Source organism: Phlebotomus papatasi, chromosome 2, assembly GCF_024763615.1.
Source record: "Phlebotomus papatasi isolate M1 chromosome 2, Ppap_2.1, whole genome shotgun sequence".
In the NCBI taxonomy this organism is placed as follows: domain Eukaryota; kingdom Metazoa; phylum Arthropoda; class Insecta; order Diptera; family Psychodidae; genus Phlebotomus; species Phlebotomus papatasi.
Window position 1 is genome coordinate 98,297,892 of NC_077223.1, and position 59,869 is coordinate 98,357,760.

At 34.3% G+C, this 59,869-nt stretch overlaps 3 protein-coding genes, 2 long non-coding RNA genes and 1 other non-coding gene across 6 annotated transcripts; 2 read left to right on the top strand and 4 right to left on the bottom strand.

Moving 5' to 3' along the window:
* Window positions 1-1,354: 1,354 nt before the first annotated feature.
* On the bottom strand, window positions 1,355-1,566 carry LOC129805073 (small nucleolar RNA U3). The gene has a single exon (XR_008752045.1). It is a non-coding gene; the product is annotated as a small nucleolar RNA U3 (small nucleolar RNA).
* Window positions 1,567-16,111: 14,545 nt separating this feature from the next.
* On the top strand, window positions 16,112-28,618 carry LOC129800350 (uncharacterized). The gene is made up of 2 exons (XR_008751616.1): window positions 16,112-17,677; window positions 28,276-28,618. It is a non-coding gene; the product is annotated as an uncharacterized LOC129800350 (long non-coding RNA).
* On the bottom strand, window positions 27,382-28,104 carry LOC129800349 (uncharacterized). The gene is made up of 2 exons (XR_008751615.1): window positions 27,707-28,104; window positions 27,382-27,644 (listed from the first exon to the last, which is right to left on the bottom strand). It is a non-coding gene; the product is annotated as an uncharacterized LOC129800349 (long non-coding RNA).
* A 7,480-nt stretch (window positions 28,619-36,098) lies between the features above and the next one.
* On the bottom strand, window positions 36,099-36,974 carry LOC129800344 (protein MIX23). Its single transcript, XM_055844667.1, has 3 exons — window positions 36,791-36,974; window positions 36,404-36,676; window positions 36,099-36,322 (listed from the first exon to the last, which is right to left on the bottom strand). Exons 1-3 carry the CDS (start codon window positions 36,830-36,832, stop codon window positions 36,212-36,214), a joined length of 426 nt encoding a protein of 141 aa, XP_055700642.1. The 5' UTR covers window positions 36,833-36,974; the 3' UTR covers window positions 36,099-36,211.
* A 1-nt stretch (window position 36,975) lies between these two features.
* Window positions 36,976-48,154, top strand: LOC129800330 (importin subunit alpha-7). The gene is made up of 5 exons (XM_055844646.1): window positions 36,976-37,160; window positions 37,360-38,256; window positions 43,173-43,512; window positions 43,604-43,763; window positions 47,251-48,154. The coding sequence occupies exons 2-5, from the start codon at window positions 37,367-37,369 to the stop codon at window positions 47,433-47,435; spliced, it is 1,575 nt and encodes a 524-aa protein (XP_055700621.1). The 5' UTR covers window positions 36,976-37,160; window positions 37,360-37,366; the 3' UTR covers window positions 47,436-48,154.
* Window positions 48,155-51,332: 3,178 nt separating this feature from the next.
* LOC129800323 (condensin complex subunit 3) lies at window positions 51,333-59,640 on the bottom strand. The gene is made up of 4 exons (XM_055844621.1): window positions 59,378-59,640; window positions 59,134-59,310; window positions 58,432-59,048; window positions 51,333-55,250 (listed from the first exon to the last, which is right to left on the bottom strand). The coding sequence occupies exons 1-4, from the start codon at window positions 59,561-59,563 to the stop codon at window positions 51,629-51,631; spliced, it is 4,602 nt and encodes a 1,533-aa protein (XP_055700596.1). The 5' UTR covers window positions 59,564-59,640; the 3' UTR covers window positions 51,333-51,628.
* Window positions 59,641-59,869: the final 229 nt, after the last annotated feature.

The following is a 59,869-nucleotide window of genomic DNA, read 5'->3' on the forward strand; positions in this document are numbered from 1 at the left end:
GGCGAATAAAAAGATGAAATTGCAACTAATAGAAATTAATTAATTTTAATTGAATTTCAATGGATTACATATTGCTAACCATTTGACTTCGAGCAACATAAAGTTTTGATTTTAAATACTCTTATGCCATTAAAATCTCCATAATGCCTCCCATTCCATTTTAATGCTTAGAGAGTAATGGTAATGCCAAATATTCCAGGTTATAGTTTAAGTGGTGCTTTTAGAGATAAAGCCTTTTTAAGCTATCAAAGGCAAAGTGAGAGTTTCTTTAAACTCACACAATAATTCCAGTTTGCAAATTGTTTTTATCACAAAAACTACTGGTTTTATTGATTTAAAATATTCATATAAAGTGTAATGAAATAAAAAAAGCACAAAACTCGTTTAGATATTTAAATACTGACTTTGGCAACTTTAAATTTAAGTGTTGAATATTTCTGGAAAAAAAATAACCACAAGATTGAAGTATTTTCTTAATGCTTTTGAACTGTGCGTTAAAATTAAATGCTGAAGATGAGTTGCATCATTAGAGGGAATAGTCAATTTGTCAATTTTACTTTTAATTAACTTTGTGGTTTGGTTAAATGAATATCTTCCGTCTATTCACATGGGGGATTCAATTGATTCAGTATATGGTGTAAATTTTGATCTCTAAAGAAGGTCATTATCTTCTGAATGTCAAGACAGCAGTTTGCCATATAATTGTCCAAAATCTACATTAATTTTTGGATAAGGCTGAAAAAAAGTTCATAATGTGAAATTTTATAAAAATGGCAAAGAGGTTTTTGCACACGATCCATAATCTTTTCAATGGCAAATTCCGTTCGACGGGACCACAGAAAGGCCTAAAAAAAAAGCCACTCATGATCGCCTTCGACTGGGTGAAAAGTGGTTAGGTATGTGAACCACATTGAGGAGGGAATGAGAGTATGTGGTGTGTTTATGGAAAAGAAATCCTCAATGCTCTTCAGCACCATTTTCCAACGCCAATACAACACAATCTGCTGCTCTGATAAGTATCTATTGGCGAGGAGTATTATTCATTGCCAATAGTCATGGCAGAGAGTAATAATAAAAATTATTGTACATTGTGTAAAGTCTGGAAATCTCCGTGGTGAAGTTCAATTCTATTCATTGACTTCAATTCATCAAAGGCAACATGTAGAGAGAAGAAGCCTTCCCTCCTCCGCCACCAACCACCTTCGACCCCGAGGCATGAGTTTTGTATCTTTCATTTTGCACCATTCGAGAACAAGTTCAAAGAAGGCGAATTTCAGCTTTTAAAAATTCTCTCTTGAAAATTCACAGATATTGCTCCTTACAGAACAAATACATTTTATGAAATAAATTATAAACCACTCAGCTTGCACCTTGTCCATTACTCCGGGAATACCCGGAGTTGCGATCCTCAATGGCTTTGAGATTGTACCGAAATACAATTTCAGAGCCCCTTTCACGCTCTGGACAAGGCACTATGCCTCATCATCGTGGTTGCTTAATGTCTCCAAGTTGGAAACACCATTGGTGAAGACGTACTACAGAAATGATCCTGTGAAGTATAGTCTTAACACAAGTATGCAATTGGCCTTCATTATATACCACAGAACATGCGTAGCTCGACTGAAGTATATAGTAAGTTATAAAAACATGTATTACTCGCTGTTTTAGCATTATTTCCTGCAAAATTCTTTAAATTTGACCTTAAGTGTTACAATTATAGATTTATGGATAAGTAATACATATCTCCTTCGCTTTTTTCATACAAAATAAAGGGTAATAAAGGGTGTTTTACTTAATTGAAGGGTGAATCACATTGATACGTTTCACTACTATCAATCATTTTACGCGAATTTTCGCGTTTTTCTTTTAATTCTCAAATCAATTCGTAATTATTCAGTTTTTTGTATCATATCCTGAGATTTTAAATGCAAATATTATGGTGTAATGCGAGAAGTAATTAGAAAATGTAACAAATGGTATGAGTAAAGAACTATAACTTATTTAAAATTTAAATTTTGCTAATTAAAAGTTATTGAAGCAGTTTATGGCATTCATATGGACAATTAGAGTATTCAATGTTCATTTGAATCTAAACTTAAATCTTCTGTAAACCCACCAGCAACATTGAGTGATGCTGTAGTACAGCAAGATCTTTAATGGTGAGTTCCAAACAATTATGCCTTTTATGCAATTACAAGAATTGGCCTCAAGTCGTCGTTTTCTTTAGTCAACGAGGTAACGTTTTACTAAAATTTTAAGGGATTTTCTAAATCTTTCGGGACCACATCATAGGGGGAGGTGGGGCTACTTTGAGCTGTGAGGCTACATTAGTATACATTTTTGGTAATCTATAAGGGAAACAGGGCTTTAACATAATGTAATTTGTTTCCACTAAACAATTGTGAAATTAAATTAAATAACTCTATGGCCTAGCTTCTTTTAAAATTATGTGTAAAATCGTACATCAATCGCCGTTTAAAGTAGCCCTACCACCCTTTATACACCAAAATAATTTTACAATTTTTTGATCAAAAATATCTTAGTTCAGGAATTAATCGAAGTCCTACAAAGAATATCCTAGACTTGGACACAATTATAGTTTGCAATCATGCACAAGAATTCAATTCTTATCAGTTCTAAATAACTATAAAAAAAAATAATTGTATACTCAGAATATCCATATTTTCTTTTAGATACTCAGAGTACCAACATGCGAAAGATTTAACTGTCTAAATAAAAATTTATCCATCTTTCTCAAAATGTTATTTATTAAAAATAAAAAAATAGTGAAAAGTAATGTAATAATAATGTAATAATAGTGAAATGTTTTAACTTCTATTTTATACATGGCATAGACACAATAAAATTAAATTTAATCCAATTTAGTGTATCTGTAACAGAATTTTTATGCCAAGCCAAGATTACGAAGGGCAGAAAGATGCTAAATATACTAGATGAATTGACACTGAATCCCTCCCAATCGACCCAGAGATATCGTGATGAAGTTGATACATGTTATTAGAGGGAAGTGGAGTACCTTTGAAATTGGGATTTTTCTCCTATGTTTTAGTGGGGTCCCGGTCAAAATTCCGAACGCCGAAATCCCGAAAGCCAAAATCCCGAACGTCAAAATCCCGAAAGCCAAAATCCCGAATTCTTAAAAGTGTCACACTCACAGCTAATCCCACGATTGTAACCGCGCTTGCTGGAGGCAAAGGGAAAACTTCTGTGTCTGAGCAAATTATTCTAAACATTTTCCTCCATATAATTTCATGCCTTTCAGGATTTTGAAAATTCGGGATTTTGGCTTTCGGGATTTTGGCCATTTCGGGATTTTGGCTTTCGGGATTTTGGCTTCCACCGGTTTAAGTGGAACTGAGCCATATCATAATGTAATTTAGCTTCTCAATTTGTTTGTGGATTTAAATTATGTCACTACAAGGCTCAATTTTATTTAAAAATAGGTGAAAAATCCCAATTTCAAAGGTGTCCAAAGGTCCCACTTTCAAAGATGCTCCACTTCCCCCTATGTTTTTTAATTACGTAGGCTCCCTACGTCCCTCTATCAATTTCTTGGATGATTTAACCACCCAACAGTAATTTAGATAAAAATCTCATAAATATCAAGCGCGACAACAAAAGAATCACCGTTTCCATAACTAAATTCGATATTTCTTTTCGTAAGTCAAACCACCAAAAGTGGGATGGAGGAGAAAAGAGGTTTTAGTTGTTCTTCCAATTTTTCTTCTTCTCTATCTTTCGTTATTGTAAGTTTATCTCTGGCATTTTTTCCTTCTTCTCTCCTTTTTTTTCCAACCATCCCACCTCCCTGCCGCACCTCATTTCTTGTGCACCACCAGAAATAAAATTCATTCTCTGTCTGCCTCTTGGAACACTGAAGGATTTTATATCTTTTAATAAACAATAAATTCAATTCAATTGAAAAGTCAACATCGAGTCCATATTGTGAATTTCGTTTTCGTGCTTTGTATCCCATGATCATTCTACAATTCGCTTCTCATTTTGTCTTACTCTCCTTATATCTTTGCATAGGGATGCTGCATTGGGAGGGTTGAAGTGGGGAGACATCTCCTCGGCTAAGTTAATGAAGAAGACTGAGGCAAAAGAAAATAATATCTCTTGCTGCGAGGCGCGTTAAAACACATACTAGCAATTAAAGTTAACGATTTATAAAATCGCTTCATGGATGTTTTATTGCTCGAACTCTAAAGAGAGTGTCAGATATATAATTCTTTTAGTTTTGCAATAAATAAGTAAATAAAGTTTTAGCCTCCAGGGGGTCATTTGGTATGGTTTTATAGATCATACTTTATCTCCTATCAGAATGTTGCGTATTCAGAATTTTAAGAAAAGTGTCCTCTGCCTTTCTGTTATGAGACTAAATACTTATCATTCTTAAAAATCTCGACTTAAGGTTTTGCAAGACTGACTATAGAGCACAATTTGGAATACCGGACAAGGTAATTTGGATGTTTATACTTCGATAATCTAGTAATAAATCATTTATGACTTATATAAACATTTGTAAGAAAAATTTCTTAACAAGTAGTGAGAGAATAGTCCGAATCAGTTTATCCATAATTCCAAGTTTTACCTTCTTTTTTCGATTTTTATTTTGCTTTTCCGTAAACAAGTTTGTTTTCTGTAAATTTTAAAATAAATTAAATATAATTTACTTCGTTTTATTTCTAGTCGTTTTACAACATAAAATTCTAAATGGATTTGAGACTATGGGTTAAACTCATCAACGACGATACCTCAATCGATGACGAAGTTTCTTTAGCGTTTGTTACGCTTATCTTGGCCGTCATTCTTCCAGTATTAACTGACACCCTGAAATTTATTATCACCACCTCGACTTTTCCTTCTCTGTGGAAGTCTGCTCGGTTATGCCTATCCCCAAGGTCAGTAATCCGGTTGATTTTTCAGACTTTAGGCCGATAAGCCTCTTAGCAGTTTTATCTAAGGTATTTGAAGCTCTTTTATTGGACCAAGTTACAATAGAGTAAATTAAGGTAATTCAAAACTTGCTCCAAATGGAAATTTTTCACTATTCCAAATGGAAACGTAATTATTTTCATGATAAATACAGTACTAAATTATTATATTTATATATTTTCTATACTACAGTTTCATTATTTAGTTAATTTTGCTCCAAATAAAGCGAAAAACCATTCACATTCACAAATTCTAATTTGTTAATTTCTTAGAAAAATTAAAAGTGTACCTTTTCACCATCGAATTTTTCTTGGATTGACCTTGTTTTCCAATGAAAAACACAATGAGGTGACTGTTATTTATTCCTTTTGTTTAATATTAATATCATATTTCTGGCTAATTTTAGTTAAATTAAATGCTAATTTTTATTGTTAACGGTACGTGAAGTTTTCAAATGAAATAATTATCTATTTTGTGAACAAAAGGTGTTTTCTGAAGTGTCTGCAAATGCTGCAATAGGAAACCCCGGAAATATGATATTTTTGGAGAGATTTTCTTATTGTTTTAGATGCGAAAGGAGAAAAGACCAGGAATAAGTACAAATCCTGCACTCAAGAGCAACTCAATAAGGTTTTGGAAGCCTTTCGTCGCGGTTTCACTTACACTGTTTGTCTCCAATTAGAAAACTTCCCTTGTCTCCATTTCGATTAATTTGTTTGCAATAGAAACATTTCACACTCGCGTATTTTTCTTGTATTTAAGAAGTTTTTAAGTTGTATTTAAAGAATTTTCACTAAACAGTAACATTCTAGAAGAGTCAAGGAGCAAATTTATGTAATTCTCTTTAGAAAAAAATTAAACTTGATGTGTTAAATCTTCTGTCAAACTTAAAGCGTCTGGAAATCGTTTTGAATTAGGACATTTACCTTGCTCCTAGTTCTTCTTATACCTATTACTACCTATGGTGCGGAACTATTTTTAGCAGCTGACTGTGAAACGGCAAGGCGTCTGGCTGTTGCATTTCACAATTGCGTTAGGTATGTGTGTGGTTTTGGTACCCGTATCCAGTGTCCATATCTCTAACCACCGGAACATCCTGGAGGGATATCATCTTCCATCACTCCTCCGTCAGCAAAGCGGTTACTTTTCTTCTTCGCCTGTTAATTTTTGGGACTCCGCGTTACTTGGCTTCACTTCTGATTCTGGGAGCCTCGACCAGGGTAAGGGACTTTTGGTGCCGAGAGCTCGTTTAAAACAGCTCTCGCGAACCAACAACAAATGTGACAAACAATTCAAGAACAAACAGTCCTTTTCAGCACTTCCTGACGAAAGAGTTAAACACTATCGACTGATAATTCATTGTTCTAAGTTTACCAGATGTCGAGCATTCTGCAAATTTGACTTTGCCATTGTTTTTCGTGGATACACACTTGGTGCTCCTCATCTTTGTCTTTCTGGATTTTTGTTTTATTGCTCTTCACCATCCCAAGCAGTAAAAGCAGTTTTATCCGCTTCTTCCACCATCCACCTCTTTTCACATCGCAAAACAAGTATAAGAAATATAAGCATATAAGGCACGAATTTCAGAATAACATAAAATTTTCGTTATATATCTCCTTTTTCCTCAGCTCATTTTCAATCTATATATCCTCAGCTACACAATTTTAATGTTCTTGTCTTTTTTCTGTTGCCTTCATCATGTTTCATTTGCCAATCTTGATTTTGAGAGAAGATGAGCTACCACAACACGAGAAAATCAAAAATCATCTTGAATAACTTCTCTGCACAAAAGATGAGAGATGAAGACTTTTAATCGAGAAACTTCTGTTTAATTTACCACTCATTATGGTTTTCATGTGCGCCTAATTTTAACGAATAATTTCAATCAAGTGCCCATCAAGCAATGGTTTACAAAGAAAATTACATTTTCCGGTTCATCAATTTATTTCTGTGGTAATCATCCATCCAGACCGATGAAAGGTATCTTCCGTGATATTAAGAAAATTAATAAGCAACTAGAAAATGGCTGAGGTTAGCAATATGACCCTTTGATGGTGTGGTATTAAGTATTTTGCAAATTTGTGGGAGGTGTAATTATACTAAAATCTGTCTGCATCTTCAGCTTTTAGGAATTGTGAACAATAAGAAATGCTTCATAGCAAAGTGTTCTTCTAAGAGATGTTCATAGTTTTTAAGAAGTACTAAGTTAAAATTATAATCAAGTGTTTTTTTTCTTCAAATTAACTGATAGAAACAGTTTTGTCATGAAGAATGGTACCGATATAGATGGAGTATTACAAATTTCTCAATAAAGATTAATTAGTATAATAAATAAATAAGCGGAAGTTTTTCTTCAAGCTCTATTTGAAGTTAATTTTGCTAATTAACTTACCAACTTTGTTGTTTTTTCTTTCATACTTCGGCATTAACACATCTTGATCCAATGGTCCAAGGCTTTAGTCATGCGAAACACCTCTATAAGCTTATTTCTGCTGGCTTAAATCGGCTTAAGGATCTCTGAAAAACATTACAAAAATAGTTCTTTTTTGTATATAAATCAAACAAATTCTGTGAAAAGGGATATTAAAAAACTAAAATCTAATTTTTATTATAAAATTGCAAAAATTAAAAAAAAATCACTTTGAGCACATGAGATTTCTTTCATGCAAATTTCTTCATTAAATTCTTCGCCTGAAGCAAATAAACATTAAATTTTAAAAAAGCTTCTCTCAAATTTTATCCGATTTGTTGTTTAATGGTGCAATTTGTGGCCATTTTTATTGCATGTCTTTTGGTTGAGGCATTTCAAAATCACCAGAATCATCAATACCCCTCGGGAATCGTCACTTATGATGACCTCTTCCAACCAAACATGGTCTTTTCACCTCATCCGCGATAGAAGCTTACTGAAAATCAGCATTTTAATGCCCAATTCTTCGAACAGGTCTTTTCCCTCGGCTCTTTTTCTCCACAAATGATTACTTTGAAAAAAAAATCCAATGATATAAAAACAGCCACCTCTTCACCCATTCCTCCTATCAAATTCAATTCAATTCACCACGTGAAACAAGTGGAAGATGAGGAGGAAAAAAAAGCTTGAGAGATAGGAATTTTTGGAGGAAGTGTGAGGAGAAAGAGAATCAACATTTTGGTGTCCAACGACATTCAAAAGACAATTCTCTTCGTCTTAGTCTTTTTTTTTTCTGTTGAAATCTTCGACACAAGAGTTATAAATGTGAGAGGTGGATTGAGCAAGTTTTAGGAGCGATTGTACTCTCAAGTGTCTCAAGAACAGTCACTCCTTGTACACAAGCTTCTTTGGGAAAGAGCGAGTAAAATCTATTGAAGTACCTTTTGGATATAGAGAGCACGTTGCTGCAGAAATATTCAAATCATGTCAACAGCACCTGGAGATGAATACAAATCAGACAGTGTGCTGGGAAGAGACTGGAGGGAATGATTAAGGAGGTGAGTGAAGCATTCACCTTCTGTCATTGTTGCACGGATTGAAGTTCAATTGGAGAGAAGAAATTGACAACATTTTTCAATCAATTTCCCCACCGCAGTGACACTCCGTTCGTCATCCATATCCTCGATATTGAGACACCACACGCGAAGGGCTCAGGCCTTGTAGAGTATCGCGAGATTGGTTATACAGAAAAAGCATAACGATCAATTCAATAGGGGCGAATTAGTGAGAATATCGTTCTTTATTTAAAACTTGAAATAAACTCAATCTTTATTAAATTCCTATACATAAAATTCTAACGAAATGAAGAACTTGTTATAGGGATCAAATTGAAGTTCTACATTTCAATGAATCACCACATTGCTCCCAATAAATTATAATAATGCATATCATTTCTCAAAAACGAATCCTGCTCATATGGTGTTATCAGCGAATTTTGAATAGGAAAGAATATGATATAGGGGAAACTGGGGCACCACTAAACTCGGGGTACCACCAAACACTAATTTTTATTTCTAAACTACTTGGACTATCTCGACCATTCCTTCAGTGGACAAGCATCCCTATAGTGCCTATAAATTCCTATAGGTCTTATCCTCTGAAGTCGAATATCCGATTAAAGAATCTCAGTGTTTGGTGGTACCCCGTGTTTGGTGGTGCCCCAGTTTCCCCTAGATGAATTATATTCATTACTTTAACCTAAAACGTTAGGATTTTCAGATATGAAAAGAAATTTTCAAATCCTAAATGCAGTAATTGCCGGTATAGATAAATCCAGGATACAAAGATGATTGAAAAGAATAAAAAAAAATTGTCTACATAGAAAAAATATTTTTTCAATTCAATTTATTTAATTTAAAATAGGACAAACTGTCCTCTGTACAAAAGTGGCCCTATACAAACAGTAAGGTAAATTATGAGCCAGCAGAGGCAACATGATTCAGGATAAGCCCCCTCTTGTCGCTCTCTGGGCAAAGTGTTCCAGATTTCTTAAATTTGTTTGCAAATGTTTGTGAATTTCCGCTGGGGACTTACGAAATACTCGTAAATTGTGTAACCCACGAACAAGTTCGTAAAAGTTTGTGTATTTTCACAAACAACGCTCGTAACATGATCACTTGACGACCATTTTTCGTTTCGTTTACAAACATTTAATTGGAAATGTTTGTAGACACACAAAAAATGTTTGTAAAATTTTGTCATTAGTTCGTAAATTTTTGCCAAAGAAACAGAAATGTATCATAAATGTATGTAATTGTTCGTAAAAAGTAAAAATTATTACAAATTTTTACCAACTTTTTCTTGGGTTAAACGATCAAAGAGGATTTCGGAAATCCCCAGTTGGAATTTACAAACATTTATCAACAATTTTACGAAATATATTTTTTTAACGTAATCAGTAAAGAATTCTCATGTTTCTAACGCATAGTTAATTTTAATGTTTAAAGAAAAACCTTCAGAAAAAAACGATTCAAAGTCGTTGAACATGAATGAACAATTTCCCTTAACCCTTTAACGACGAGACACTTTTTTACGGACCGAAAATCAACAATAAAAATTAAACTGAGAAACATAATCAATGGTAAGTCTTACATCTAACCTTGGAAAGTCCAACAGAGTCTGATTGGATGTATTTTGTGCTTCTATGAACGATAGGGACAAAAATAGCCCAAAAATTTAAGTAATTTTTCTGACAATACCAATGAATAATATTTTTCGCTTTAATGAAAATATTACGTATGAGTATTGTAGTTTTTATTGCCAAAAGGGTTTTGCTTAAAAAAATTAGAAGTATAAAAAATAAATAAAATCAATTATGAATTTGAGAATTTAAAAATTCGCCATTTTTGAGCTTAAATATTTACTACATAGCAAATAGCTAGAGACTTGCAGAAAATATTGTAGATTCCCTCAACCTTCTACTTTACAATTATGTACAGACATAAGAAAAAAATAACTTTGGGTAGTCTGGAAAAATTATTTTCTTTATGGAACACCGGTGTTCCATAAAGAAAATAACTTTGGGTAGTCTGGAAAAAATTATTTTCTTTATGGAACACCGGTGTTCCAATCGTCATCAACCATCCAATCCTCATCGATTAACAGGAAATATTTAGTATTTTGACGTCATACGATAATATACTCTGAGAAATCTTGTTGTAGTATTAATTAAAAAAAAAAACATATAGGGGGAAGTGGGGCACCTTTAAAATTCCAATTTTTCACCTATTTTTAAATGAAATTAGGCCTTATCGCGATATAATTTAGGTGCACAAGATGTAAAGAATATGTTTTTTTAGTATGAGAGATTCAGTATGAGAGATCCAAGAAATATGCAAAGTCCAATGAGCTGAACAGCTAAGTTTTCTTAATCCAAACATACAATGCTTTATTTATTCCCTTGTCAGGGGGTCCGTGGTGCAATTGGTATAAGAGCGTTCGGCTCTTGGGCGGTGTGATCCCCGGCTCGACTGTCACAGTTGTGAGTTCGAGTCCCGCCCGGTGCAAATGATTGAAGCGTCTGAATGGATATTCTTCACGAAACATTGTAAACTGAATAATAAATTTGTAAAAAACAATGTACAAAATGGCAATAAAAGCCCGGTACATCGAAATGAAATAAATAAAATAATTCATTCCCTGCATATGGCATCGAGCATTCCGCGAAGTACTGCATGCTTGATCACTGCTTTGTTTAAATCAAGCAAGAAATATACAATTGAAATTAGAAATATTCTCCACCTTGTGGCTCATCTAGTTTATTTTCAGTATTAGTCATTTTCAGTTGATTTAGTATTAGTCTCCTGGTCAAGAACATTCTTCGGACAATCGTGGCTATAAAATGCCAAATGCGAAATTTCTTGTATATTCCAATGCGGAGAACAGACAAAAGTCGTTAATCTCTCATCCAACACAGTGCTGAGAATATTAAGTATTAAATGAAAAATAGACAAGTATATAGTTCAAGAAAAGACTCTTAATGTGACTGAAAACAGTCATCATTTCCATATAAAGCACCATCTAAACGTGGAATGAGAGTGGGTGTCTCCTGGTCGGATCAATTCCGGAAAATCACACGCTACATACAGACTCTTGTGTCGTCTTACTCACACCATGGACCCTATCAAACCGAATGGCTTGGGAATAGAGCGCGAAAAATTTATTCAGAATTTTATCATAAGTAACACACACTCCGGCTCCACTTGAGGCCAATTGAGATCCGCTTGGAACTTGGCCACGACCACGATGACGTCACTTGGGTAGATTACTATTCAGAAACTTGTCTTTCTCACCCATCACATCATTTTTGTCATCTCACTGACGACGTGGAATTTGCCAATTTCGTACACGCATCCAAAAGAGTGCATGAAGTTTTTCGGTTTCCTGTCTTATTGCCCGTTGAACTCTTTTCTTCCATATCTAAAATGTCTTTGGATGCCACATGGGACAATTTCCAAGGGTGGATATTTCATTAGAAAATCTTGTTTCAAGGACGAGATTATCAGGAAAATTCAATATTTTTTTCTCAATACCATCATTTTGCATTATTCATGTATTGAAAAATTGGCGGGAAACCAACAAAAACGCCCCAAAATGTAGCATATGGTAATTTTCACAGAATAATTCCTCCCTATTTTTTTTCTTCCTCTCGTTTCCCAGCCGTGTGTGTGGAGCAACAGCCAAGTCGAGATGAATTCAAGTGATCTTTCGCTGAACAGAGAAGATTTAAATACAATCCTAACTTTGCCGCCATCGAAAGTTTCTTCAATTCTTCGGCAACAGAGCGTCTTTTGGCTTCAGCTTCACCAATTTCTTTTTTTTTCCTTCTGGAACTTTTTTTCTACCCATCTCGCTCTGTTTGGCCAGGCAAGATGTTGGAATTCACTTGAACTCCCTTCCTCATCATCTTCAGAGCACCATCGAAAAATCTTTTTCTCTGCTTCACTCCTTTTCTCAACTCCCTTCAGCTTCTCTTTTGTGTATTTGTCTGCTTTTTAGCAAAAAAAAAACGCCAATACCACGCTTCTTACCACGAGATTTTAACGTTTTTTCCATAATTAACGATTAAATATAATGACGATGGCAATAATCTTCTTTAAATATTGATGGCTGTATTGACGCTATTACAAAATGTTTAAACGATTGGAGCACTGAGAAGGGAATTTTCTAGGATATAGTGATACTCAAAGGTTTAGAATAAATCCCCCCAAAAAATCTCAAAAAGTCCAACAAGTTGAAATTACTAAGAATGAGCAAAAAAAAAAAAAAGCATCTCGAGACACCATCTCTTGCTTCTTCTTCGTCTTGCTCCCTCGTCACTTGCATCAGTATTAGTAAGCACCTTCTTAAGAATATTGATGGTGGACAAGGTAAATTTTCGAGAGCTGGTGAAGCCAGGGAAAAAGACAAAAAATACCATTAAGGTGATTTTTCGACTTGGGAATGGGAAGTTTCACCTGGTTTTCGCTTGCTGACACAGCATGGTCTTTAGAGCTTAAATATGAATATATGAGAAGTCCTTTGAAAGATCTGGAAATCGTGTACGTTATTCTTTAAGTTTTTTTTTAATTTTTTTTCGCTAATATTATTCTAAAAGAATTAAGGAATCAACGACAAGTATTTAGCTTTCTGGATTTAGATTTCTTTGAATACTCACACAACTGCCTTTATTATGAAATTCGTGAAATATTTTGCCTAAGAATTTTATCAACACCCATAACAAATAGGAACTGACCCTTTTACAAATGTTCAGTAAAAGCTAAACAATAATAAAGAGGCGAAGAACAGAATAAAGAAAATAATGAAATTAATACTTAGTCGAGCCCAAACTTAAAATAATCCTGATTACTCGTCAGAGAAACATGATCGTCCCAAGGAAGAGAATTGTATGGAGAAATAAAAGCATAATTCAATTATTTTTAATGTTTAAAAATTGAGAAATATTCTTAACAAAACGAAAATTCAAAAGTTTATGAACCACATTAGCAACAAAAATGGCCTCAAAAGGTGCAATTGCAGCCGATCAACCATTACCAGTAGAAGCCCTGGCTCAGTGGTTCGTATACAGCAATTCATATAATCGAGCTTAAGTGAGTACTACAACTCGAGATTATGCCAATAATTTGCACAGTTTTAATAGAAAGAGAGCGTCCCAAGCTTTGCGAAGTGCTCGTACTCGTGATTTAGATTTTAGATACTATACCTCAAAAATACTTTCGAAGCATTCACAATTCACCGGTTTTCAGCCGATTTGAATCGATTCATAAATCACTCAACAAAACATTGCCCAAAAAAACTTAGGAGTACTATAATTGAATTTCAAACAAAAAATAGTTATGGGTTATGAATCGATTCATTACCGGTTCAGAATCAGAACCCATTACAACCGGTTCAGTTTTATCAGAAATTCCAAGACCTTTCCAACGAACCCAAACATGATTTCATTCGGTTGATAAATGCGCTCTCTAGAGCCTTGTTAACCTTTGACCTTGAAAAACCGTTATTAGGAATGATTCAACGGTATTTCCGTATATGCACGAATGTCGAATATTTGAGATCGAGCAGTAATTTGAATGCACTCATTTAGCATAGCAAGGAAAAGGGATAGTCGTAAGGGACAGTATATCCCTTTAAAGACGATTGGAACAGGGATATTCCAGTTTTCCCCCCAGCCTTCTAAACTTATGTTTTGCTCTAAGTTGTAAGAAAAAGTGATTTTTTCTTACCCCCAATTTTTGACGTTTTCGTCCTTAAAGGGTTAGGGGAAAAGCTCATAATTTTGGACAGTCTTTAAATTTGGACACTTTGAGAGTAAATTTAGTCACTAAAAATAAATTGATTAAAATTATGGATTTTTATTCCAATATTTGATGAATAGTGAATTCTACCTAAATAAATAATTTAAAACCTTTTGGAAGATTTTAACACTAAATTCGTAAAATTTTAAAAAGGAGTTGAGTTAAAATTGCTTCGTTCAAGCTTCAGTGTGAGCATTTACGAGAAATAAAAATTATTGTACGCTGGTAATTATTTAGCTGTGGTGAAATACTAATAATATTTCCTCGATATTTTTAAATATTCATTGATTATGTGTTGATTTACGTTAATGGTGATTTGTACATTTGACTTGAAGTGATATTTGCCATGTAAATTACGTTTCTCCTGTGAAAATGGACAATTTTCTAAGAGATTCACCAGTGAGGTGATAAACCTTATTTTGGACAGGTGTTTTTCTCTCAAAATTTCGTGAAGTTTTAGCTTTTGTGATGACTATGATGTATATATACATGGAGAAATAAAGGAGCATTATCTCTACGAAAGAGATGTAGTGAGAAAAGCTTTAAAAGGCCAAGGAATGCGCCAATCCGCACGTATTAGGAATACCGAAGTGAACTCACTTTAATGAATGATATGGAAAGCTTCCAGACTTCTTGTGACATTCTACGGTTCCCTTAAATGAACAGGAAGAGGACTTGGTAAGATTGGTTCTTGAAATGCAGAACAATGGACATCCTATTGAGGCGAATTAGCTGTCTAAATATAGAACCAAGGTGTCCAAACTTACAGCCAAGTTGTCCAAAATTTGAGTTAAATTCACCTCTACATATCAATTCATTTTTAAACGTATAGAGACTAGTTTTAGTTAAAACAGGGACGTTAAACAATTCGCCAAGTTTCTAAACAACCCTTCTGAAAAGAAAGTAACTATAAAAATTAATAAGTATTGAAAATATCACACTTCAAACTTGGAACATTGATGCTTATAAGCACCCTGTCCAAAATTATGAGCCTTTACCCTATAGAGGATAAAATGGCAAAGGTCCTCAAGGATACACATGTTCTTGGCACTGAATTTAGTTTGGCAGGCGAGGCAGAACATTATTAATCGGCATTATTAATTTGAGATAGAAAATTAAGAAACTTGAATAGTATAATTACACCTATAATAGTAAAGTAATAGTAGGTAATAATAATTAAAAAAATGGGTCCCGGTCAAAATCTCAAAAGCCAACATCTCGAATTCTTAAAAGTGTTATAGCTACTCCTACGATTGTACCCGCGTTTGCTGAAGACAAAGGGAAATTTTCTGTGTTTTGGAAAACTATTCTACACATTTATCCTCCATATAATTTCATTCCTTTCAGGATTTTAAACATTCGGGATTTTGGCTTTTGGGATATTGTCTGCCTCCGTTAAAAAAATGTATATAAGGTAAAGTACCCTGTAGTCGGCCGGTTTCTCAACTCGGCCAGTGCGACTATTTATTCAATTTACTTAGATTTGTTATAATATGGTCTTACCGATTTAACATTATAAGGTGTATTATATTATATATAACGTAAATCAGTGTCAATTTCATAGAAATTGACTATAATACGTTAAAAATTGGTTAAATAATTCAACTGGCCGAGTTGAGGAACCGGCCGACTAGAGGGTACTTTACCTTATCGACTTTAATCTGTAAAGGCAAAGGCATTTTGAACATTCACTGACTGAAACGCACCTCTCCAGCCAGGCGGCATTAGTCCCGGCTCCCATTCTCTGATACTGTCTACATGCGGGCATTTTTCACTTACCTGGCGAGCACTCACCGGTACCCACACCTCCCTCATCCCCTGCTCCTGCTTCCAGTCCATCCGTGACACTGTCTGTGTTAGTGTCCAGTGTGAGCTGGTAAGTCCCCTACCTCCGCACCACCGGCATCCGCAGGTACCATGGGTATGTGTTTGTGTACTCAAGTGTTTAGCAAAACTGATCACGGCCACAGACGAAACTTCAACTTTAGTCTTGTGGTGTTTGGCGTCAGGGAAAATACGTTTCGCCCAAAAGTGCTCGTTTGCTACCTCCTCGCCACCCGTCGTTGCTCTTTTCCTCATCTGAAGCCAACCAGTGTGTGACCAAAGTTGAAAAATCCCACACAGAATTATTTTACATTTTTCTACCTTTTCAATTTTTCCATTAAATTTAATTTTTTTTTGTTTTCCGGGTGTTTTCCAAGCGTGCTCTTTTTTTTTATCTGTTTAGCAAGAGACCAGAGAGACAGAGAAAGGTGTGGAAAATTAGTGGGAAAATTCCAAATGAGATAGATAAAGTTTATCAGGGACATTATAGGGGGTCTTATTGAGATAGAATTTGAGATTTTCATTTATAGTTGCTCTTATCACAGAACTATTAGAGGGATTAAGAGGTGTTCTTGATTATGAAGGGCAAATTTGGCGCGAAATTCTCCTTGCATTCTGTAAAGTCGTGATAAGATTTTCTTTATACTAAATCTCATTTCTGGAGGACTTAAGTGGTGTCGTGAGTCTTCCTAGGATTTTACGGGAACATCATTATCGTGTGCAAATTTAAATAGTTTTCTGACTAAGACAATTCTCCAGGAAAAAAAAACCTATGGCTGAGGCACGACGATGAGATAGAAAAATTTATCCAACACTTAGCTGTAGCGAAGCTCGATCTTGAGCAAATATTTAATAATATACATTGAGTAATCGTCATTTTTTCATCTTTTCCATCTCTCTACGTCTCCTAAGTCAATATGCCATGAAGATGTAATATTTCCATAAGAAAATTTTTGCTAAATTATGCCACAGAGAGAGACAACAAAGTATGGGGAGAATATTGTAGAGAAAATTTTATTTAATTGCTTCTTTCTGTGGGTTTTTTCACCTGTTTTTTTTTGGCATTCTTTTATCGTAGATTTTTCTCCAAAAAATTATTCGACAGGCATGAAACAGAAATTTATTTAACTATCCCACGCATTTTAATTGAATTTCACGGTGAAATTGAGGGAATAAGCAGATAAATCCATCTCTGAGCATGATTGTTGGGGCAACCTTCCTGCGTTCTTCACAGTCCAGACACCCTATTTCACGTGAAATAGCGCTTAAAAAAAAGTAAATGTGAATTTTTTTTAAACTCAGCCTGAGGTCAATCTTCTGCATTCACATGAAATATTTTTCCTTACTATTTTTACTAATTATTTAAACGAATATACTCTTTTTGTTTTTGTACTTATCTTCACCTCCCGTTCCATTTGGTCTGTGAAAATCTTTCGACTAGAAACAACACCATAGCTCCGGGAAGAGTCACGGGCCATTGTAAAGTGTGTGTATGTGAAACGCGCTTGGAGTTTCTTCTTTGCGGATGGAGGAAGGAAAAAAAAGAAGAATATATGAAAAAGAAAAAGGCTTCCCAAACAGTGCCCACCGTAGAAATATACCACTATATTTTCGTGACCATGGTCCGGTGAGTTCAAAATTGTATATAACATTCTAATATTACAAAAATATCCATATAATAGTTTTCACCTGAAGAAGGAAGGTACTCTTAAATACACTCCAGAAGAAATATTTATACAATCTTCTTGTCGTTTTTTCTTCTTTTCTTTTTTTTTAAAAAAACTATATATCCATAATTTTTTTTATGTAACATCTCTCATTCTCTTCATCAAATTATTTTTATTATGTGCTAAATAAATGTTTCTCTCGTGTTATTTGGAAACGATTGAATTCATCTCCACACACACCGTCATTCACACCAAAAATTCCCTCCTGTGAATTGAATTTGTTAATTGAAGGGTGAAGAAAATACCCAGCTTTACCAGACAAAAAAAATAAATTAAAAGAAAATCTCTGTCCTCCACGCAGAGTCAAGAGACCATATACGAAAAACGGCCACGTTGGATATTACGAAAAATTCCAAGACTTCTGGTCGGAAATTTGTTCTTCTTGACTGCTCATTTCGCACGTTTTCAGACAAAAATCCCTCATCACCAAAAAGTTCTCTTCTGTTCAACACCACGCACTGTGAACAAAAATTCATCTCACAACCTCCACTCAAACAGTGAATATAAATTAAGTGATGTTAAAATACATTACATGTAGCAATACCTATATAAGTTTTTTTGCATGTTATATAACAATTTCATTTCCAAAGAAAGTTTTGCAGAAAAAATCTTACAAATTCTTGATATTCAATGACTTTATAAGGGACTCTCAGTAGCTATATGTTTCATGTTAAAATTTTAATTTGAGATGCATCTTAAGAAAGAAATATTTAATAGCAACTTAAAAGGATGATAACCATGTGCTGTTGGCAATTTTTTCTTTTGATATTATTGCTACATATTTGAATTAAATTAAATATTATAGTCGATAATGCTACAGAAGATCTAAAAAATCGATAGAAGGTATAAATGGCTAATGGTCTTCTCAGACATGAAGTTTAGCCATATGGTTTAACTCCTCTAATTACTTTGAAAAAGAGATCTTTTAAAAAATTTTAACTTAAGAGTGTCACTAGACCAACTAAACCAACCAAAATTTTAACTCTGCAGTTTTTGCATATTTACACTTAAAAAAATCTTCAGGAACTGAGCTAAACCTCAATCCAGTCAGAAACCCTTCTATGAATACGAGAAGCTTAAACGAATAAATCTCGATATTAATTAAATAAAGATTATAATTATTAAAAGACAGCCGGATTTTCCGGCTTATTACAGTAGAGTCTCGTTATAGTCCATATTTGGTTTCAGATTTGACACTTGTGTCGCACTATAGTCCATGTAATTTTTTAAAATTATCAACGACTTTTAGTATTGAAATTCCTCGACGGCTTCCACTTTCTTTGCGATTGTGGTACTTGTCCTTGCTCTCTTCATTATGGATCACAATTATCACAACTACTTAATAAAGTTTGCCAAAAATATTAAAATAATTATGCTTGTTGCGTACAAAAAACATAACCTAACATAAAATCAGTGTTTTGAAATCAACGGTCGATAAATTGTGGACTATAGAGCGATGGCCTATAGCGAGACTCTACTGTATTCCGATTTATTTTAGCCTGATTAACAAGTATTAATTTTTGTAAGGAACGCTAGGGATTCTGAGTGTGGAATATCCACCACGCGCTGCTCGTTCGCCTTTCCCCTAAGGGCCCAAACATACTCAGGCTCATCCTCAAAAAAATTTAGCATGTATAATTTGGCAGTAAAGGATTATGTAAAGAAATTTATGCAAAGAACCTCTAATCGATGATCCTATGCCCTTAAAGGCTTCTACACATTGGGAGCAATTTTCGTCAAAAATCGTATTTTTGACAGAATATTGACGTTTCTACCTACAACAGTACGGACGATTTCCTTCAAAAGCCCAATCTTTGACGAAAACTGCTTACAATGTGTAGACACCCTAATGTATAACCAAAGGCCTCTCGACATTCCATTTTTCCATACGTTTTTGCATAGAGGCACTGAAGACTATTGGCAAGTCTTTTTCTAAAGAGAATTGACTTAGCAGTCTGATATATTTCGAAATCTTGTATTAAAAGCTATCTAAAAATACATATTTCATTATGCTCGCAGAAATAATACAAGAACTACGAGGAAATTTGTTTAAGTCGCGGTGCAATACCTGCAAAATTTTTACAAGGAAAAGGGAAAAATATCTTCACTTTTTATTGGGCTTGATGGGCCCCTGGTATAACAGTTTGGAATAAATCTTCACTGGTAAATTTTACAGGCTAAATATTTGTGAGGATTACCATGAGTCTATTTTGGAACCTTAAGATTAATATTTAGGATTTTCCGGATGATGACCCTCCATTTAATATGTTCATTTCATTTGAATCCATTCCCTTTAAATCTGTTAGGTAGAATCGAACGTAGAAAAATTTTAAATAATTGAGGTTACGTGGCAAAAAAGCTACTCCAGTGTTACTGGAGTTTTGTCTGCAAAGGTTCATATGATCTAGAAAGTCCACACACTTTGTTATTATATCAAAATTTCACTTTATTTAAACTAAAAACTAATCGTGAAATCAAATCTATAAAATTTTTTGAATAATTGAGGTTATGTGGCAAGAGTTAAAATAACTTCAGCGCTACCAGCAATATCCAGAAAAGATCTAAATGAGCTAGAATGTGCAGTGTTATTAGAATAATAAGATATTTGTCAAGAAACATATCAAAATTTATCAGTTAATATCTAGTGCAAAAAAAGATCGAGTAATTGAGGTTATGTCAGGAATTAAAACAATTCTAGAACCACATTAGCGTTATTTCAAAATGGAACAATTTATTTAGAAAGTTCTTAGGCATTATCATAGTATTATTGAGATAAAATTTGATTAAACTTTAAGAGAAAAAATGAGGCAGAAGAAAATGTTGAATCAGTGAGGTTATATGACAGGAAGAATCAATTGATTTGAAAAACTGAAATATTAAATTAAGAGTTTATATTTGAAATGATCGGAATTATTTTATTGCAATTTTAAATAAGTAAAATATTAGACGGGTTTTAGTGGTTAGGTTTAACCTCTTTCCCGAAGCTCAATAATTACTAAACAGCAAGCAACTGAACTTTGAGAATCTATATATTCCTTTATTTTACTATCCTAAGTCTCACAAAGAATTTCGAAAAACTTTCAGTTCTGAAGAAGCCATTATAAATAGTTAATATAATTAAAATTTAGCTATCCTAGTACCTCGTTGATACTAAGTATTTAACAAAACGCTCTTTGACATTATATAAAATAAGAAATGCTCAATGTAACATCGTTCAAACCAGCCAAAGCAAAAAAAAGTTACATACAGAGAATATAATTGAGTTAACTGATTTCAAGACGTGACTGATACTAATAATCTTATCAGTTGCTATTTCTCCCACCGACGGGAAATTCAGTCACACTTTTCGTACACAGTCTCTTCTATTATTTTTTTTGCTTTTCCCCAAACCCTCCACAAATGTTCTAAAAAGCACTGTTTGAAATAGAAAAAAAACCTCGCACAAACATACAATTTCAGTGCGCTTACTGATAATAGAAAAAAAGAGTCCCTGTGTGATAAAAAGTGAAGTTATACTTTTCCCATCAATTACAATCACCTCTGTTTTGAGACTACCTCCCTGTTCTCTTTCCCCGCTCAAAATTCACTTTGGGCATTTCCTGCAACGCATTTTTCATTTCAATCACTCAAACACGCATAGACTTGTTGGCCATTCTGTACGTGGTATTTCAGAAAATTTACCAAGAAACCTTATCTCCCCAGAAATCACATTGTATGTGGAGTATATAAAATGGGAAATTTTACCTCGTTGATTTATGTTTTAAAAATCTCCTACAGATTAAAACAAAATACTAAAATTAACCATGGAAAAATTTTGGGAGTGTTGAGAATGATTTTTCTAAATTTATTAAAGAAAATCTTGAAATAAGAGTTTCAAGAAACGAATTAAAAGTTTACAATTTTGAAACTCTTAATTATCAAAAATTATTATATTAAAAAAAATGAAACTGAAACATTGAATTTAATTAATTCAATTTTCACAACTTACTGATTTAAAAAAGCATTTGGACACTTACTTAACTAACTTCTCTATTAAACAATAAAGAAAGTTTATAGATTTATCTTTGATATCAAGTGTCGCAATTAACAATCTGTTATTCTAAATTTAAAGGTTTAACAGGTCTTTACGGTTAACTTTTTAAACCTTTTATTGTGAAGTTTGTTACGTTCTATATTAAAGGTTTAAAGGAAAATTGAGAGTTTAAAATTAAAGATCTTTATCTTAATAAAAGTTTAAAACATTTATATCTGAATAGAAGAATGTAGAGAATTAGTATTAAAAATTTATCCTTTAATTCTGGTATAAAGAAAGCTTAGATTTTAATTAAATTTTTGATGCAAAATTTAAGATTCTGTTTTGAATTATGGCTTCTACATATTGAAAACAATTTTCGTCAAAAATGGCCTTTTTAAAAAAGTTGACGTTTCTGTTTGCAATGATATGGGAAATATTCTTTAAAAAAACATTTTTTACAAAAATTGATCCCAGTGTGTAGAGGCCTTTGAAGACTTATGACGTTTTACAAGACGAATAAGCAGTTTTAAGGAAAAGAAACTAAAAGCTTAGATACTGAAAAGTTTGTTGCAATCCAGTTTGACAATTTAAAATAAGGATCTGTTCAGCAGAATACGAATCAAGTTTTAAGGCTGATTTGAAGATTTAATAAATTAAAATTGATCTCGGAATTGTGCCATGGTGCCATATATTACGAAATAAAATTACTAAAGTAGTACTAAAAATGTACGAATCACGAGCTTTATTTATTTTTTTAATAAATTGAAAAAGTGTGCTTAAAATCCTTTACAATTGTCTGGCACTGCTGTAGATGGCAACGTCAAAATTCTGTCAAAAATCCAATTTTTGGTGAAAATTGCACACACAGAAAAATTTTGACTCTAAATTTAAGAATATATAAGATCCTGGGAATTTAAATTGGACGTGAATCCCCGAGGCGTTTAAGTTTAGTAGCTCTGAGCGAAATAAATGCGCTAGAATCCCTAACTCTTTCAAGTTAAGAGATCGAGAACTTAAGTTCAGCATTAACTGGAAAATGAAAAATGTCTACAGATTTGCAAATTGCAACTAAAACTAAATGATCAAGAATTTAGAATTAGGGCATTGGCATTCATTGGATGGGATTTGAAATTAAATTCCTGGGTGTTTCTGTTTAAGAATTTTCCATTTTTCTGTGTGGAGCCAATGGGTGGATGCCTTGGTAACTAGCCTTAGTAGCTCAGGATAATTTATACTTTAAACAATAAGAATGTTTCAGATATTGAAATTTCCCCTTTTAGAACGTAGTCTCTTAATTTAAGATCTTTATTTCTAAAACTAATAAAGTATTCCCTAATTTAATATTGATTTATTAAGATATTGTTCTTTTTAGAAAATCGTAAGGAACAAGTCTCGGAGGTCCCTTATACTACTTTTTCCATCTTCCTGATTAAAATCTGTACATTTACAAAAATGACCGTTTTTTGAAAATTCTTGGTTTGTTTCAAAGAAGCCCTATAATTTTGATTTTAAAAGCTAAAACTAATTGAGTTAATTACTAATTTTGTTGGAATACATTTATTCCGAGTTCTTGATGTCTTCATAAACTTGCAGAGTATGAAGTGATGTTTCTTGACTTCTCCCTAAAGATCGGCTAATTCACCTTCTTTCTCTAAGCTTCAAAAATCACGAATTTCATAATTTTTTGCTTCTCACGATTTTAATGTGATATTTGTGTTGGCAGAAGAAAAAAACTTCTATAAATTAAAGAGCAATCAAAAGAATGAGAAGTGATTGAATAGAAAATGCCATGATCAGAATGATTGGTCTGAAAAATTGTGAAATACATTTGCAAAAGAACACAGTGAGGTGAACAAAAGACTTTGATCTTGGACAGATTCTAAAGAATTTTAGTGTTGGATGAAGCTCGAAGTAAAAAAAATAAAATTCCCTCCAACAAGAAGCGTCCTCCAATTTGCAAGTTCAATGACTTGCCAATTTCCTCTCTCTCACTTTTTTTTTGTTTGTTTGGCATTTTGCAAAATTAGGAAGATTTGTTCTCCCACTCAGCATCTCATATATTTTTTTCTGCCGAAATTGGTCATCTTTTTTTTATATATTTCCTTTTCTCAAGTCATTTCATTCTGAGAACCACCAATTTGTTATGCGTGAAAAATTTAACCGTGCAGAGAAATGGAGAGTTTTTAAGTAACACCTCTAAGCATTTTGCCCTCATAAATGCTCACAGAAATTATTATTCATTCCCATCGACACTGTCGAGCAACCGGAATGCTTTTGCCATCATATAATAGCAATTATTGAGTAACATTTCCACCCAAGATCGCAGTGCAAAAGATCATTTATTACAAAAAAAAATTGTTTTATATAAAAGAGGGAGAGATATGAGACGCCAAGAGCCAGTTTGTACCACAATTGCCATCAATTAATTATATCATTGGAACCGGTCTCCCCGAAAAATCTTTCTTTTCTCACTCCTTTTTTCCCACTCATTTGTTTCACCAATCACGAAAAAATCCACGTAAGCTCCAAAAGATTGGGCGAAAAAGAGCTCCCGTGGAAACTGGTTTTGGGGGGTTTTCAACGACATCTCAGCACCAGAATCTCTTTCTTATTTCACTCTTTTTGCAGCTTTGCTGATATTTTTTTTTGTCCAAATGACTATTTTGCACAGGGTGCGGCTTGCAAACTAATGTTAAGTAAAGGTTTAAAGACCGTTTTTTCATTCTCTTAGTTTAGCTTTTTAAAGATCATTTTTTATATTAAAAGGAATGGTTGTTTTTAAAATGATTGATTAGGAAAACGATAAATCATTAAGTATAAGTGAAGTTTTTGGGGGATAAATAGAGAATAACAAACATCCCAACTATTATTCATTTTAAAAATATAAAAAAATACAATTTCAAATTGGTAGTTTTCGGTAATTAATAAAATGATACCTTTAAAAAACCTTTTTAGAAAAATCTTGTAACTAATGATTTGTGAAAAATTACATTCTAAAAAAATAATATATAATTGAAAGTTTGCTTGAATTTTAGCTTCTATTTCTCTTAAAAACAGAGATTTGGTATTCAAATTAAGGATTAGGTTTAGAACATATTCATTGTGAAAACTGAAAATGGTAAGCCGAGACACATACCATTAAAATATTGGATACTGAATTGGAATCTTTGAATAGTTTCTTTTTAATTATTTCTTATTTGCTTAAGAACAATCAGTTACAAGTTACTAAGCACTTAAGTTGATCAAACTGTTAGAATAGTACAGTGCAACTTCAATAGTGTAAACGCGTTTAGCATTTCTGTTACTGCGATTTTTTATGTTGGCAACAGTTTACAGGGTTGATCTTGGTTTAAAAATGAAGGTAATCTAAATTATTGGACTTTACCCTGAAATTTCACAACTTTTTTCATAATAATTTGAAATATATTAGTGTATACAGTATTGAGGTTACCCTATATACCAAAAATGTGAGAAATACAGCATGTTACCAAGGAAAGAAATAGGTATTATAGACAGTACTGGCTAAATGCGATATTGATCTATAAGATCGAATTGTTTCTATCTAGAATAAGCACAAAAATATTTTTTAAAAAAAGTGTTATATATGTAGCTGTATGTAACTGCAGTTTTAACCCGTATCAAACTTTCTTGATATTTCAGTTGAAACTGTGAGGGTATGAGCATTTTACGGATAATTTTTAGCTAAAAATTACACGGAAATCTGAACGTTTCTTAATTTGTCTATGTTATTCTTTACAATATTCGAGAATTAGTGTCCCCTTTACAAGCGTTTCACTAGATAAAACTTCAAGCGAAATATGTTTTACTTGAACTTTAAGAAAATTGGAACATTAAGCAGTCTACGGACTAGAAGTTTAGCCCCGTTCCCAAACGCCTCCAAATTCTAAATAGTAACCAATTTCATTGATTATTTAGAATCTAATAGAATATTTGCCCTTTAATAATTCAATCCTATAGGTAATTTTTTTTTGAAAAAATCTTGATTAATAATAAATTATAGCAGTTAAGCCATATGGGTAAGTCTTTGGTCTGAAACCCGTATTAGGACTCATGACAGAATCTTAATTTTTAGCTGATATTCATTAAAATCTTATTTAAAATTTTGTTAATAATGCGACAATTCAATCTTTAATTTTTCTATATTTTTTTCATCTTTACTAGTAGAGCAGAGGTTAGTGTTCTGAACAAAATGACCTAGGGTAGCGGCATAACTTGTGGCCAGTGTCTTTACTTATGGCCTCCCCGCAAAAAACTTTACAATGTCAAAAAATGATTTCAGAAAACCTCAAAGTTAAAAATATTTGATGTGTTTTAATAGCAAATCACATTTTTTCGGTTTTCGGAATCATTTTCTGACAAAAATTACGACATGGCCATAAGTAAAGACAGGCCACAAGTAATGCCGCCACCCTATATATCGACAAGATTTCTCACAAAAACATGCTTTCTGCCAATTCAATTGTATTGTTTTTAATTAAGTATTTTTAAGCTTAAAAAACGAATTATTAAATATGGTCATAAAAAATTTAAAAATTTTAACCAAGACACGAACCATTTTTGGGACGTTCTCTGACTTATTTCTATATTTCGATTTTTCAAAATATAAGTCGAATAAGTCGATTTTTTTGCAAAAGTCTTTTTTTCGCTTTTCGGGTACTCCTTGACACCTTCTACCTTCCCTGTGAATATTATACCGGAAAGTAAATTATTCCCAAATTTATAGGGGTTTCAAATCTTAAAAATTCTATACTGAGCATGTAAAATCTCAACTTTAAATCGCTCTCCTGTAAAGTTGGCCATTCGCGAGTTATTCGTTTTATATTCTGAGTTGCCTATTTAAGCATTTTGTAGGGGAAAGTGTTTATGATTGATACCATTGGAAGCTTCGTAATGACTAAATTTTTCCTATGTTTCTCAATAAATATGACTCCGTAATATATTTTAAAAACTGGTCTCTTTCTCATAGTTTTTAAAATATGGTTACGATGAGTCACATATTGTGAGACATAGAAAATTTAGTCATTACGAAGCTTCCAATGTTATCAAGCATGGGCACTTTCGCCTAGTAAAATTAAATTATGTACGAAAAGGTCACAAAATGGGTTAGTGCCTCGGGTAAACTTTTTTTCTGAATCTTAAAATTTGCAAATTGAATATATTCAGAGATTTATGAAAATTTCAAAACTATACCATCATAAATACAAAAGAGACACCTTTCTACCCACTAAACTGGCACTTAAGTAAATGTTTGCTTTTTTGAGATATTATTTCCTCTGACACTGGCTGATCATTTCCCTGTCAAAGAGTGCAATTTCATTGAATTTCATTGCCCACCACGTTTTTCTTCACTCCTCCTTGAACAATTCATGGGAAAGACTTTTGCATTTAAGATGCATTGTGAAAGAGAGGCGCCCCACAAGGAGAAAAAAAAATAAAGAGAAACAATCAATGTCAAGAACACTCCTAATTTATGACTTGTGAATACAATGCGGACTATTCTGGAGGTGATTCTTTCTTCTTTCTCTGTCTATTTTGGAAACGAATGTGTGTGCTAGAGACAGCAAGAAAATTAAATATTTCTCGAACAAAAATATTTCTTACAAATTTAAACTTAATTGAAGCTAATCACGGTGACTTCTCCCCTGTCTTTCAACTCATTTTACTTATTTATTCTTATTTTGGTTCACCTTGCATCATGAAAAAAGAGGAGAGAGAGATAAGTAGAGAAATTCTACAGTATATTTCTTTTTTTGTTGTTGAAATTCTCTAGAAGAGTGAATAATTTTTTGGGGAGAGATGATGGGCAGATTTTGAAGAACGACAAGTGTATTCTGAAATAATTAACACCAATAAATATGCGTCAAAGTGATAATGGAATTATACATTTATTCACCTTCTTGGAGTGGTAGAACATAGCAGAAAGGTGCCAAATGGATAAATCTGCGCATACACAGGTTTCCCGCGTGAATTTCAAAGTAAATCTTTCAAGATAGAGTATAAGAAGAAAAATACTCGAAACGACATAAGGAGAAAATTCTCCACACACTTTTTTCCTAATCCCCAACATTCCACCGGCAACTTCTTTTTAGCTCCCCAGTAGTGGTGCGCGCCAGAAGTTGCCGTCTATGGCTCTCTTATGTGATAAAAAGTGTCACCAAATGAATTCTTATGATTACTCTCAGCTTGTCTTTTAATTCCCTTCCACATGCCACATTTTCTCTATGGAAGCACAAGTCACGATTTTCCTGTTTGATCGTCCGTTAAACACGATTCGTTGTTCTTTGCAATCTCTCTCTTCTATCGTCCGTTTTTTTTGTACTTTTTATCCCCATAAGCTTTTTTCCCTCTCTATCCTATCCTACTCCCTCAATAGCACTTTTCTATTCCACATCATTTCAGACAATTAATTGCAAATATTTAACCGAACAAAAAGTCCAGCTAATCCAGAAATTCTCTCTACAGGCTCTGGTGAACTTCATCTCTCCTGATTTTTCATCAACCATTTGGAATTAGTAACTCGGGCGCTATAGTTGTCTTTGGTTATCTAGCTGTATGAGTGAATTTAACGTCATAAAGCTAGTTTACCGAAGTTAATATTGGTGCCTTTTCACCTCAACCATATCAGCTGAATCATCAAATTTTCCGCCAACCAACACCACGGAAGAAAATCAACGCATCACAAGAAATTATTATTATATAGTGAATGTTATTCCACATGAATGATAGGGGAGACTGGGGCTAATTACCCAGCTAATTATGTGATAAAAGATTTTGTAATAAATATAAATTTAAGAATTTCAGAAAATGCTTAAGTGAATAAGGTAAGTGTGCTAAATTTCGGCATAGTTGCTTGCAAGCGCCAAAGAGTTAGGTTTTAAATGTAATATATTATAATACAAATTGAATTTTTTTGTTACTTCATTTTAAGGAGTGTTGCTTGGAACTTTGTAGACAATTTATCGTCTTTATTGCCTTTAAAATCAGTCTTAATGCATTTTAATATGAATAAAAATGTAGACATAACTTTTGTAGCCTATTTCGGCCACCTTGTTTCTCATAGTTCCGTGTCCTTCCGAAATTCTTGCAAAGTCTTTTTCACATCATCTCGATTGTAGAATGGACATTTTTTGCTATTATTTTGCATTATTTATTCTCTAGAGTTTGCAAAAACTAAAAAAATCATGGAATTTTGAGGAACAAAAGAGGTGGCCGAAATTGCAAGCTGGCCGAAATTTGGTACACTTACCCTACATCGTTTTATTGTAAAGCTAAAGCAGGATTGATTTAGTTTAACTCTTTCGCGTCATTAGGGTCATATATGACCCGGGGAAAAAACAATTTTTTTTGACTATTTACATTAATTGAAATCTATCGGTTTGTGCACGACATCATAATAGAAAGATGTAAGATTCTTGGCTAATTTTCTCAAGACTCCAGATATTCAGGAAAAGAAAATATTTGACATCAAAAATCACTAATTTCGAACTTTGTGAAATGACTTTTCTTTTTCAAAAATTTTTATATTAATTTATTTTTTTCAGCAAAAAGTTCTTTAGAAACACAAAATAGAATATCCAAAGATTGTATATTGCATATTTTGATATAATAAACTACTCTCAATTTTCCAGAAAAGCGTGTAGAATTTTCCGGGTCATATATGACCCTATTGTCCCCAAGGGTAACAGTGTTTTCGTCCCAAACCTATAGCGAAATGTAGTTGGGATATTGTTTTTCTTTGTGAAATGCAGATGGAACATCTTGCTTCTGGACATTTCATCTTATATCTGATGAATTATAACATATTTTGCAATATTTTAGAGTATTCTGCAAGCGTCTCATATTGTGCAATTGTACTGTGTGTGAAAAAATATGTAGATAAGTTTATTTTTGCCAAACACCACTCAAAATATTGTGACAGAGACTGTTCAAGGGATTACCAGGAAGATTTTTTGAACACCAGGAGTACAGTGTTCATCAAGACAATCCAGTTTGCCATGGTTTTGGCCAAATTGATAACTTCAAGAAAAGAAAACTCTTAAAAAGCCCGTGATATAGATTTTGAAAATGGAATGTACACTTCCCTTGAGGACAATAGGGTCATATATGACCCGGGGCTTTTCCGAGTTTTCACGCAATGGAAATTTTTTTTCCTCTCTGAACTATTATATTTGATTATAAAGCTTTAGGAAAAACTCAATTTTACATGAATTCATCTGCTGAATAAAAGTGGGACGCGAAAGAGTTAAAAAACTCTACTGAAATAAGGGAAGAGCACCAGCGATCGGCAGTGTTCCTCGGATCGTCAGGTTATTACCATATTGTTGCACCAATTCAAATTAATTTTTAAATATTAGTAGTTACTTTTTTACTATTTAACTCTTACAAGAATGCAGTGCATTAACTCAGATTTAATTTATAAAACCAATTTTCTGTGAGACACCTGATTAAATTTGTGACGATCCGAGGTACAGAGTAGGGGAAAGTGCCCTCCCTTCGAACGTTCATGCCTTCGAATAATGTGAATTTCTTGTGTTTTTCGTAAGAGATTTACACTAAATTATCACGGAATTATCAATAATAATTGATGGTAAGCCAACTAATATTTAATAGAAATGTGTAAGTCTCTGAGGAAAATTAAAAGAAAATTCACATTATTCGAAGGCATGAACGTTCGAAAGGAGAGTACTTTCCCCTACATAGTTGCAATTAAACCTATTTAATTGCACAGATATAGTTAAATGGATCACTAATATATCGATTAGCATAAACAAAAACACCAAATAGTATTTTGAGGCTTGTATTTTCAATTAAATATCGAATATGTCTCTTTACATTTCGATCCGGGGAGCTCTTCCCTTATATATAAGTTTTCTTCAAAATATTTATATGTTTTAAATTTTTAAGCTACAGTAACCCAAGTAGTAAAGCGGAATCTCATAAACAATTACACTGAGAACAAAAAAGGGAGTGCGATAAACTTTTTTTCTTCGTAACTTTTCACTTTTAGGTGTAAAAATACATCAACATTTTTTAATGTTAATTTTAAACGTTTTTAAGTGTAAAATTAACATGAAAAAGGGTAACTTTGACCCCTAACACACATAAAAAGCTTAATATTTACACCGATTTCGGATCAATAATGCAGGGTATAAAAGTTACATTTCCTGAATGTTATTTTAACTTTTAGGATTTTTTTCAGTGTAGTCAAATAAACAATTACTATTTTATATAAATAAAATTAGGGGAGGTGGTGCTTTTTATACGACTTTTTTTTGACTATTTTTAAATGAAGCTGGTTCTTACAATTATTTTATTATATCTACAATTATTTTGTCTATCCGAATTACATCATGCTAAAACACAGTTTTCATTAGAAATATGCGAAAAAATTGTATAACAATGTAACCCTACCGCTCAAAGTAGCCCCACTTCCCCCTATTTATTTTTTTCAGTATATAAATAAAATCCACGTATCACAGGAACCTCATTTGTAAAAAGAAAACTTTGGAAAAGTTATTTTTTATATCGTTTTTTTCCACTTGGTTTCTCAAACATATTAGATGAGCACATATATTCTGTCAGTAGAAGACGTCGAAAGTTGGTAGTGGTATATCTCAACTCCTGATGAATATAATTGAATGAGTGAACTATTGTTGCAAAGCTTGGCTCATTAGCTCTTAGAATCTGGTACAAACAATATGCTATGGGTAAACCATGGTCATCCAGAATCATTTATGTTGAAGAAGACACTTTTTACAACGTCTTTTTTGGCCATCTACTGCTGGGACCAGGAGTGACCCACGATTCTCGCACATGGACTGTTTGTTAGAAGTACTCAAAGGGTAATAATTTGTGGAAGAAACTTTTTTTTTTGACATCACACTTTTTTTTATTCATCGACTTTTGCAAGAATTTTGAAATGTTAAACGTAAGGAAAAAATTACAGAAATCCTTCTATCCCATTTTCTGGACAAACTGATGAAGATATTGACTTGGAATGTTCTAAGTATCCCCCCATAAGTTGATCCAAGGAATCCAAATGTCACTTCAATTTCATCCCCACGTCTATCCTTCCCCTCCAGAAACCAATCTTTTAGGAATATCTCAAGAACCAGACCATCGATGCATTTCATTTTTGGATATGTTTTAGAGAGTGTCCTAGCGGACATTTCATCCATACATCTCAAAGACGTCCGACCTCTTCTTCTTGCACATGCTAATAATCTGTTCAAAAGAGCAGAATTTCTTCTGATCAATTTTCTGACCAAAGAGACAAAGTTAGCGACTTTTATTGTTTTGAATACCCTAAATCAAAAAATAAGGCATTTAGAGGTATCGGAGCAGGATGTCTTCTATGGCAAAAATGTAGTCCTAAGTGGAGTCTATTGTGTGCTGAAGAGAGTACATTAATATTTAGTTTAGTTTAGTTTATATGATTTTTCAAAAGTTGCTTTCTTAGGTCATTTTTGAGAAATTTTAGTTTGATTTTGTTTTTCCGCCACAAGAATTTTTTTTTTAAAAATATCACATAATTTTCAAGTTGAAGCACAACTACTTACCTTTCCAACGGATGCCCATTTATTAAGTTCTGTACACTAGAACCGGAGGAATAATTAATAATATGTGACAAAACAGCAAAAACTAAAAAAATAATTAAAGAAAATTGTGATGTACAGTAGACTCTCGCAAATTCGGCTCTTTTAAGATCGGGCTACTTTTTAATTCGGGCAGCGGTTTCATTTGAAAAAAGTTTGTTGTCATTTTTCAAGTTTGATTATGATTATCAAATGAATTAAATATGCTCAAATTTGGCATGGTTTGTCTTAGTTTTGATGTGATTTTGCATTATTGAGGGATTTTCGTGCAATTTACGTTGTGTGAACTCAATATGCATGCAGATGAATTAAAAATTTCTGTCTAATTCGGCTGACATTTCGGTTCCATATGCCCGAATTTGAGAGAGTCTACTGTATAGGAGAAAAACCAAGAACAGATTCTTAATCAGGGGACTCGACTCTACCAAACGTACCATGTGAGATCCGTGTGCCAAAAATCGTGTTGCATACACTGAGAAAAAAGAGGGAGCGATTAACTTTTTTTCTTCATAAATTTAACGAATTTAACACTTTTTAAGTGTAAAGATATATCAAAATTTTTTAATGTTAATTTTACACATTTTTAAGGGTAAAATTAACATAGAAAAGGGTAACTTTAAACCCCAATACACCAAAAAAGGGTAATATTTACACCAAATATGGATCAATACTGCAGGGTAAAATAACCATTTCCGGAATGTTATTTTAACTTTTTCGGATTTCTCTCAATGTAGTGTAATTTATATTCTTGCTAGATTTTTTAAGTAAAGAAAAAACAACGATTGGGGTGAATGTCTGCAAAATAAATTTCAAAAATTGAATGAATATAGATAAAAGTCTGTGAAAAATTGTATAATACATTTTACAAAAGATAAAAATGATTAATGTAATGTCTGAAAGGTTCGCTTGTTAGAGTTCCAGACTTTCCATACGATGCGACATAGTGGAAAATGGGGCTAAGTTAGACAGTGGGATAATCTCTAGTTTTATTTCAAATGAACTTTTAGCAAACTTCAATGTAACCAAAAGTAAACAACAACCCCACAGGCCCAGAATTAGATAACAATGTAATTTAATCATTTTTCACGAATTATTTTATAATAAAAATTTTATTTTCCTAATATCTCTGCCCCGGGTCTCCCCTAGAGCCCGCATTACTATTAACAATTAACACATTTAAATTGTAATAAACTCTCCGTGAGTTGTTTTATTGCAATGCATAAATGTGCTAAAAATACTTAAATTTAAATATTCTCAATGAAATAGCTCCAGAATTGTAGAAGTTTTTAGCATTGTCGATGAAAATAGCTTTCAAAAATGGAATGAATTAGTAATTTTAGGAGATTTTTTTTAATTTGGGTTTCTTTTTGTTTTTTATCTTGTATCTCTTTTCTTTGTTGCATGCAGCATATGATATATTAGAAATTAGTGAAAATTTTAGTGATATCAGAGTAAATTTAGTAGCCTTTTTTAGTAGTAATTGGATGAATAGTGGAGACCGGGGCAAAATTAGCCAGTATAAATGAAATTTTTCATTGCGTGTAGTTTGTAAAAATATGTATCATTTTGATATAACTTGGAATAAATAAGTTAGATAAGATAATAAGATAGTGTTTAATTTAAAATTGTTTAATTTAAAGTTGTTGAATTTCAAGAGTTGAATTTGGAATTGTTGAATTTTTATGTGTAAATTCAAAAATTGTTGAATTTTGTTTATTGTTGAATTTTCTTTTCATTTCGAAGATTTTGATTTTTTGCCTTTTTAGACATTTTTATTGGTTTTTCCTGTACTCGGGATCCCCCCTAATGCGAAATGATTACATCTGATGCTCGGATCTTCACGATATACTTATTATGCATATAAATATTTGATGTTCTATATGACTTTTGCCCAATGAAAAGCATCTTGACTGAAGTATAAGTCTTAATTGGAATTTCAACAATTTTTACACAACTTTTGTTTAAAAATTTAACAACTTTTGTCTCAAAATTCAACAACTTTTGTTTAAAACTTCAACAACTTTTGTTTAAAAATTCAACAAATTTGGTTAAAATACACAAGGCTTCACACTATAATAGTGCTAAAAATTATGATCAAACTATAATAGTGTTAATTTTTGATCATGTGACAAAAAATACCATAAAGTTGTGTATTTTTTCACACTATAATAATGTGAAAAACTGTAATCATACTATAATAGTGGTAATTTTTAGAATTTCTGAAACAGTTTTAAATCACGAAATATTGTTGAAAAATTTTTATGATTATAACAGTGAGAAATTTTACACATTATCGCAATTAAATAATTAATTTATCCGATTTCACACTATTATAGTGTTAAAATTTTACACATTTTCAAATTAAACAACGTTGTTGAAAATTTTTCAAATAATAGTGGTAATTTTCAATCACGTGACAATAAATTACCAAAATGTTGTGCATTTTTTAAACATTTTTAAATTAAACAACTAAAATGGTCGATTTTGCACTATTATAGTAGTAAAATTTTACACATTTTTTTATGTGTACCACCATACTACCATATAATTCTGCGCCGGTCTCCCCTATTCAGAATTTTTTGAAATCCTGAAGATGTAATTAATTTTTTGAGTTTTATAGCGATCAAGATGAAATGGATATTTGTAAGTAAAAATCTACTTATAAAGAACGTTACTTAGACTATTTTATAGATTTTATACCTTAAGATTAATTCTCGTGTTGGCTGTTCTTTAATTACCTGAAGGACCTGAAGTGTAGAAGTATGTCTTCGAAATAATCCGGCTCAAATAATCATCTGAAGTTAATTGCAATATCACTGACTTTACCAGGTTATTTAAATCGGAACTGTCTTTGACTCCAATTTGTCATCTCATCAAATCGTCAGTTAAATCAGCATTTGTCGTAACTTCCTTTTGACAACTTTTCAGTTCAGCATTATTTTTCTTTAAAATGAACCCCGAATGCGATACTTTTGAGTCAAAATAATAAAAGTGGCACTAATAAACTGAAAGTTAACTCGAGAAAATCTTTATAAAATGTTTTGAAAGCTGAGATATTGAGATATATGTTAGAAGAAACACAATAAGATTTTATCGTAACTTACATCGTTTATAAAGCTGTAACTTCCAATGTATGGAGATTCTGGAAGTTACGACAATTTTCTAAAATGCATTATATCAATTTGAATGACTCTAGTGACAATAAGCGCCTTTACTTGACTAAATGAATCAATTAAACACTTATTTCTGTAAATTTCTGAAAATTTGTCGTAACTTCCCCAAAAATGGAAGTTACGACAAATTCTGCTAAATTTTTATTAATTAAGGGCACTTACGATAATTTTTGTGTAAAATAATTTTTAATGGGCTTATAAAAGTTTCTTTTTCTCAAGTGCGTTTGATAAACAAAATTACGCCGATTCTAAAAATGTATATATGTATCCCAAAATCGCAAAAATGAAGTTACGACAAATGCTGATTTAACAGACGAAATTCCTTCGAGTAATTTGGTGGTAATTAATCGCTCCTCACCAATCAAAATCATTGTTCCTTGTGTTATCATTGCCAGAATATATATTCCATAATCCGTGGACGTTTTTTCAAAATTGAACTTTGCCTACCTTTGGGCTATTTGGGGACAAAAACGGAGGAACCTAATAAAAATCAATTTTTTGCAACAAAAAAGATCTCTTGCATTTTTAAACCATAATTTGTTATTGGCAATAATAGAAAAAGTCTAGGAAATCTATCAAAAAGTCCATGTAGTCCCTACTTCTCTTCCCAATTTGGGAAGAAAAGTTCCCTCACAGGGAATCCGGCGGCTTGAAGAACAGCCGACAACGTTCCGAAAATGCCTTTAGTGTTCTGTCCTTAACAATATCCTCAACATTCAGTTCAGATTGCAGTAACCGCAACTGCCAATAGAGAATTTCCACAGAGAACCATGAGCCTCTTTGGGAGGGATTTGGTATACAGAAAGAAGAAATTGGGATTACCTTTCGCTGCTCCGCTTTAAATGATTTATCTAGCGCTATATCGTCTCTGTTTTGATCTCTTTCTTCACGTAGAACTTTTACCCTGTCAGCTGCTACAACAATGCAGTTCCTAATGGCCTGATCTCTTTGATTGTGGGCTTCCTGGAGTTGCCGGAATAAGCCCTGGCATGTTCCTTTTGCGTCTACTTGCCCTTTGAATGACTCAGTGGGTATACTTGTGTTCAGTGCATAGATGATCTTATCATCTACCTCTCGCATCTTCTTCAGGGACTCCTGTAAGAAGAATATAGGGGGGTAAATTTAAAGATCCCGGAAAGAGCATGACTGAATTTTAAGGTTATGCAACAGGCGATAACACTTTTCTCAATTTTACCGCAAGATTCTTACTTGAAATTCAAGAAAATCGCCACAGACATACTTTATTGCCATTATTTACATGAAAAATTGGTGCAAAAATGCAAAAGAACACGTGAAAATCGGTGAAAAACGACCGAAAGAGAGTTATCTCTGAAGAAGAAACAGAAAAGGGGATGATTTCTACATCAGCGCCACGTGTGGCGAACACTAGAAAACTAGAGCGATTGCAGCGCCAATCGGCCTTCGTAGGAAGTCCACTGGTCAATTGACAAACTGACAGGCCTTTCGTGGATTGAAAAAAAAAGTGATTTTGATGAATTTTTTTCACCGCAGATTTCAAGGATAATTTCATTAGTTTTTGTGCAATTTCTTACCAATTCCAACAATACATCTAACACAGGTGAGCTGGGGTGCAAAATTGGGCCGGTGATGGGGGGAGAAGTTGGAGAATTTGGGATTTGAAAGTGTGTGAATTTTGACACACACCTTTTCATTTTTTTTGTGGGTGTCCCTCCTCGCCTTCTCGAATTGTCTGTGGTTTTTTTTTTTGCCAATGTCTGGAACTAATGGGACTCCCATGGGGTATTTTTGGTGCACAGAGCAAAGATGTCTAGCACACATAAGCATAGGTACAAGAATGTGGGCATGGATTCGTCGGAATTGCGACGTCGACGGGAAGAAGAGGGCATTCAGATCCGGAAGCAAAAACGGGAGCAGCAGCTAATCAAGCGACGGAACGTCAATATGCCCCAGGTGATTCAATGTGATGCAGATACACTTGTGCCCAATGCCGAAGTGCCCATGAGCAGCTTCGAGGGTAACACAGTGGTGAAGAAGGAGATGGTAATGGCTCTGTACAGTGACAATGAGCAGGAGCAGCTGGCAGCAACGCAGAAATTCCGCAAACTCCTGTCCCGTGAACCCAATCCACCCATTGACAATGTCATTGAGACGGGAATTGTGCCACGTTTTGTGGAATTCCTCAAGAATGAGAAAAACAGCACCTTGCAATTTGAAGCTGCCTGGGCACTCACCAATATCGCTTCGGGCACATCCCAGCAGACCCGAATTGTCATTGAGGCTGGTGCTGTGCCCATCTTCATCAGACTCCTCTCCAGCCCCTTCGAGGATGTCCAGGAACAGGCTGTTTGGGCACTAGGAAATATCGCCGGCGATTCATCAGACTGCCGTGACCATGTGCTGGATTTTGATGTACTAACACCCCTCCTGTACGTCCTCAGTAACTCCAGTCGCCTGACAATGGTCAAGAATGCCGTCTGGACACTGTCGAATCTGTGCCGGGGAAAGAATCCACCGCCGGACTTTGCCAAGGTCTCCAAGGCACTTCCCGCTCTCGCGAGAATTATCTACCACACGGATCCCGATGTCCTCAGTGATTCCTGCTGGGCCATTAGCTACTTGTCCGATGGGCCAAATGATCGTATCCAAGCCGTCATCGACTCTGGCGTCTGCAGGCGTCTCGTTGAGCTTCTCATGTAAGTTTATTTCTTCATTTTTTTTTGCTTTCTATCCACTCCAAAACATTAATATTCTTTTTTTGGGAGAGAAAGTGGCGAAAATTCGCCAATATCTGGCTCTCACTTCAAAAGATTACAATAATCTCTTTGCGACGTGGAATTATTGCACACGGCAAAGTTCATTCTTTCAAAGAATGAATTCTTTAAATAATTTTCTAAGCATTTCAGAACGTAATTAAATTAATGGGGATTATCCGCGTTTTTCTCTTTCCATAGAAACGCTACAAAATGATTATTTTCTATATTCAAAGGACATTTATATTTCAAATTATGTCCCTGGAAACTAATTAAATAAGCCTAATGTCTCTTAAATGGGACTCATTAACAGGGATTTTACAAATTGCAAATGAGTGATTTTAATATATGTTGAAGAGCGTCATAGCTTTGCGGAATGCTCGAATTCGTGACCTTGATGCTCTAGAAAAAAATGTGCATTTATCGCTTCGTTGCAGAAGGTCTTTTTGTACAATCCGGCATACCAGTTTATCAATTCATAATGCATATAAACTAATTCGTAGATCAACTGAAAGTCTGCTCAAAATTATTTAAATGATAGAGGAGCTGTACTAAAATTCGGACATATTGCATGTAACTCCCAAAGTTTTAAGCTTAAAATGTAATAGGGTAAGTGTGCCAAATTCCGGCCAGCTTGCAATTCCGGCCACCTTTTTTGTTCCTCGGATTTCCATGAATTTTTAGTTTTTACATACTCTAGAGCAGAGGTGTGCAAAAAACCGTTGAAACCGAATTAACGTCAAAATAAGTTTGTTATAGTAGCGTTTTGACCATTGACGTACATGTTCTATTTGACGTTTATTCGGTTTCAACGGTTCTTGCACGCCTCTGCTCTAGAGATTATACAATGCAAAAGAATAACAAAAAATGTACCTTCGACAAACGAGATGACGTCAAAAAGACATTGAAAGAATTCCTTAAGGGCAAGGAACTATGAAAATGAAGGTGGTCGGAATAGGCCACCAATGCTATGTGTACATTTTTATTCATTTTAAAATGTATTAAGAATGATTTTAGAGAAAATAAAGACGATAAACGGTTTACAGGGTTCCAAGCAACACTCCTTATGAAAAAGTAACAAAAAAAACAATTTGTATTAAAAATATTACATTTCAAACTTGAAAATTTGGCGCCTGCATGCAACTATGCCGAATTTTGGCACACTTACCCTAAATTTCAAGACGAAATAAAATTATTCATTACTTCTTTATCAGAAGGGTTGTTAGGAATCTTGAAATTATTCCAATATTAGATTAGATTAGATTAGATTACAGTGGGGGCGGTTCCTCGCGGAACCGCTGCACCCAGGCCTCCTTTTGGGCCCATTATGCATCCCCCGATTAAATTAATCCCTGTTAAGGGCAAGATGGTTCAAGCCAGCCTGTTTTTCGGATAAACTCCATTAAACAGGGTGGCTTCAATCTTGATATTCCAATATTATTTTTAACACATTTAAAATTGAATAAAAATCAAGGAGTTATTCATAAGCAATTAGAATGGCTCGAGTTCCCGGTTCCCCGAAAAAAAAAATGTATGGGTTCCCCGAGTTCCCCTGGTTCCCCGTGGGTTTACTGGTTAGTTTGGCTCGAGTTCCCCGAAATGAGTTACCCCTTGATAAAAATATTGATATTGCTTTGTGTGCTATATCGGATACGAAGATTCTCAAAGTCTCATGCCGAGAACTTCCTCTATCTAAAACGAAAAAAAGGACCAGTAGAAAATCACAAATAGAAAGAAGAAACTATAAAATAATATGGAATATTGCGAAATAAAGAAGTGTTTGATATTGCAATCTGTCCGAAATTTGGCGCACTTCCCCTTATTGATTTTTAGATAAAAATTATTTTACAGTTCATTAAAATTTTATTGCAGGCTATAATCATTATATTAAATTTTTAATTACTGGTTGTTACCAATTGTTATTAATGAAAGAAAAAGAATATAGCTCACAAATACGTTCTATCGGTAAAGTTGTCATCAAATGATAACTGATTTTCCGATTGAAATTCACTTGAAAATTTTTAATACCGCTTTTAACTGCGGTTAAAATCAGCTTAGATTTACCTGAGATCCCAAGATATTTTCAACAAATCAAGAATTGTCCCAATCGGCTGAGAAATATTCTTTCTATTAACATTTGACCTTGAAAAGCTGTTACAAGGAATGATTCAAGGGCATTTTCCTGTAGGGGAAGTGCTTATATTTTCGGACAGTTTGTGATTTTGAACTATTCGAGGTATATAGTTGGATTTTACAAATAAATTGAATAAAATTATGGAATTTTTTTTCGAATATTTATAGTCAAGTGTGCTAATCTGGGCGCTTCGCTATCTGGATCGTTTATGACTTAAAATAATATGTTTATTTTTATTTCCGTACGCCAGTAACATAATATAACTATTCAAGTTTGAGAAAAAGCAAAAATAATATTTTTATCTATTAAATAAGTGAGTGTAATCGCCTCATTTCAATCTTGTGCCAGCTAGGTTTTTCACTAAAAATTTTCTAGAAGTGATATTTTCGCTAATGACAACTGGTTGATTGAAAACATTTATTGTTTTTTTCCTTGTGAAAAAATTATTTGAAATCCAAAGGTTTAATTAAAAGTGAATTAGCGAAAAGGCGACCCAGTGCAGTGCATGCTGACTTATTTCAGTATTATCATTATTTTATAAATTTTCTTTAATATTTTTAATAATTTTTTTATATTATGTTTCTGAATGAAACACTGGATAATTCTATGGATTTAGAAGAAGTAAAAAAGAATTTAATCAGTCCAAAAACAAGCGTTTAAGTAGCACTCTTCGGAAAACGATCCAGTTACCCCACCTTACTATAATGATTCAGTTTTGAATTTATTCATTTTAGAAGACAATCCTAACAAATTTATTTCAACTTTGAAATATTTTTTTTCTGCTTAAAAGAGACAAAAAATCTGATGCTGTTTATAAACGAGTCAGGATCTAAGGTTTAGCTATAATATTTTAATTTATCTAATTTTTTATTAAAGCCTTTACAATTATTAATTATTAAAGCCTAATACAAGAACTACGAGCAAATTTCTTGATGTCGGGGTGCAATATCTGCAAAATTTTTACAAGGGAAAGTGAAAAATATCTTCACTTTTTATTAGGCCTGATTAGCTTGATAACGGTTAGCAAAACCTTTTCAATGAACATTTGAAGTTGATATTAAATAAAATAGTCACGTAAAATTTTCGAGGAGAAATTGTTAGTATTTTATGCATATCTAAATAAGACTGAAGAAAACACGAAGTTCTGCCATATTTCTCGTAACCAATTGCTCACACTGAATTTTCAACAAAGCAATTTTAACTCAAATCATATTCAAAATTTAACGTATTTAGTGTTAAAATCTTCCAAAAAGAGCAAATATTTAGATATAATTCATTATTCATCAAATATTGGAAGGAAATTCCATAATTTTAATCATTTTATTTTTAGTGTCCAATTTTACCCTCAAAGTGTCCAAAATTAAAAGCTGTCCAAAATTATGAGCACTTCCCCTACTGCTTTAATACCATAAAGATTTTATCCCATTCCTTTCAGAAACAGAACAAGCCTGTAAAAGGGTAAATTAAGCTAATTCAAAACCTGTTCCAAATGAAAACTTTTCGCTACTCCAAATGGAAACATAATTTTTTCCATGATAAATACAGTTTTAAATTTTTATTTATATATTTTTTTCTATACTTCAGTTTCATTATTTAGTTCATTTTGCTTCAAATAAAGCAAAAATCCATTCATATTCACAAATTTTAATTTGTTAATTTCTCAGAAAAATTAAAAGTGTACCTTCCTTATCACCATCGAATTTTTCATAAATTAACCATGTTTTCTAATGAAAAACAAAATAGGGTGATTGTTCTCTATTCGTTTTTTTTACATTTATGTAGTAATTCTGGCGGAATTATGTGAAAGCAAGTTTAATTGTTAACAGTTCGTGAAGATTTCAAATGAAATAATTACCTGTTTCGTGAACAAAAAAAGGTTTTTTTCTGAAGTGTCTGCAATAAGATTTTTTGGAGAGATTTTCTTATTATCTCAGATGGAAAAGGAGAAAAGACCAGGAATAAGAACAAATCCTACACTCAAGGGCCACTCTACAAGGTTTTGGAAGCCTTTCGTCGTGGTTTCACTTAAACTGTTTGTCTCCAATTAGAAACTTTCCCTTGTCTCCATTTGGATTAATTTGTTTCCAATAGCGGCATTTTACACTTGTGTATTTTTCTTGTATTTAAGAAGTTTTCAAATTGTATTTAAAGAATTTTCACTAAAGAGTAACATTCTAGAAGAGTCAAGGAGCAAATTTATGTAATTCCTTTCAGAAAAATATGAACTTAATGTGTTGAATATTCTGTCAAAGTTAAAGCATCTGGAAATGGTTTTGAATTGGGACATTTTCCCTATTTATTGTAAATTATTTCTGCTTTCTCCTCAAAAAAAAAAAAAAGAGATTAATTTCCTAGAGTATTGCTTTATACGCCTAATATTAAGAAAATAATCTCGTAACAATGATATCACATTTTTATTTGTTTACAAAGATTACATCAGCATTAATTTTTGATTTTTGCATGATAACTGATTTCTCTCTATTTTATCAAATTACAAAAAAAGAATAAATAAAACGGATGATCGAGTATCTATGAATAGATTATGCGATAAGATCAAATAACTTTGTCATATCATATTTACCTTATCACTGTAAAGACTGAGACATTCTTAAGCTTTGACTTTTTTTTTGCTGTATTTTTTTTGTAAATGATTCATATTGCTGATTTAGCACATGTCAATAGCCCCAAGAAAAGTGTTTTTCTCATTGTTTTGAAAATATCTCAGGCACAATGAACAGGGTGTTGTGTCAGCGGCATTGAGGACAGTGGGCAACATTGTGACGGGAGATGATGTGCAGACACAATTGATTCTCAATTGTGGTGTTCTGCCATGCTTGGTGAGTTTGTTGATGTCCAGCAAAGATTCTATCCGCAAGGAGGCATGTTGGACAGTGTCGAACATCACGGCGGGCAATCGGCAGCAAATTCAGGCGGTGATTGACATGAAAATCTTCCCAATTCTTATTGATATACTGCAAAAGGCGGAGTTCAAGACGAAAAAGGAGGTGGCCTGGGCCATCACCAATGCAACGACGGGTGGAACTCCGGAACAAATCAAATACTTTGTAAGTTAAACACTGAATCATGGTTTTTTTTTTGTTTTCTCTTTTATCAAACAGGATATCTGAAGGACCTTTTCTTTGGATATTTTTTAAGGTTATGATTGGATGTATACCCCCACTCTGTGACCTATTAACTGTGGCTGATCCCAAAATAGTCCAAGTGGCTCTCAATGGACTGGAGAATATTCTAAAGGCAGGTGATCAGCGCAATATCAAGCCCAATCCCTACGCTGTGGCTATTGAGGAGTGCTATGGTGAGTTTATTATTTCAGAAATTAATCTTTACGGTAAGTGTGCCAAATTCCGGCCAGCTTGTAATTTCGGCCACATTTTTCGTTCCTCGAATTTCAATGAATTTTTAGTTTTTGCGTACTCTAGAAATAATCCAATGCGAAAAATAACAAAAATGTCGATTAGACGAACAAGATGATTTGAAAAAGACATTCGAAGAATTCCGGAAGGGCAAAGAACTATGAAAATGAAAGTGGTCGAAATAGGCCACCAAAGCTATGTCTACATATTTATTCATTTTAAAATGTATTAAGATTGAATTTAGAGAAAATAAAGACGATTGACTGTCTACAAGGTTCCAAGGAACACTCCTTAAAAATAAGTAACAAAAAAATTCAATTTGTAAAAAAATATATTACATTTCAAACTTGAGACTTTGGCGCTTGCATGCAACTATGCCGAAATTTGGCACACTTTATTATTTTTTTTATCAAAGTACTTTTTACTAACTGATCTGGAAATTTGGAAACTATCTTCGAATCGTTTGGTTTGAAATTACAGGCACTTTATTCTAGCTACAAATTTACTTTTGGTAGAAAAATTATTAAATTTCGAATTCTCTTTCTTTACTGCAAAGATGACCTCGAAATGTGTGCAACTCAGGGTGTTAAGAATCGCGTCAAGCCAATGTTATTCGTTTCTATCTCCAAGAACAGTCTACTCGACGCCATTCTTTACCCCCAAAATTTCAACTCACAATCGAAGTTTCACGCATTTCGAGGTTACCTGTAAAGAATCTCAGCTACCATAAGCTTATCTGGGCTTATCACTGGTCATTTTCTATTTTAAATAATCTAAGTGGGAAAGGCGAACAAAAGAAAGAAAAGTTAATTGAAATCGGTTAATAAACATTGGTGATACAGTCCGGTCCATATGGATATATAGTAAGGGTCGGGGTACAGTGGGTTGGGGGTAGAGACGGATGGGACCCATTGAAAGATCGTGCTCTCAGATACAATATAGGCTAAAATTTCATTGAAATCCCTTTATAAATGCAGTCCGATCATGACATTTTTGGTTATAGCTCGGGTCAGGGAACATCGAGGGAGGAGTCCGACCCACCGTTGGAAAGGTCTCGACCTCAGCTACAACATACTACAATTTAAAGAAAAAAAAACGTCTAGTTTTCGAAATATTTGAGATCGATTAATTGAAAATTGATTTTTCGATTAATCGGACCATTGATTAAATCGGATAAAATTGGGATGTCATAAGGGTTGTAGTACTCCACGAGAGCTTTCCAAAACACCAAAATTTTTCAATTTCCGATAACTAGAAGCGGTGATATGACCAATTGAAAATTGAATTTTTGACCCCCTCTGGCTTAGGTCAGGGGGGTCGGAGGGGGGTTAAGTTTGGTGTCAATCGAAAGCTCTTAGGCCCAGATATAACATACTAAAATTGGAGATCGATCGATGCCATAGGGGCTGAGTTATTGAAAAACAAAATTTGGGGGTGTTGCAAAATGGCGGAAGAGGGGGTGGGAAGATAGGTTCTGATATCACCTACCTCTAGTCAACAATCAACATTCAAACTTTCCCGAAAACCGCTTATTGATATTTCTTTCCGTTGTGTCCAGAAGTGGTTATACAACGGACAGACGGGAGGGACGTCCAAGAAAATCGATTTTTATGGCTCTAGCACACCTTTTAGATCAGGAAAATTTGATAAGATCAAAATTTACATCCCTTTCTTTATTAAAAGTTTAGTATATGTCTATCCTAGTCTTTCGCACTCTTCTTCTTCTTTTGAACGTCGGTCGCACTAAATTAAATTTAGTTCAGTCGAATGATGAGTCCGAAAGAGTGGGATATACTTATGCAAGTCTTCTGAGAAAGAAAGGGATGTGAATTTCGACTTTGTGAAATTTTATCGATTTAAAAGGTGTGCCGGAGGCATTATGGCTCCGGCCCACCAGGAAAATTTCATTAATCGAAATTCGAATCACTATCTTACGCACGCGTTTTGCATAAGTCTATCGCACTCTTTAGGACTCTTCTTCTTCTTTTATGGCGTCTACACATTAGTAGAATTTTTTTAAAAAAAAAATGCCTTTTTAAAGAAAATTTACCCTATCCTTGTAGGCAGAAACGTCAGATTTTTTTAAAAGGCATTTTTAAAAAAAATTTCTACTAATGTGTAGACGCCATTAGATATCACGACAAATTCAATTTAGCTCAAACGAATTCGGAGTGCGAAAGAATGAAGTAGACATACAGCTAGTTCCGCTTTGAATGAATTTTCCGGGACCGAACATAAGTCCGCGAATCCACTCCAGTGACACAGTAAAATTGAATATCAGCAGGAGATATCTTTGGGATACATTATGGAAGTGCCTTGATGTATGCAAGATATTTTGGGCGCCAATTTTTCAACCTATTTTCAGCGCCAACGCTTCATAAGAAATATATTTCAAATTTACTGCATGAAAAGAATTTGCATACATTTAGGGGCATTTCAAAAATTATTTTATAAATGAGCTCCCAATAGTAGGCAATTTATATTAAATTCTTTCAGTCGCGTTTTCTCTCAAGCCGGAACTTCCTGTGTATGCAAAACGTTTGAGAAAGTTTATGAAATTTTCCTGGCTTGAAAGGTGTGCCGGAACCATTAGCAGTATGATATTCGTGATCTATGAGTGTCAAAATGTGTAAATCCAAAATTTGGGTCCGCTCTGACGAGGTCGTATTTCACCTAGGACCACAGAAGCTGAGATTGTAAGGAATCTCAGCTAAATAGTTCTTCACACTACACAGAAATAAATATTTTGTAAAAATGTTCGTAAATGTTTGTGAATTCCTAAGAAGGAGTTGCGAAATGCTCGTGAATCGTATAACCCACAAACAAGTCCGTAAAATTTTGTACTTTTTTCACAAACATTGTTCGTAAAATGATCATTTGACGAACATTTTTTGTACTTTTACAAACATTTATTCGTAAATGTTCGTAAACACACAAAAAATGTTCGTAAAATTTTGTCATTTATTCGTAAATGTTTGTTTTTCTGTCGAACATTTTACGAACATTTACGAACAAATCACAAAATTTTACGATCATTTTTTGTGTGTTTACGAACATTTACGAACAAATGTTTGTAAAAGTACAAAAAATGTTCGTCAAATGATCATTGAACAATGTTTGTGAAAAGTACAAAATTTTACAAACTTGTTTGTGGGTTATATGATTCACGAGCATTTTGTAAGTCTTCCATAGGAATTCACAAACATTTTTACCAAATATTTTTTCTGTGTATTGGAATCGCACTGTACACTTCGTCCCGACATTATATTCACTACGGGATTAGGCACATACATTCAAATTAAACTGAATTTGCCAAGATGGATCAAGCCTCCTTCATTTTGTCTTTGCCAAGAATTTTTCACTTTTCTATTAAAATATGCAATATAAAGAAAAAACAAACATTTTCTTCTGCCTTTTTGTGAAATTTAGGTTTGGACAAGATCGAATTTCTGCAGTCGCATCAAAACATTGAAATCTACCAAAAGGCCTTTGATATCATCGAACACTATTTTGGCAGCGAAGAGGAGGATGCACGTGTGGCTCCGTCGACGGAAAACAATCAATATCAATTCAATCCAGACCAATCTGTGCCAACTGGAGGATATCAATTCTAACACCAAAAACATGCAGAAATATCAGGTGAGCGATTCAGCGATGAAGATGCTGGAATTGATGATTATTGGGACACAGGAAGGGATATTTAGAACACTCTCTCTCTCTTCATTGGAAAGAAAAAAATTTAAATAAATAAATGAAGTGGCGTAGGAAAGTGTGCTGGGAGAGACAAACTCCCAACAGAGAAAAGGAAAAAAATGATGATAAACATTATTTAACTATCAATTAAATTAATCAATATAGAGCAAAGTGAATTTTTAACCCAAGTCAATCGAGAGATTAACAGAGCATGAGAACACGCATGAAATTTCCAATGTAGTGACTAAAAAAAATAAATAAATAAATTTGTTTTAAACAAATTTCTAATAAAAAAAAGGATACACAAATGATGTTTTTGTGTAAGAAATTAAAACAGAAGCCTCTGAAAAAGGATGCTGAAAAAGAGGAAAAAATATCTGACACACGATGTAACTTCAATTTCACGTAAATTCGATTCTTTATTATGATTTATGTTATATATCGCGAATAAAATGATGCAAAAATTGTAAAACTGCAATTAATTAAAAATTTCTATAAAATTATTGTGCTTCTTTTTTTACCTTGTCAAAATAATTTTTTTTGTTATTTGTTTGATAGATAAATTTGTGAAAACGGAGGTAAAAATGAGAAATCCAATTTGTAAATAAAGGAAGAACAATTAAATGTGTATTGAAAATAATAATTGTCTTTTCTTTCACAATTTAGATGATTTAGGTTTATGTTTTGGCTAAATCGATCATTGGGTTATGTCTATGACGCAGCATTCCTATGACACTGTGATTTTCCATTTGAAATTTTGAATAATATCCGAGGAAAACTTATATACTCGAATCGATGTTGAATTAACTCATTTTCGTTGTGATTTTCGAATAACTATATTTTAGAGTTGATTTTACTTCTATTTAGGTGTAATATTCGGAAGAGTTGTTTTAACTTTTTTTTCCTAAAATTTACATGACAAAAGTGTATAAATAACTCTTTTTAATACTTAAAATAACTCGTTTTACGAGTTAAAATAACTCGTTTCAAGAGTTAAAAAAACCTTTTTTAGAGTTAAAATAACTCTTTCAAATCCCAAAATGAATTGTTTTGCAATTTTATGTTTTTGTTTTTATTTTATCATTTTCTTTATTAATATTTTCTTCCCTATGTTCCCTATTTTCCGAGCGAAATATCATGTATGATGCTAGCACATGTTTTTATGAAGCACTGTTACGGCGTTATCACACTTGTACTTTAAAATTTTAATGTGATTCATATTAATTTTCGCTTGTGAGCGTCCAATTATGTTATTTGTGTCTTTGAGTCACTTAATATGTGGGGTTTTACTATTTATTGATAAAGAAGTGGACTTGGCCTGCAAAAATAAGTTTAAATTTACCTAAAGCATAAATATTTTTCACATTAAAAAATTAAAGAGAAAATCGCATTAATTTTTCGCATTAATGCTATAAATCAATTTATATCAAATATTGGGGGCCAAGTCTGCCTTTTTATGAACAAATAGATCAAATTTTGAATATAAAATGACTCAAACACACAAATTACACATTTGGACTCTCACCAGCGACAATTAATGTTAATCATATTAAAATTTTAATGTGCAAGTGTGATAACACAGTTAGGCATATTTTTAATTGATGTTCCATATGAACTTTGTCACACGAAAATCTTCTTGACTGAAGTATATTCTTAAAACGAAAACGCTTAAGCATATACTTCAGTCGAGATGAAATTTTACATCGAAAAAGAATAATAATTACATCGATTACATCGATATCCAACGAATTAATTCAACATGCACGAAGAGTTGTTTTAACTCTATTTACTAAAATTTGCAACGAAAAAGAGCAACAATTAATACATCGATAATCGTAGAATTAATTCAACTGTCAGAGTTGTTTTAACTTTTTATGTTTTTTCTTAGTGTACCACTTAAGCCGCCTATCTCTTGCTTTTTCCGTAACGTACTGAAACCTAAGACTTTCCCTGATGCAATCATTCTTTACCTTGATATTCAAGTCACTCCCAGGGCCACCTTATTACTCTCATTTTTGACACTTATAAGCGGTTGTCGTGAATCTTTTGACAATGAGCATCTTGGAGTAAAGCCGGTCACACTACAGTTTGTGTGTGGTAATCGGAAAAGCAGTCAAAAATTTTTTATATAGCAACTTTTAGCTAGCGACGCGTTTCGATTTATTTAAAATCTTCTTCAGACTCTATAAACGAAAGATATAATAAAAAGAGGAAAAAAAGGAAACTAGAAAAAACTCTAAAACTACAACTCACACTAGCAGTATGTCACCAAAGTCAAAACGGTTGAAGTTTTTAACATGTTAAGGACAAGATCTACACAAGACAATAATTAGAAAAGATTCTCAAAGAAAATTGAGAATTCAATTAAAAAACAGCACTGCACTCAACTCTGTATTCTTCTGCTCGCTGCCTCCCAGACCAATGACGAGTAGAACTGGCCCAATTCAGCTCCCTCCTGTCGATCATTTACGCAACCGTTAGGTCCATGACGTTGTATATGGTACTACAGTACTACAGTGTACTACAGTTTGTACACTAAGCCCGTGGAAGATTTTGATATTTTCCTGTCACAAAGGACTTCACTGGCTGACCACTATTTTAGCCAAACGACCCGTTTGCTGTGATTTGACATCCTGAATATTTAAATTGAGAGATCAATGGGAAGTCCTCATTACTCAATTGCATGGATTGGTAGGGTCCATATGTCGATTTTCTACAATGGGAATGCTGTGTGCACTCAGTGCCCTTACTATACCATATCCGCAAACATTTTTTTTTACAAAAATAACACAAGTTTGATAAGTCATTTTTCTATACCAAAATCCAATTATTTATTTCAATATTCAAAGTAGGGTAAGGGCTCATAATTTATAATTTTGGACATTAAGCATCGAAGTTCCAAGTTTGAAGTGCGATATTTTCTATACTAATTGACATTTCTTGTTACTCTCTTTTCAGAAGGGTTGTTTAGAAACTTAGCAAGCCATTTATCGTCTTATTTTTATTAAAATTAGTTTTAATACGTTTAAAAATGAATAGATAAGTAGAGGTGACCTTGGCTCTTATTTTGGACAACTTGTTTATTAATTTGTCCAACTTGACTGTAAATTTGGACAGCTAATCCGCCTCAATAGGATGCCCATTGTTCTTCATTTCATGAACCAATCTTACCAAGTCCTCTTCCTGTTCATGTAAGGGAAACATAGAATGTCAGAGAAGCCCGGAAACTTTCCATATCATTCATTAAAGTGAGTTGACTTCGGTGCTCCAAGTACGTGCGGATTCGCTCATTCCCTGACCTTTCCGGGAGCCTTTCAAGGCATTTCTCGCTACATCTCTTTCGTAGAGATGATGCTCCTTTGTTTCTCCAGGCATTTGTCCAACCTAGTCATCACAAAAGCTAAAACTTCACGAAATTTCGTGAGAAAAACACCTGTCCAAAATAAGAATCATCACCTCACTGGTGAATCTCTTAAAAAATTTCCCATTTTTCACACGAAAAATCAAATTCACAAGGCAAATCTCACTTCAGATCAAATGTACAAATCACCACTAACGTGAATCAACACAATATTGAATAATAACACTCAAAAAAACCGAAGAAACATTGTTAGTACTTCACCACAGCTAAATAAGACTGAAGTAAACACGAAGTTCTGTCATATTTCTCGTAAGCAATTGTTCACACTGAATTTTTAACAAAGCAATTTCAACTCAAATCATATTCAAAATTTAACGTATTTAGTGTCAAAATCTTCCAAAAAGAACAAATATTTAGATAGAATTCATTATTCATCAAATATTGGAAAAAAAATCCATCATTTTAATCAATTTATTTTTAGTGTCCAATGTTATCCTCAAAGTGTCCAAAATAAGAAACTGGACAAAATTATGAGCCTTTCCCCTATGTAGTAAACTAAACTGTTGACCGCGGCACCACTTAGGGACACACGGCTTTAAAAGAGTGAATGAAAGTCAAACTAAATTTTAGTGATAAAAATTGACAAAATCTCAAAAAAATTAAGACATCATTCTACAACGCTAAAGTAAGATAAGAGTGACGTTAAAGGAATCGCTGAAACTATCCCCGGTTTACATATTTGTACTCTTTGTACTACTGCCGGGACCTGGTGCTCCTATTGGAGTCTTGTGACGATTTGCTGCGCTGGGACGAAGATCTGGATGATGGAGAGAGATGATGAATCCTTGTACGAGTCATTATATTATTTCGTGAGTATTCTTCAGCTGTTGCTCTCCTTGTTCTATGCTGTGGACTCATCATTTGCATCTGAATGTAGCTTCTGCTGAGCGGAGAAACCGCCACCTGGACATTCTTAGCACGTTTTGGTGTACTTGGTCCAGATTTGACGCTACTCGCTGAAGAAGATTGCGACAAGGACATAGGTGTTTCTTTGTCATTTCTGTTCTCACTCCTTCTTCCCCTCTGAGACGGAGTCCTTGATGGTCTTTCTGGTTCTTTCTCTACGGGTTTCTTCGGAGATTTCCGATCAGGCTTCTTCTGCTCCCTCAGATTTTGTGCACTTGGTCCAGACTTAGTGCTACTGGCTGTGGAAGATTGCGACGAGGATATAGGTGTCTCTTTGTCATTTCTGTTCTCACTTCTTCTTCCCCTCTGAAACGGAGTCCTTGGAGTCCTTGATGGTCTTTCTGGTTCTTTCTCTACGGGTTTCTTCGGAGATTTCCGATCAACCTTCTTCTGTTCCTGCAGACTACGAGTACTTGGTCCAGACTTGATGCTACTGGCTGAGGAAGTTTGCGACAAAGATAAGGGTGTCTCCTTGTCATTTCTGTTCTCACTCCTTCTTCCTCTTTGAGACGGAGTCCTTGATGCACTTTCTGATTCTTTCTCTACGGGTTTCTTCGGAGATTTCCGATCAGCCTTCTTCTGTTCCTGCAGACTTCGAGTACTTGGTCCAGACTTCGTGCTTCTGGCTGTGGAAGATTGCGACGGAGAGTCACCTTTGTTCTCTCCTCTTCTTGTTCTATCAGACGGAGTCCGTAGAGATTTTTCTGGTTCCTTCGGTTTCACCTTCTTCTGCTCCTTCGGATCAGGTTTCTTCTGAGATTTCTCTTGGTCTTTCGGATTTGATTCACTCAATCCAGACTTAACATTATTCACTGAGGAAGCTTTGGACATGGGTGCCTCCTTGTCATCTTTGTTCTCGCCTCTTCTTGTTCTCTGAGACAGAGTCCTCGACGGTTTTTCTTGTTCCTTCGGATCGGGTTTTTTCTTCCCCTTATCCTCGGCTTTCTTTCCAACCTGTGCTGTAGTAGCACTTCTTGTGACCTTAGTCCTTGGATTTGGTGTTCTCATTTCCAGTTGCCGTTTCTGTGACGAAGTTTCAGGAGCTGATGCATTTGTAGTTCTTTTCTTCTCTGGTTCCTTCTCCTTCGTTGGACTAACATTTCTTCTTCTACCGAGTCTCCTCCTGGATTCTGCAGTCTCATCGAAAGACGCATCAATTATTTCTGAATCTTCCGAATTCTGACTCTGAGGTAGATTCTCTTGAGACTTTGGTGTTTTCTGCGTTTCTGGCAGGAAAACCGAATCATCCCCTTCTGTCAGTGTTTCCTGACTCTGTGACCGTGGAGATGGTGTTGCTGGTACTAATACTCCTTCTTCAGCAACATTAGTCTTTTCAGCATCTCCTGTAACTGTTTTGTCTTCAGCAACTACGGAATTCTGTTCTTCAGTGGCATCTTCTGTAATCGTCTCCAGATGATTCTCTGCATTTTTCTCCCCTTCCTCATTGTCACTTTCTTCCTCTCCATCCTCCTCGTCGGAATTCTTCTCAGCATTTGCCACGGAATTGGTCATTCTCGTGGATGAAAATGACAATGTTGGCCTCTTAATCCCGTCCATGAGATCCTTAAAGGATCCAATATTCTTAGCCACTTTTTCATCTAATCCAGTCACTTTTAGCAACTGATCGCACGAGTTCTTCAGGTCCCGCCTGAATGAAGGATCATCAGACACTTCGAGTGATAGGAGTCCTTTGGACAGAATCTTCAGCAATTCCTTGTGCGTCACATTGTCCTGCATGGCATTGATGAAGGACATCCCAATTGTATTGTGAATATTGAGTCCGGGACTGCAGAATTGTGGACGAGTCACATCAATTACGAACTTCATCACAGTTTCCGGTTTGATCTCCTGCAATGGACTATCAATGGGTGCTTCGAAGATGATAAAGAGTGTTGGCAGCAGGGCCGGTTGAAGATATTCCTGTTTGCGCTCCTTGGTCAGACTCTCAAAGAAAATGCCCAAAATCTGATTGATTTCTGGCTCAGTGGCTGGATTGAAGTAGTACAGCATGAGTTTGGATACAATATTGGATTCTGTGTAGTGTCCATGCAAGACAAATCGACAGAAACCCAGCACAAGAGCCTGAACAATGCAACTATATTCGCAATTTTCCAGCAAATGTGACAAACGTCCCAGAATATCCACAATACTCTGCGACGTATCCTGATCACCCTGATCCAACACCGATGTCGAAAAGAGTTGACGAGATTTTGTCTTTCCGGACACCTTTCCTAAGTCATCCTCTGACGGTGCATCAATGAAAAACTCCAGTCCATATCGATCAACCAATTCAAAAAGACACTCAATTGCAATTGTCCACACGCGAACATTTGAATTAAGTACAAATTGTTCCGATAGCTTCTTGGTGACTTCCTTGGCCAGCATACTATACAGCATACTGCAAGTGGTGGCACACTTGAAAGCCCATTCCCTGACACTTGTATTGAGTGATTCCATATGGCGGCAAATGAATTGATTGTAGAGATTGACAACAGATGGCGTGATGCTGTTTGTGTGCTTAGAACAAATTGTGTAGAAAATAATTTGCAGGCACTTCAATGTCGTTTCCGTGGAAATCTTCTGTGGTACCTTCAGCAGATCCATATTCAGGACAGTATCTGATGTTTGTCCAGTTTCTGCCACAATCAACGGATGCAGCATCTTCACATATTCCTCATTGCACTGAGCCCATTCCTCAGTAGCCTTCTGAGCATTAGCATAATCTTTCTTCTGCACAAAAGCATTTTCCTGCTCCTTCAAATCCATCATCTTCACCTTGAGTGCCGACACCTTCAGCTGCAAATCAATATCAGCCTTCTTCAGCACAGTATTCTCCATCTCACTGTCCACAGTCACATTGGCATCATCCAAATGTAGAATCTCATTGACAATCTCAACAACAGTTTGCAGGCGTTCATCAGCAATTGGATAGACTTTTTCAAATATTCTCACCAACACAGAAACATTCCACTCCTCCAGATTGTACTTCACCAAAATTGCCTGTAGCAACTGCTTCAAATTATTCCGACCTACTTCATCGCCCAAATCATATTTAGCCAGAATCTCCAGTAAACTCAGCAGAACATACTGATTCTTCATTTGCTGCCACTTATCAGCTTCGTAGTGGACATTTTCACAGTATTTCTCACTATAGCCACAAAAGACACTCAATTCTGGCAAAATTGCATTCAACTCGTTAAAGTCATTCTCTTGGAGGTAACTCACAGCAGCCTCCCAGTAGACAGCCACTTCAATATTGAGTGACTTGAAGGGCACGCAACGTGGGAAGTTTTGCCTATTTGATGTTTCCATTTCCTCTTCTTCTTCATCCTCCTCATCAGATGCTTTTCGAGTCTTCTCCGGAGCTGTGAATCCTAAGGCTGTTACAATCTTGGTCACATCGCTCTTCCTAAAATGAATCAAGATGAAGAGAGTTATATGGAAACTATTCCAAGAGGAACCTCTAGACTAGATCTATTATAGTGAAAAGAAGGTCATCTGTTCTTTATATAATGACAGTTCTCCTTCGCCTTCCCATTCGGAATCTTGCATCCAAAAGGTCAAAGGAGCCACATGGAGGTAGATAACTTGACAAAAACGCGTCGAAGTTTAATTGCTTTTAAGAAAACTGTCATAAACGTTAAGAAAATCTCAACAAAAGTCTGCACAGGGCACACAGGGCTGTTGAATCTAACAAGGCATACTTCAGTCTATCAAGAGTATTTTGGTCCAGAACTTTGAGCACAAAGATATGTAAGTGTTACCATATTCGTCTGAAATGTGAACCATCAGCAAACAAAATTGCGGATGACTACGACAAAAGTATTCGATAACGGTATCATGAGTGCTACGGGGTAATTTTAGTCCAGCAAATACCCCTTAAGAGGTTCCGGTGGGCTGGCCATTTGGTTCTCAATGATGTGGACAACCCAGATAGGAAAGTCCTTAGGGGCGGACTCTATATACGTCTATAACATAACGTCTATATACATATAACGTTATATAACATATAACGTCTATAACAAGCACCTCCGAGAGGTTCTTGGAATTATTCCAAGAAAACAAGAAATTTGACGTATTAAAATCTTGAAATATTGGTTCCACAATTGCTAATTCCACACGGTGTGTGTCTTGGATTTTAGGATTTCAATACATTTGACAGATTTGACATTTTGATCTTGATTTTTTGATTTCAGAATACTAAAATCTTGGAATTTTTTTGATTTTGATCTTGATCTTGGTCTCAGAATTGAGGCCATTATTTACCTAATTTATTGAATCACTCTATCAGAGTCTTAGCAAAAAATCCGCCATTCATCACTTTCTTAACATTTCACGTGAGAATTTGTTTGCAAAAATATGAGGAATTATCTTTGATTAAAATGATTTACAAATTTGTGGTAATTAAAAAATGAATACTCAGAGACTCTAATTTTTTTTGCGAACAAGTACGTTTTCTTTCATCCGTTGCCTCGAATCGGCACATTTTTTTCGTGGAAAATTGCGCTCAGCTGTCATCTTCACAGCCATTATTAGATGTTTTTGTTGTGATAGAACAATTTACCAGTGAGTTTCATTAAATTTAACAATTTTAGAAGTTGTATCATGTGAATACACAGTACACAGTGTAAGGATGACAAAGAAGCTTCAATGAAGCCTTGTAGAGTGATTTAGATGCCAAGAAAGTAGGAGAATTCTCATAAAAAACGTCTGCCGATCCGTGGCTCACCCCCTTCCGATCCGTGGTGCACCTGATTAAGTCCCTTCCGATCTGCGGAACACATTGCATCCTTCCAATTACACCTATATATTATTAATTTCCGTAATTAGCAAAAGTGTCAATACACGAAGATGGTTAAACGGATCACTAATATTGTCAGTTAAATCAGAGGGCCAATTTTTGAAATTCTCACTCGTACCCGCTCTTTAGTGGCCGAGAAAAAATGACTCGCACACCCCGCAGATTCTTGAGTGCGTGCAACGGGTACTTTATGGTATAAAGAAGTCGTTACAGAAGGATTTGAATCTACCAGGTGTGCGAGTCAATTTCTCTCGGCCACTAAAGAGCTCGCGGGTGCGAGTGAGAATTTCAAAAATTGGCCCTCAGAATTTGTCGGAACTTCCTTTTGACAACTTTTCAGGAGACGAAATTTTCAGTTCAACATTATTTTTCTTAAAAATGAGCCTCGAATGCGATACTTTTGAGCCAAAATAATAAAAGTGGCACTAATAAACTGTAAGTTAAATCGAGAAAATCTTTATAAAATTATTTAAAAGCTGAGATATTGAGATATATGTTCGGTGAAACACAATAAAATTTTATCGTAACTTACATCGTTTACAAAGCTGTAACTTCCAATGTATGGAGATCTTTGAAGTTATGACAATTTTCAAAAATGCATTATACAGTAGACTCTCTCAAATTCGGGCATATGGGACCGAAATGTCAGCCGAATTAGACAGAAATTCGGGCGACAAAGTTTTTGAAATGCAACGATTTATTATTCATGTGCAAAGAGATATTGAGTTTACACACTCATATATAACGTAAATTGCATGAAAACCCCTTAATAATGCAAAATTACATCAAAACTAAGACAAACCATGCCAAATTTTAGCATATTTGATTCATTTGATAATCATAATCAAACTTGAAAAATGACAACAAACTTTTTTCAAATGTAACCGCTGCCCGAATTAAAAAGTAGTCCGATCTTAAAAGAGCCGAATTTGCGAGAGTCTACTGTATCAATTTCAATGACTCTAGTGATAATAAGAGCCTTTATTTGACTAAATTAATCAATTAAACTCTTATCCCTGTCCCTAAAAACTTTTATTTCATAAATTTTGCATGACGTGTCGTCGCTTGTTTTGTTTTGAATTAATAACAGATGAGCAGGGGTTTTTTCTCACTTTATTCTCACAAATAATGAATTAAAATGATTTAATGTTGCATTATTCGCACTGTGTTTGGATATATGGAAGAGTTTGTGCACGTTTAATGAGAAATATTAAATTTTTGCTGCAAATTAGAAGCCACGCAAATGAGCAAAAGAAGTTACGGTAAATGCTGATTAGAGAAAATTTTGTATGAAAATTTGTCATAACTTCACCAAAAATGGAAGTTACGACAAATTCTGATAAATTTTTATTATTTAAGGGTACTTACGACAATTTTTGTGTAAAATAATTTTTAATGGGCTTTTAAAAGTTTCTTTTTCTCAAGTGCTTTTAATAAACAAAATTACGCCGATTCTAAATATATCTCAAAATCGCAGAAATGAAGTTACGACAAATGCTGATTTAACTGACGATATAACAATTGGCATGTAAAAAATACCCAAATAGTGTTTTGGAACTCATATATTCAACTAACTATAGAGCACGTCTCTTAATATTCCGATCCGTGGTACATTTCCCTTACAAACATTTTTTGTACACATTATACGCAATGAAAAATTTCATTTGATGGCTAATCTACCCCCGGACTTCCCTGTTTAGGATTTTTTTTTCTTTTTTTCCGTAATTTCTTTCCCCATAAAAGTATTTATGTCACATGCAAAATGAATAAAAGCAACTTGAGGACTTACTTGAAAATGTGCTGGAGAGCTTGAAGAGCACATTTCCTGAATCTCTGCATTTCTTTGTCGTTGGTGTCCAGTTTGAGAGCCCCCACGAAGGCAATGTAGTTGTCACTGTAGGAATCCAGCCAGCGCGGAAGCATCACGTTAATTGTGGCCTTCCGGACGAGTTCACTGTGATCATTGAGTCCCTGCTCCAGGAACGTCAGACGCTCAGCCACTTTGTAGGAGCGCACCGGGTAGCTACTCATCTGCAGAACGACGTGCCTGCGCACCTTCTCGTCCACATCCCAGAGGCGCTCGATGATGGGCGGAATGGTGTTCATGTTGCGCCCAATGGAAGTTATGATGTGCTGACGCACCTTGATGCACGGATCTGTGCTCAAGTGGAAGAAGTACTGCTTGAGGATGACGTCATTGGGATCATCTGGCATTTGGAGGCGCTGAAGTGCCAAGACAGCTTGTGCCCGGATGTTTGCATTGATGTCGGACATTCTCTCGCTCATGTACTTGTGGATGCTGTCACAGATATTGTCATCCAGAACAGCTTCCTCACCCAGAGACTTGAGAATTAGGTTGACAAACTCACAAAGGCGGTATCGCACATTAATATCATTGCTGGAAGTCTGCAAAAATGCAAGAAAAAAACCATGAGCTTTTCATTATTCCGGACGATTCCGGACAATGCTAGCTAAATGATGATAAACTCACCGACAGGAGCCACTTAAAGACATCTTTGACCAGTGGATGGGTTTCTTCTGTATTGTGAATAGCGACAAATTTGGCACAGAAGCCCAGAGCATTGGATGCATACTCATTGTTAACATCTCTCACCATCGTTGAACGCAGGATTAACAGGAAGTCATTTATAAAATCTTCATGTTTGTCCTGTAAATTTAGATGGAAATTTATAAAAAAAACCAAATCTTCACAGTCTTCTCCCTCAATTCCTTACTTTTTCATAGATTTTCTGCAGTTCCTTGATGTACTTCTCATGATGCCGATGGGCATGTTCCTGCGTCTGGAGAATCAGGGTAGTAATCTTCTGATTTTTTGGCCTTTTGGGAGCATTCTGCCTTGCTGTTGCCTTTGGTGGTGCATTTTCGTCACTTTGGAGACGGATTTTCCGTTTCCGCGGCATCGCACTGGAGGATTTTGCTCTTAAAATTGTAAAATATCCGGATAAAGCGCGGGCTTCTCTTCACCCTAACCTCAAATTTGCGCGTCACTAATTCAAGAGAAAAAATAGAGAAAGGTTTGGAAATTTTCATACCTGTATTAATGCTCTTGGTCCAAGAGAACAATTTGTGATGATTTTTACTAAATTTCCTCACAAAATACAACAAATAAATTCACTTTTCTACTGCACAGAAATCTCAGCTTCGCTCTTCTTCTTCTTCTTCTCTTTAACAGGACGTCATCGCACTTCGCGACAAAAGAACTTTTT

Excerpts from the sequence above, each read along its gene's own strand:
- LOC129800323 (XM_055844621.1), bottom strand. The coding sequence starts at position 59,563 with ATGCCGCGGAAACGGAAAATCCGTCTCCAAAGTGACGAAAATGCACCA. Across the intron at positions 59,311-59,377 it reads TGCAGAAAATCTATGAAAAA|GACAAACATGAAGATTTTAT; the intron begins GTAAGGAATTGA and ends CTAAATTTACAG. Across the intron at positions 59,049-59,133 it reads TCTTTAAGTGGCTCCTGTCG|ACTTCCAGCAATGATATTAA; the intron begins GTGAGTTTATCA and ends GCATTTTTGCAG.
- LOC129800330 (XM_055844646.1), top strand. The coding sequence starts at position 37,367 with ATGTCTAGCACACATAAGCATAGGTACAAGAATGTGGGCATGGATTCG. Across the intron at positions 38,257-43,172 it reads CGTCTCGTTGAGCTTCTCAT|GCACAATGAACAGGGTGTTG; the intron begins GTAAGTTTATTT and ends AAAATATCTCAG. Across the intron at positions 43,764-47,250 it reads GGCTATTGAGGAGTGCTATG|GTTTGGACAAGATCGAATTT; the intron begins GTGAGTTTATTA and ends TGTGAAATTTAG.
- LOC129800344 (XM_055844667.1), bottom strand. The coding sequence starts at position 36,832 with ATGGCAATAAAGTATGTCTGTGGCGATTTTCTTGAATTTCAA. Across the intron at positions 36,677-36,790 it reads GCGATTTTCTTGAATTTCAA|GAGTCCCTGAAGAAGATGCG; the intron begins GTAAGAATCTTG and ends TTCTTCTTACAG. Across the intron at positions 36,323-36,403 it reads TTAAAGCGGAGCAGCGAAAG|TTGCGGTTACTGCAATCTGA; the intron begins GTAATCCCAATT and ends CTCTATTGGCAG.